Source organism: Poecilia mexicana, unplaced genomic scaffold (genome assembly GCF_051168715.1).
Source record: "Poecilia mexicana isolate PSO_F unplaced genomic scaffold, ASM5116871v1 scaffold_20, whole genome shotgun sequence".
NCBI classification, from domain to species: domain Eukaryota; kingdom Metazoa; phylum Chordata; class Actinopteri; order Cyprinodontiformes; family Poeciliidae; genus Poecilia; species Poecilia mexicana.
In genome coordinates, this window is record NW_028263389.1 from 1,683,528 (window position 1) to 1,744,475 (window position 60,948).

Below are 60,948 nucleotides of genomic sequence, written 5' to 3' on the forward strand. Positions count from 1 at the left end.
CTGACTTTCTTTTTTTTTAATGGTCTCTTAAGAGTTCTGAACTCTGACTCTAAGTCTGGGTTCATTAGTACTGAACAGGGATAAGTGCCAAAAAAAAACCTCCAAGTGGTCTCTTGCCAGAGAAGCCCAGCTCTATGTTCAGTGAAGTGGAAAGTGAGACAGATTTATTGGGCCAGTTGAACAGTTCTTGCCAGTGAATCTTAAATGAAATACATGTTTGAGTGTGGCTGGTATGTGTTCTCCTCTTGCTGGGCCCGGACCACACAGTGGGACCTGCCAAAGCCACTTTCAGACCCAACAGCTGTAAGCACTTCAAGTGTATTATGGTAACTGGTGGCCTCTCCAAACGACAACATGCTTCTGTAAGCAGAGAGGAAGATGAAGTGATGGAACTGCCGGCAAGCAGTTGATGGACGAGCTCAAAATAAACTTTAATTTCTCCACTGAATAAAAGGTCTGGTAAAATCTGGGCTTTACCAGCAGGCTGTTAAAGACTGGAGAAGATGATTTTCATTAGAGAAGTACTATTATTCTATAAAAGCTGTTGTCTGAACCAATTCGGTCATGGTGCTTGCGCACATCACCATGACGTCGGCGTTTTATTTAGTCATTGGAACAACAAGCTCCGCCTACTTGGGAGCGGCTACGTATGTGGAGTTTTGGGGAAAATGTCGAGGGCAATTTTACAGAAAGTTTCTGGATTCAACATGTCAGAATGACACACAACTTTTTCTGAACTGTGTGACACTGAAAGCTCTGCTGGAGCCAGCTGCACAATAAATGAAAACAACAACAAAACAGTGAATGTTGATGGGATTTTTAAAGCAGGGCTGTGGTTGGTCAGTATGTGTTCATACACAACCAAAAGGACTGTGGTGACAATTTTCTGTAAAAAAAATAATGTGTCCCTTTAGACCCAAGCTAAATATAAGTGACCTTAAGTTAGGTAGTACGTAGCCGGCACCCAGTGTGCATTTTATTCCAGCTTTCTTCACACCCTCACACTAACCACAGTCAGCAGTTCAGATTTTTACCTTTGACCTTCATGAGTTTCTGCTCTCTCTCTGAGAAGTTTGATCATGTGCCAAGATGCCATTTTCCAAGCTGCCAAACATACTTCCAGGGGCCCATCATCACCAGCCGCCTTTGGGTCAGAGTGACGGACAGATACAAGACCTTGACGTGTATGCGTGTGTGTGTGTGTGTGTGCGTGCGTGTGTGTGTTACTGGGGTGAATTTGTGAGTTTCGGCTGAGTTGTAGTCCATTAGGAGAGTTCAGAGTTAGGGACGCTTCAAGGCCACAGAAACATCAAATCAGCAGTCTTTAAAGGAAATGGAAATGTACCAAATATACCCACATTCACAGATACAAAGTAACCTTTACAGAACGCCAGCTTCCCTTTTACTCATCAAAACTTGTCAAGGTGTCTCGGTTAGTGTACGGAGAGTTGAGGTGAGGTGAAGGAGAGGCAGAGGAGGGAAAATTAATAACATGACACAATGATGAAGGAGATGAAGCCAGGTATCAGACAAAGATGCACAGCTCATGATCTCCCTTGAAAAATGTAAGACAAAATCTCAGAGATTTTAAGCATAAAGGAATTTTACAAAAATGCTGAATGTTCAAAAATGTTACAACAAATGTAACATGTATACACATACATATATATATATATATATATATATATATATATATATATATATATATATATATATATATATATATATATATATATATATATATATATATATATATATGATAAGTGTTCTGCATTCAGGTAATTTTAGTCTTGTCTTCTATGTAACTTTCATAAATATATGAAATTCACCATAAATGTACATAGTAGTGAATTTCTAAACATCTTACATTACAAAAGTTTACAAGTTTATTATTGAAGAAGTAATTACAGACTCGTCAGCTGACAGAATTACTGGTAAGATTTAATTACCAGTACACATATTGACATAATTTACAGGAAGGAATGGTTTGAATCGGATGTAATTTGATGCACATACAGAGCAGTGGTGGGAGTGTAAATAATTGGAGTTTTTGGTAGTTGGTGATTCTAAAACAGGGACCAAATGTAACATGCAGTGGCACCACAAGGGTAGTGACAGTGATAAAGGTAATTGCTGGAGTATCCAATAATCTGTTAAGGTCGTTGGACACAGAAGAAAACTGATAGATGTTTTACACAGCACTACCTGCTCTTGGCTGGTAACTGAGGTTCTGTGGGTGTACATCAGGGCTCGTATAGTTGTGAAGGTTTTGGTTTATGACAACTAAAAGAACTATAGACCATGACATAAGTGATGACAACGTAGCTGAGAGACGTCAACAGTTTGTACATAACTTTCATACACAGAGCAGACACGCCTTCCACTTCAGTTCACACCACGGTTTTCTGAGACAAAAACACAACGGCAGAAACTGTGGTAGAGATGAACATATATAAATTCACTGGCTCAAATGCCGTTTATCAGCCTTTGTAGGTATTTTGTGAAGAATCGTACAAATGTACACAATTCCTCACCACGTCCGACTGGCGTTCCTCAAAAGGGTTCATCTCAGGTGCGGCTACAAAAACTGGATAGCGGAAGCGAACTAGTTGCTGCATTTCTAGAGAGCATTTATGCATAAAACACACAACAAACTTCTGGCCAATCACACAACACTTGGAGTTGAGAATGATGCCTCCATGTAAACGAGGTGACGCAATTCTTGTGAAGCGACTACGTCAACAAGAGCCGATTCGGACACTTTGGATTAAGTTTGTAATGACCTTTAGTCACCATGACTTTCCCCCGTTCTTCTGGGAAAGGAATCCTTGGAGTATTTCAATGACCTCGACTTTTCTGAGCAGTCCATGCCTTGATAGAGTGAAGGAATTTGTCAACTTGTTGAAAGTCTAAGAGGAGCAATTAAAATTCACAAATGATCTAAACTGGGAAGAATTGGGAAACCCTGGGGTTGAAACGTCCGTTACATTAATCGCGTTTCCTGCTAAAAGTTATAAAATACCTCTTCAAACCGTCTCTATGGCATTACCATCAACTACTACCCCAACCCACCAAACACGCACACGCACGCACACAGCTTAAACTTAATCAAGTCAGTGAGGTCAAATGCCGTCTAATTAAACTTTATTGTACAACACAGACTCTCCTTCCAATTCTTTTGTCTCCTTTCCCTCCCTCTCCCTCATCCAACTCTTTCTCTGCCCGTCAGCTGGCGTCTACTTAGTATAGAGCGGCTAATAACAGGCAGTGGAAACAATGGCTCTTTGAAACCGTAGACCGCTCTGCAATACGAATCGTGCCCTCTCACACGCACCCTAAGGGCAGGAGCTATGTGTCGCTGCGTGTTTGACCTTCAGCTGCTTCCATGTAAAAGCATAATGAGAGCCACCAGCACCGCACCGGTCTGGGAAGAAGGAGGAAAAAAAGACAGGATGACGAGAGGATCGTAAACTTTCCTCTTTAAGTGACAGCGCTACGATTTGCTGAATAAGTGGTCGGGTTGAACAAAGCTGACTTGACGTCTGAAAAGAGGTAAAGTCCCCAGTGAGAGAATTAAGCACCAAGGACAGAGGCAGAGTCAGAAACGGGACGTGATAAACTGGCAACAGTCAGCAGCCGGAGCTGACAGCGGACAGTTTACACACCATCACCAAACAGCCAATTATAACCGTCAGGACAGGATTCTGAGCTCCACCGACAGATCGCTGTGACAAGGCTTTAACTGGACAGGAGCTCTTCCACCTGTCCTGAAAATCTCAGCATCTACAGTTCTCACTGGCTATGTGTCCATTAACCAGAAAATTACAGAAATAAATTTGCTTGAAAAAAACATGCTAATGTTTTTCAGGGAAAAGTTTTTGAGCTAGAATGAGATGGCTTTTCAGTCAACACACTTCTTTCACATCATGAGTCATGTGATCAACAGCCGGATGTCACTGCTGGTGGAAATGCTGAAGAAAACAGGAAGTGGTTGGAGGATGACGGTTTGTTTTAGTTTTTCCAGACAGTGTGCAGCTGGCTCCAGCAGAGCTCTCACAGCATCACAGTTCATAAAAAGTTGTGAGTCATTACAACGTGTTGAATCCATAACTGTTCTGAAATACAGACTACAATCTCCCCATAACACTGCATATGTAGCCGCTCCCAAGTAGGCGGGGCTTGTTGATCCAACACCTCGATAAGATGTCGACCGCTCCTCTGATTGGCTGATAGATGATGAGCAATAGAGCCATGACTGAATTATGAATAAATCTCATGTAACCGTTTACCTCTGTCACTGCCGTGATTTTTAATGACTTATCGCATGAAAAAGCTTATATACGTGGGACTTTAATTTCATTTCTTATTCGACAGAAACACTGCAATCCAAAAAAAAAAAATTTTTCAACATTAGCAGAATAGACAAACATTGTACGCATTTGTATTAAAAACACAGTTATGTGTGCTAGTGTTAAATGTGACCAGATCTCTACTCAAATGACTGTCTACAGTAAAACCCTCCAATAAAACAAGTAAGCCAGAAATATTCCTCCTGGTTTGACTCTGCTGTAGAAAGAATCTGCTTTCATTTCCATTGATTTCCTTCAGACTTGGAATCTTGTTAGACACAAAAGTTCAGGCCTTCAGCAACATTCAGTACACTGTGCAGCTATACAGAGCAGCATTTGGTAATTCAGGTACTATAACGCAACAGTAAAAGCAAAACTTTTAATTCAATCCCCATTTGAATTTATATCTAATTTAAAGCCGACAAAATTAAAGTCATTGACATATTACTGTGGGTTTCCTATTCTGCTAATAAAATAACAAGATGAAGAGCAGGTGTGTTAATATGACATTAATTGCTTTTAAGAATAGCACTAATACTAGTGTGTACACGGTAGCTCAGGTTCTGGGTTCAATTCCCAGCTTTGTGTGTCCAAACAGCAGATTTTTCTGCTCAGACTGTTAGTAGAGACTTCTCTGTTACTAATCCCTCTGTTTCCTTCTGGTCTCCTAAACAAAGGCTCAAACGGTTCCTGGATCAGGGCCATAGCAGCATATTGGTTCTGAAACTAATACAGACCCGCGGTTCACTCAATTAGAAATCCGTCTCTGACTCTACTTGCTGGAGCCACTGCCGGCCATGATTTATTTACACAGACTATTTGTAATGAACCAAATTCAATTATGTGCACCCTGGACAAACGGTGCTCGGGTAATGGATGGCCATGCAGCCTCCGACAAAAACTCAGTTCAGCTTAACAGAGAGGTGAGGGCCAATAAGACAACTTTATACAAAATTATCACAGTCATATGTTCCGATGCAAGTCACACACTGCCAGTGTGTTTTGCTCTTTCAGAAACCTGCAGGACATTCCAACAAATACAGACTATGCTCAGTATGTTTTCTCTACTTGTTTAGACTAAAAAGAGAATCTCCAGACTGAGGACTTTAAGAAAAAAGAAAAAACGTTGAGTCAGGGTTTGATGAAATGAAAGTAGGGGTGCACCAATTACACTTTTCTGGCCCATTACTAATATCTGAAAACCCTGACCTGACAACAATTCTGCCCAATACATTCTTTTTTTTTTTTTTGTCTGAAATATCGTAAAAAGTCACTAAGTTGGCAGAACTCATTATCAATTTACACAAGTCCAGATGTGGCCTGGTGGGTGGAGTCTGTCTGTCAGGCATGTTGCCATGACTTCCTGAAGACGGCGTGGCAGAAAGAACAACAGTTTTTAAAGCGACAGAGACCCAATTTCAAGGCATTGAATTACAAAGTCAAATTTCTTTTAAGTCTTTCGTCACATATATAGCACTGTTATAACATCTGAAGGAAACATAGTTACATCACTGTGCTACAAAAAAGGCATTGTGTGCCTGGAACATACATAGTACTGCTCCTTTAAATGCTTCTTGTTGAGTGTTGTGTGTGCCTGTCAGTAAATGTTTGTACGTCTTTACTATGATAGTTCTTGCTGTATTTTTTTGTGGGAAGTGCTTTTTCTGCTGGATGCAACACAAACTGATTGGTGGATAAGATCGGTTCCTCACAGTCGATCGGCGATCACCCAAAGTTATAGAAACTGTTGGTCAACTCATTTACACGCCTAAAACAAACTTTAACATTTTAGGCCATAATTTCAAAAGATTAGTGCTTTTTGGTTATTTTAACCTACTGTAAGTAAAGCCATTCAGTTGATGACATGGTGAACAGTTCCAAATAGCAGTCAGCCTCCACCACAAGCACACACATCCAACAAAGGAATGAGTTTGTGAGGAGAACTGAAGTTTGGATTGGCTTCGTTTCAGTCCAGGGCTAAAGTGACTGAAAAACAGCTGTGGACTAGAGATGTTGGAGAAAATAGTTGGCCTGAATGTAACTAAATGATGTGGTGAACTGAAAGGCTGAACTGAAAGGTGGCTCAACAAGCTAGTTTTCAGGACATGCTAACTTAGCCGACCCGTTTACTGCACCTTTTTATCTCCTCCATTTCTCCAGACAGATTTCCCTGGGACTCATTTTTCATATCACACTAACCTGATTTTGAAATCCACTGCAGACAATCATCACTTCTCTAATAAAAAGCAGCCCACTGGCCATGTCCCGGTGTGGTTTTAGAGATCCAGAGTGGAAACTGGGGGCAGTGCGAAGCTCCTCATTATGTGGATATCACACAGGGCCAGCCAACAAGGCAGTCATGTCATCTCATAAAGCAATTTAAGCGTCTGCAGCACAGCGATTGCGCTTCAAAGCTCATGGCCAGAGATGAGCAAATTGGGCCACTGGCCCTTTAAATCTCTATGAAATATAAAAGATTTGGGTATGGGCAGATAAGTTAAATCAAAACAAAACACAAACGTTATTCATGAAACTTTAAAATGTTATTTGAATCTTTACTTAAAGGGGCAGTGTTATTTAAAATCGACATAAATCATATTATGATGTTATTCTCCATACGTGGAGTGTTGCTTTGATTCTTTCATGAATGTGTGAGGAATCCATTAATCTCTATGGCAACCATTCAGGTGGTCAAAACGCCTGGGTGGCTCTAGCTCTTCAGAGCTGCAGCATCCAGTTGAGCTTCTGCCTCACAGAGCCGCCCTTCCCTCACTCAGCTCCTTCAGACTAGCCAGCAGTAATTAGCAAACACCTTGTGGAACAGTCCATCTGCTGAGCTCATTATAGGAGCTACTTCTCATTGCAACACTGGTAAAAATTTTAAAGGGTTAATAGAGGAGCCATGTTGTGATGACTTCCTCAAGGCGGAGTTTCATAAAGAGCAGGAGAGACAGAAACACAGTTTCAAGGTGTTAAATTATGAAGTTACATTTCTGCTAAGTCATATTTGATATATATGACATATAGCAACGGAAGGTAACATGTTTATTTGATTGTGCTATAAACTAGTGCTATGTGCCTGGAAAATACATGATGCTTCCCCTTTAAGATCACGTTTGATCTGATTCTAGTGGAAGGCTGCTTTATTGATAAGCAATGATCCGCTAACAGAACAGGCTTTGAATATGAAGCTATATCTGCCACAATCAGGATGATAAAACCCTCTGAGACTTTCATCAGCCATGACAGAGGAACAGACTTGTAACCTCAGCTGAGCTGATGAGTCCTGGGCTAATTAGGAGCAGATACAGAGAAACCGAAAGAAAGAGACGAGGAGATGGGGGAAAGACTCACCCACAGGAAAAAAAGGAAAAAAAAAAAAACACAATGAGGAAACAGCAAGAAAGAAGCAGCTGATATTTCAGCTGAAAATAATAGAGATAAAAAATGGAGGCAAAGAATGGATGCACTGACAATCCCCAATCAACCAACAGTGATCTGTAAACTAAGATACAGAAGACAGCTAATGGTGTGTCTGCAGTTTGAGATGTTAAAGTGGTCACTCCAAACCCACTGAGGCTGAGATCAGTGCTTCAAATGCCACACATCACACACTCAACGTGTGTGTGAGGAACCAATAATCCTGTGGTGCAGAATTCCCCCACTGTGGGACAACAAAGGAGATTTCTGTTCTATTCTACACTCCAATTAACAGCGGCACTTTCTGATATGGGCCAGGAAAGCAGCTGTTCTGGTCTTCATTAGAAAGTAGTAGAGAAACAAACAACAAAAAACATGCATCAGTTGCACCTTAAAAAGTTTTTTGCTGCTTGTATGCATATGAAAGTGCTTTGCTTCCCAGACGTCGGAGTGAAAGGACGTTGGGTTAGGAAGTTTAGGACGCAATGAGGAGGGAGAAAATGTTGTGATAATTTGGTGTCAAAGTCAAAAAGAAGTATTCCTGTTGCCAGGTTGTTGATGGATGAGCCCTTCAGCTGAACCTCTGCTCTGTTGGCCTCCATAATGAGTCATTACTCAGACATGTATTGGAAAGCTGGCAATGAGAATGAATGAAACGTCTCTGTATGCTATTAATTAGGCAATGTCTGTTAGGCTGTGGTGGCAGCTTTATTAAATGCAAGTCTGATATAATCAGTCAGAACTCAGTCTCACATGACTGCACAGGCCTCCACTGTGTCTGTTCAACAGCTCAGGTTAGAATGCTAATGTCTGTATCTAAAGTTACTTAAGAGTTCAAAGGTCAAATTACAACCACAAACTGCTATTGCTTTTGAGATTCTAATGTGATCTTTTGTGATGATCATCTGACCCTTTCCACTGACGCTCTGGTTACAGTGCAGTCAGCAGGATGAACATCCGGCCGGGCCCAACACTTTCCCAGCCTCTGGCACAGCTTTGTGAAGCCTCTCCCCACATTCAAGCTGAGTAAAACTCCTCTAGAGGTGCTATGTTAACGCTGCTCTGTAACTGTGCAGTTCCTGCCGTTTGATACTCAACAATCGGGATGTTTTTTTTTTGTTGTTTTTTTAATGGCTCATTTTCCAGACACCAAAAAAAAACATAAAAACAAGTCACATATAAGGCAATAACAGATAAGGTGTGAATTTTGCACAATTGGTCTTTAAAACCAAACAGCTAAATATCATATTACATGATTAAACACAGAATATTAAATATATCTCACAAATATTTGCGACAGCAGCTTCTTCTCCCTTTAGTGTATTTCTCATTACATGCAGGACAGTTTGGTGTATTTTAGTGATAAACATTCACACCCAACATAACCAGAATACCTCTTATCTGTATCTTGCATATCACAGTCATGTTAAACAGCACTGCAGCGTAATCAAATCATTCATAATGGTTTAGAATCACTACAGAAAGATGCTGCAGGGCCTCACCAAGCCGTCCTTCAGAGGCCCATGAATCACACAGTGCAGATTAAACCTTCACCATGCAGCCTCGTTTCCCTGTTTCCACAATATAGCAGACAGCATCGTCATCACGCTTTCAACCATCCAAATAAAGCTGCCACAGCGAAAGACGACCATTTATTTACTGAACTCACACATCATTTAGAGGCTGACTCCTGCTGGTGAGCCTATTAGTGCCTCTGATTGAGGAGAGCCAGGGTTGCAAGATTTAGTGAATCTCAGTGTTAGAGTAGTGAGACGTAAATTAAACGTAGAAATCTTCTGCGCATGAGTAGATTATTGTGTTTATTGTTTGTTTAGTCCTAATTACCAGCTGCTCCACAATGACAGCAGAGGGAAAGAACAAATTGTAGCTGAGGAATTTCTCAGTCAGATAACAGGCATCCAAAAACAGTCAAACAATTAGCTTATGTACTTATTTTTAAAGTTTAATAATGTGAACATAAAGGGCAACAAAAGGGGAAATAAACATTGGTTGATATCAATGTTGACATCAACATGTCGACCTTTCCCAATTTATACAAAGAGTAGAAATGGAGCAACCTTGGAAGTGAGGAAGACAGTAAGAAATAATAATAGTTAGCTGAATTTGTTGATCTGTCACAGAAGGACTGAGATGGTGGGAAATACAGGTGGGCATTTATCATACTGTTTATTGTCTCTCATTTATCATTTACTGTGATAAATTCCTTATGAGTTATTGTTGAATCATAAAATTCCAATTAATTTTGTCTAAAAACCCTAAAAATTGTCTGTGGAGCTATGATTGCTGAGTCATCATAGATATACCTAATAAAGAAGCAAGAAACAATTATCATTATCACAATAATACCACAAAGCATTGTGATAAAACGTTAAGTCCGTATTGCCCACCAGTAGTGGACAGTAACGAGGTTGATGATGGACAGAAGTCTGTGACAGCAGACAGAAATAATGAAAAGAGAGAAACAATAACTGAAAGAAAAGCTGCAGAAAATACATTTCCACTTCATCAAAGGCTCTTTTCAAATATGCATCAGCCCTGTTTCCTCTCCTATTCATCCCTCCCAGGTTGTATAAGTGTGTCTGGATTTTCCAGCGTCAACTGCCTTTGTGTTTATACCTCAGCTGTTTGCTGACGTGTGGAAAAGCAAACCACAGAGCTAACATTCAGCAGGCAAGCACAAGAGAAGGACGATTAGGCAGCGCGCGGCAGGGAGGAGGAGACGGAGAAAATCTCAAATCAATTGAGTAATGAAGGCGTAGTAATGGCCTTCCTGATTATAACCAGGCCACCATTAGGAGATGCTGGCTGATAGGCTGCCACAGCTGGATGAATGGCTGGCTCCTCCAGCATGCAGCCACATAATAACACAACAAACACTCTGGAATATTCGGCTTATGGGCTCAACACGGCGCAGTCGATTCGAAAAGGAACGCCATTATCAAAAAATGGAAGTCATTCTGTATAAAGTGCATATTCTGATGTGCGTGTGTGTTGCTGTGTTTGCTTGCATTATCCCATTTTAGCTCAGTCCATGCATCAGGTGTCCTAAAACTGCCGACAATAGCAGCATGCCGGTGTGGCGGTTAGCAAAGGTCAAGAGCGGGTCAGCAGGAACATCCACACCGTGTCATCACCTCTCTCTGTTCACACCTTTTGTTTTCTGACTTGTTTAACATTCAGAAACAAGGATGGATTACAAACCGCCACCGGCTGACACCGCATACCGAGGCAATGGTCATGTTGGCCTCTGTTCCTCACCGAGCGAGCTTATGGTGTCCTACCCTTTGACCCCGACTGCTGTCACCTTCATGGTCAAATGACGTTGAAAGTTGGTCAGTGTCCTGCACACCGCCACAAGACGATGTTGGAAAGATGATTCCTTAGCTGATTCACAGATGTCGGTGTCTGGATGTTTATGTTTGTCCCTGTTAGCATCAGCAGCATGCTGCATCAGCTGTTCTTCATGGAGGTGAGTTAGCATAAAAAAGACACATTACATTCACAAAAACAATCATATCACAGATGAAGTATGAAAATAACATATTGCATTTTCCTTCACCTTTAAAGGGGTAGTATTAGGTATTTTCCAAGCACATAGTGGCACTGTAAAACACAATAAAGTAACTATGTGTGGCAGGAAGAAGGTGGAGGCTCCACCTGCTGGCGGGGTGATTGCAAGTGAGCCAATAGCTGCCAGAGGGCGCTCAGTATAAAAGCTGAGGTAAACTGCGGACTGACACTTGTTGTTTGCTGTTGACACGTCGCGCGCCGCGCTTCCGTGTTGGGCTGCTCTGTGTGCCGAGTACAGAAACGTACGGGCGTATTTACCTCCATGTTTGATCGTGGGTGGAGCGGTTCCTGTCAAGTGCCGAAGTTTGAACGTTCCTGTTTGGGTGGAAGTGAAAGGAGCTGGACTTGATCGGAATCGCCGCTGTTGGCCACACACTTAACGCTGCTGTTTTGCCAGGACTGAGTCACCGCTTATTTAGCGGTCAAGAGAGACCGGCGTGTGGGACACGCCCCCCGAGATCAGAACAAGGAGCGGCTGATCGCGCTCTGTTTTGGATTGGATTGGATTGGATCGCTCATTTTGCTGTGCCTGTCAAGCACAGGGACTTTTATGGTTTTACTTACACACATATTTTTATATATCTCTTTTACTGCCTGTATTTTAACAATTTGTCTTTTTTTATTTTTATTTTCTAGACCACCGGTGGTGTGCTCGGGCCTGGATGCAGCGTCCTTTTTTTGGTGTGATTGTGCAGTGATTAACACCAATAGGTGGAGGGAATTACAAGGAGTGAGTGACTTCACGGGTGTTTATTTTGGAGCCTACCATTCAGGACCTGGTCGTACCCACCGGTAAGCCTAGTTGGATTTATTTTGTGAATTTTCTTTTTGTTCATGTACAGGTATTTTTATTCTTATTTTGTGATAATAAATTATTGTCTTGAAACCTGTCTTTGGCTTATTGCAAAACCGGACCGGTGTCCTTTACCGTTAATTCCTGGGTGATAACCTCAGGTGGCGTTGTTGGCAACAAATAAAATTAATTGTATGGTAAAACCACTGAATGCCACATATGTTAACTCTAGTTATAAAATTGCTATATATATCAAATATGACATAAACGAAATTTCACTTCATGATTCAATGTTTTAAAATTGGGCCTCTGTCTCTTTAAGAAGCTCCTGCTCTTTCTGAAACTCCACCTTCAGGAAGTGTTCACAACATGGCTCCTCTATTAACAGTTTAACAATGTTTTTACCAGCGTTTCACTGAGCAGTAGCTCCTATAATGAGCTCAATAGGTGAGCAGTTTCAGCAGGTGTTTGCTAACTGCTGCTGGCTAGTCTGAAGGAGCCGAGTGGAGGAGGAGTAAGCTTGGAAACTCTGTGGAGCAGCTTCATCCTTGAAGAAGGAGCATTTTGAAAGACTGAATGGTTGCCATGGGAGATTAAAGGATTTCTCAAACATGGATGAATGAATCAAAGCAAAACTCCAGGTTTGTTTTGGATGAGGGAAAAACATTGTAACACTAATTAAAGCTCAACAAAGTCGATTTTACAAATACAGACAGACGTTTTTAGTTTAAGACAGGGAAATATTTTAGCTTTCCCATACATAATAATCCATTCCTTCATTTAAGGTCTAGTCTACTTTGTCTGATGTGTGCTATATGTAAAGCACATAAATGAAGGATAACATCTCTACAGTACATCTATTAAAAATATAGATTATTGATATTTTGAGTTGCTTCGTCGGACTGTAAGCAGTGTTTTGTTTAATGTTCAGTGGTAGCGAGTTCTAAACGTCTCTGTGTTGGTTTAAACTAGTTTTCCATTCTGGCAGTGAAACACAGCCTTGTTGAGTCACCATGATTTTTTTTTTGTTTGTTTGTTTAAAGGTAGTTTTTGGTAAAACATTGGTTGTGTGTTTATTGTAATAATGCGATTCTGTTTAGCAACATTTGTCCTGATGCTACATTTTAGAGCAACACACTGCTTTATTTTGCACCAGTTGTAGTTTTTTAATATTGCTTAATTGTACCAAACAACAGAGTAATAATCCAAATGAAACCATACCTGAGTTTAAATAATGCATCAGTTTTAGTGCATCCTTTGCGTTGGCTGTCTGCAATCATTTAAAAAAAATAGATTGCAGCAGATACATTTAATCCTATAGCTTGCCAACATTCATTCTCTAAATAAGTGATTGCTTGGACTTAATCTTAGCCATAAAGTACATTTAATGTTGTAATAAAAAAAGATGAACATTTAAAGTTTTAGTTGGACATTAAAGGTTTTAGATGGACATAAATGTTGTTATAGAAAAGTAAAACAGCCCAAACTGTATTACTAAGTGAAGCAAATGCCCTATAAAGATGACATTTAATCACACTAATGGTTTATTTGCTCTAAGTGGTAAGAGGAAGTCCATTTTTCATGGACGGGTTTTAGAGAAAAAGAAATATCAACAAGGAGGGAGTGGAAGCTCGTGTTTGGCAGGGTGATGTGCTGACGAAAAGACATTTCTGTAAAAATATGATCATCTTTTCAGCTCTCACTTTGAAGATCTATTACAGGAGAATGAACAGTTTCCAAAAGCAAAATGAATATTTAATACTCACTTTTAGGCTGTCGCTATGCCATTAAAACAGGATTGTTATCAGAATAATTTTATTGTCATTGTCAGAAAGACAACGAAATTGCAGTTTCAGTTACAAACATCCATTACGCAGCAACACGAGGGGGGAGGGGGGGAATGGTATGAGGGGATAGTTGACTGAGGCCTCACAGCCCGACAGGCGCCGCCCTTGCAGGATGAAATAGGAAAAAGGACTCAATTAAAAAAATACCTTATTTATCCTAAATGTCACTACTCCTACCTCTTTTTTAATCATATTCACTGTACTTATTGTTGGTGAATGATTGTTCTGCTGGCTTTTGGGATTGTAGTTCAGGTTTTTTGACTTTTTGAAATACTAATTGGATGCTTCCAGTTGTAAAAAAAACACCTTGTTACTATGGCTACGACTCATAACAACTGTTCACCCATAACCAGAGGAAACAATTGTCCAACCAAGGAATCCCTCAACCAGGGGAATTTTGAACAAATATCTACAAAAACAACCAATCAGGAGCTATTCCAACACGCTGCCACCAGAGGCGCTACTCTAGATTTGAAATCGGATGAGAAAAAATAAAACATTGGGACAATAATAAAAACTGGGACGTTAAACATCACTCCATCTAATACCAGAGTAATCATTTAGCTCCAGCTTATATTGTTAATGGACGTTCAGCATGCTGGTTCATCGATGAAAACTGCATTAATATAAGAACACAGCTGCAGTTTATGGCGATAATTACTACAAAGAGCAAAACCATCAAACTCCATCAACTCTCTCATTGCTTTCAGTCCTCAGCACTTATTGTCTGGGTAATTTGTCATAATTAAAATTTGAGTGTGCGTGTAGTTACGAGCCATTATCTTATTCCTCCAGTCACATTAGACTCCCAGTAAAAGGTTCCTTAAGAGGGTTCACTGCAGCACTGGGTGAAAGTACTGGACTTTGGATAGTTGACTTGGATATCTGTCATCAACATGCAAAATGTAAAACAAGCATCATCAATAAAAACCATGAATGAATTCTTGAATGGGGATCACTGGTCGGAGTGGTGGGAGGACTGCACAGCACCGCAGTTCATAAACAGTTGTGTGTCACTCCAACGTGTTGAATCCATCACTCTTATTGTAAAATCACTGACTACAATTCCCCCAGAACGCCGCGTATGTAGCCACTCCCAAGTAGGCGGGGCTTGACGCTCTGAGGCCTGATTATGACGCCAAGGTTTCCTCTGATTGATGAAATATGAAGATATTTCTTGAAACTGTTTACATCTGTCGCTGCCATGATTTTCAATGATGCATCACATGAACAAGCTCAATCACGTGTAACTTTAATTTATTTTCTTACTTAGTAGAAACAACACAACTGTGAAATTGTGGGGATTTTTTTTACATTAGCAGAGAAAATATATCAACACTTTTATAATGGAAACACAGCTGGCGGTTTAGTTGAACATCACAGGTTATTTTTAATAGGACACAAACTAAGAGGTAAAAACTCTTTCAAAATGCTTTGATGTCTCTGTTTCCATGGAGACAACTGAAGCCGAAGTCTGTGCCTCATTTATTTCAACCGAGATTGGTGGAAAGAGATGACACTCTACCAGTAAAAAAAAGATGTGATCCTCGCCCTACAGAATTCCACCTTTAGTTCAGATAGTGGTGATGTTTGCTTGGTTATGGCAGTGGAAATGAATTGGGGAGAAAAAATGGTTCTTAAAGCCATTTCTGCAGTTGAAACATATTTTTCATGTCCACTTTTGAAAAGTCATTCAGTACTTAGGTCAGGAGTGTGGAGGTAGGGGAACACCTAAAACATTCAGGACAGCAGGGCTGAAAACCACTCTGCTAACTGGAAGACAGATTAACCAACTACAGATACTGATGGTCCAACAAAGTGTTCTTCAGACAAAAAGAAACCAAGCGATGGTTAAATAAAAAGTACCACACTTCCAATTAACTTGTGTGCAGAGTAGAATGCTTGCAAAGCACGTGCCGTCCATTCCGACAAACCTTCTGGAAAGGTACGAGAAGAATCAAGCTGACAGGACAGATTAGACGACGGACTCAAGACGCCATGTTGCAGCAGAACAAGGCGGTTCAGACTGTCGACTATCACAGAAAGACACTAACTACTCATTCACAATAAAACTGTCCTTGTGGCCAATGAAGGACATATTGGACAATAATTTGTTTCTATCAGAAAATAATTAAAGTGCTGGTATCACAAGCTCCATATGACTTGGGATTGACTGTTAATATTCGTCAGCTTTCAAAACCTGCTGGGGTTTTGCAAACACCAGTAACAGTATAGTTTGAGATATTTGATATGTATACTGTTAATGTTGGCTTTCATAAATAACAAAAAAACTGATTCTAAAGCTAGGCTTTAACATGTTGCTTTCATTTTAACTACATAATCAAATGTTATTTTTTACATTTAAAAAAAAGGTTCCAGCTGGAACTTTTGTATTCGCGCCTTTCTGGTACGCCCATAAATCTGGTGCACAAGTGACATCTGCTAACAGCAGCAAAAGACGACGAAGCAGCTTCTGTTGGCACACGGGGGTTTCTGTTGCTAAAGCTGATCTGATTGGATGCTGGAAAACACTGTTGTTGTCCTCAAGTTGTGCTAAAAGGAGTTAGACTGTTAATGAAGCTATTCAAGCCTAAAAAGCATCTCTGTGCTAAACATGTAGCAGCAGCTCAATATTCAATGTACATTTCCAAAGAAGTTCCTGAAAGGAAGAACTTTGGACCAATGTGATGGTTGAAGATCCTAAACAACAGAATAAAAGCATATGTTTGTGCTGTTGTGCTCCCATGTCTAATTATTCAGTAATTTAGCAGCAAATCGGGTTTTTGAATTAAAAATATTTCTCATTTTGTCTATATGTACTTGATGATTAAAACTCTTGTAATTACAGACGCTGTAATTGACTCGTTTTAAAAATTTGGACAGAGTCCCACGTCTAATTAAAACTGTTCAGTTACACACATTAATATGACTGACATTCATCTATCACAGTTGTTGCATACCTTTACAGTCCATGTGCAGACACACACACACACACACACACACACACACACACACACACACTCTGCTCCTCTGTCCGTCAGCTGAACACATCAACACTGACTTGCTTAAATCACAGAGTTGCTGCTGTCAGCGACATCAAACCGCCGTATTGTTGAACCTCCTGATCCTCACCACGGCTCACAGCCTGTCACTAATTACTTGTATCTTTTAGAAAAGTTTAGAACCCAGAGTGGAGGAGCAACACCCTGATCTTTGTTGTCGTCTCCCTGTACCATCATTTTTTACCATCATAGCATATTTAGTCACTTAAAGCAACAAACATCTAAAAATGCAAACTGGGTTGTGTTTCTAGAGTCAGATTTTTTCTTTCAGATGTTAGATGCTTGGCATATAACAATAATATTCCTCTGTGGCAACAGGGATCACATTACATGCTGCTGTAATACCATAAAAGGACTGAGTGTGTTTTGTGTTTTGCATCGTGAGATCTGGTATTTACTGGAAAAACAGAGAATAGCTCCAAAGATAAAACTAGAGATGCTTTGATATGACACTCATATCTGTATTGGTCCTAATATTGAAAAGAAATTCTACATTGGGTGTCGGTGATTCAAAAGAATGTTTGTTGTGGTTTATCTGTTACATGTTTGACCAAAGTAGTCAACCTGTTGTTTTGGTCAGTTTATTATTTATTTTAAATTGCCTGTTATACTTCTAATTGCTGTGACTGAATAACTTAAAGTTGTGTTGCTTTTACACGTTTAACGCAGCTTGTGAAGCTGCTGGTGTTTTAAAGTGTGCTGTGCTGGTGCAGAGTTACCAAATACATTTGTATTTTGGTACATTTATGATTGTTTTGAAAAAAGACAGATATTTTAAATAAATTCAGCTATGTTTCTGTATCAGATTGGCGTTGGCCAATACTAAACCTCAGATATCGGTACCAGAAGTGAAAAAAAGTGGATCGGTGCATCTCCAGATGTAACGCAGCTGTCACCTGGATCAGGAGGGAATCACCATCATCCATCTTTACATTTTATACATTATACAACATGTTGAATTTCCTCAAATGTAATATTTCGGAGTTAAAGACAGCACTCAGTGACGAGTATTTGATGTATCATAAGTGCTGAGTGTAAAACTTCAGCTCTGACTCAATAGAATTTCACAAACCACTGGCTGACATCACATTGTTTTCTTTTAGACATATTCTGTGGTTTACAGTAATAAAGTCATGTGCGAGGACTTTGTGAGAACTATACACTGGAAAAAAAAGTTTCATACATTTGTGAAACTTTTAAAGTCTTCATTTCACAAACATTCACTAGCTTTCACTGCCTGCCAAGCCAGCAGATCTCGAATGAGAGTTTATGAGTCAGTTTATGATTCTGATCTCAGAAGGAGAAAAGGCGATTCGCACAATTAATCTATTCAAAAGGTGAGTCAATTTAGTTATGCTTCAGCATTTCAGGGGCCAATCGACAGTATTTCAGCCAGACATGCTTAAGGAGACATTAATTACATTTATTACTTGTATAATCCATACATATAAGAATTAAACCCGTTAATAATGAGCCCATCGATACAGTGTCTATTTCATTTTAATTGTTTAACAGTGGATTAACAATTATTACTTTAAATTTCACCAGAAAACAAAGGCAGCATCAATAATAAACAAGTGACTAAAATATTATACTTTATATCTAGCAATAATTATTAGTTTATATAATAATTTCAATAGTCTTATGTTTCTGTTTTGTCTAAGATCAACAGTCAAATGATTCCACAGCTCGACTCCTCTTACTGGTTCATTAAAGTTTTTTCTAGTTTTTTCTGAATTGGCTTATTTGTTGATTTAATACAAATAGATGTAAATGATTTATGATACAGATATGATGAAAACTGTATAACAGGATTGTTTAAGAGTTTGGCTCTTTGCTGCCATTCTAATTCATTTCACAGCCGTCAGAGAGGCTGAGTAATGTCTGCTGCTGCTGCTGGCGCTGATTTAAAGGGTCCAACTCCGAGGCGTCCATTATCGCCGTCCCCCAGGCTGGTGAGGTTGTCACGGTGACAGAACAGCTGGGCACCCACACCGCCATGCTACCTGCGCTCACTCTGTCTTAACGCGTCACTCCGCTGACACTCGGAGACACTGAAGACAGATAATGCTCTCAGCACTATTCAAATCATACGGCTTGTACCCTCTTCAGAAAGGGATTCACTCACACACACACACGCACACACACACACACATTAGGTGTTCAAAATGAGATCAAAATGTCTGACAGAGTTTCTTTAAAAGGCCAGTGTGGCAGACACCTACACAGTTAAGCAGCATATTTTAATAAATCTGTCACCCGACTCCAGTGCCTTTAGGTTACAGCAAAAAAAAGTTGACTTGCATTTATTTATTAACTTATTCCAGAAACAAGTATATCAGGATTATAATAGTTCAGGGTTTTTCACAATGTTTTAGTTTTATTTTGTTGTGACTTGTTTGTCTAACTCAGTTTTAATTCATTTTTAGAGTGTGTTTGATGGTTTTTATTACTTAAATATTGTTAGTTTTTCTTAGTTTTCAGTTGTTTCATACTTGGGTTATTTTTTAGGTGTTCACATCATTTTGAAAGGCTAATAAATAGATTCATAAACACGAAAACAAATGATTTTTCTTATTTACAATTTCAGTTTTCATTTCTTCACTACTTTTAGTTAACTATGACAACCTTTAACCAGAGCAATAACAGCGCTACTCTGAGTTATTTCTTCAGCAACAAAAGGTCCAGTATAAATACTAAAGACGGTCAGAAGAGAGGATAAAAACAAACAGCATGTAACAAGAAGAAGAAGAAAAAACAGAGGGCATGGAAGGTGAAACCAGAGCGATGGCAGAGAGGAAAAAACAAGGGATTAAAAAAGAACGAGTGAAGTTAGCCATGTGAAGCTGTGATGCAGAGCTGTTAGGAAGAGAGGTCAGGGGTTAGGGGTTGGAGGTCGGGGCAGTTAGAGAGACCACCCTCAGGCAACTTGGTCTGAGGATAGAAACTGCAGAGATGAGAGCAGAAACTGGGAGAAATATTAATCTGATCTATTCCACCTTACGTTCATTGTTATAAAAACTTTCCCTCTTTTCATTTTGTTCTGGTTTGTCTGCACTATGATCTCTAAAGCAATCTTGCATTTTGTCCACATCAAATATTATCACCATACTCTCCACTCTTCATTTCTCTTTCCCGTTGCCTTCACATGGAAAATATTCTCACATATTTTTGGCATTTCTGATCTATAATCCTCATCTGCTGTGGTAGAAACTTGAACTCTAACAGGAACTATGAAATGCTGAGAGATCTACCAGAGAAACTGTTTGGTCTCCACAGCAACCAACAACATGTTTTTACAGCATAAAATAATATCATTATAATTAGGTTTGATTATGCCTTTTCTCATTTTTCTAGGTTATGTTTATTTATATAACAACTATAGAAGTTTCAGTTCTGTACTAATCAGCAACGTCTGTCATTACAGTCGATGTTGTGAATCAAATTTTACAAACCACAGAGGAAGGAAGATGATGTTAAAGAGATTTAAATAACTTTAAAATTATGCTAAGATCATATATGTTAGTTATTTTTATCAGTTGACATTGAAACCTGTGAATGGTGGGGCCACAAACCACAAAAAAAGTCAGACAAAAAATTATTTTGAACTGCCAAATGATATTGTTGTAAATCATGAATGATGAGATTACTCTTTGGAAGCAAAAGCTCATTCATCTTCCTTTAATATGTTCTGAAATCTCATCCACTCTGCTTTGGACATAAATAAAACCACATTCAAGAAACTACGTAACTTTCAGTTGTTATAAAAATGCTGCATATATCAAGTATGACTTTAAAGAAACTTGACTTCATGACTTAATACCTTGAAATTGGGCCTCTGTCTCTTTAAAAACTCATGCTCCTTCTGAAACTCCGCCTTCAGGAAGTCATCACAACATGGCTCCTCTATTAACCCCTTCACAATGTTTCTACCAGTGTTTTCACTGAGAAGTAGCTCCTATAATGACGTGCAGTTCCACCAGGTGTTTGCTAATTGCTGCTGGCTAGTCTGAAGGAGCTGATTTGGAGAGTTGCAATGGAGGGCTTCTCTTTGAGGCAGCGTTCAGTCCACTCAGGCACTTTGGACAGCTGATCAAAGAACTTCTCAAGCATGCATAAAATGATCAAAGCAGTATTGCTTTGATCAACCTGGAGTATTCCAGGTTTGTTTTTGATGAGGGAATAACATAACATGATGTAAAGCTCAGAAAAGTCATTTTTTTAAATAATACTGCCCTTTTAATAATTCTTCTTTATAGTCATTTGCAGATTCACCATTAGAAAAGTTATAACATAAAAACGTCTGAATCAGATGGAACATTAAAGGATCTCATTTCACACACAATTAGAGACTGAAGGCTTTCACTTTCTGACCCTGCAAACAGGCACCAGGACTGACAACACAACCATATAATCATAATAAACTGACAGAAAGGAGACTGATTTGAGTGTGCATGCACATGGATAAGAACATATTACAAATGTTAAATTGATTGCCTAGAGGAGATCCAAGCCTCCGTTTGGTTCAATAAATGCAAAAAGCAGCCCAGAAACTAAACAAGGATTAAAAAAAGAGAGAAAATAACCGACTGAAAAATCTGAGAGAGAGTGACACATCAACGAGACAAATTACAACAGAAATTTAATTAAACTAGAAATAATAATAGTTCTCAAATAATGACTAAATTTTGTCAAAAACTGGAACTGCTAAGAAAAAGTGCAATCAAAATAAAACTTTTTTTTTTTTTTAATTCCTCTCAGGCTCTCTGTTGGTAAAATCTCCAAACATGTCTCGGAGAGGATTTGGTTTCATTTTGCTTTGAGAGATGCTCGTCTCATTTTTTGTCCAAAGCAATTTTCTTGGAAAGTTAGCATTAATAAATCTAACTGTGCTTTGGACATAAATCATTCAAACTTATAATCTACAATTTATTAATTAAAATCAATGTAACCAATTCAAAACAACAATTATCCATGTCTGAAGGTGCAATAAAACACTTAAAAACATATACGAAAACTAGAAATGTTTGAGGTTGTGGTTCAGTTAAAAAAAAAAACAGTTATGTTGTTTTTCAACACAGCTTACTAGTTGGAGGCTTTTTCCTGACCGCTTCCTTTCCATTAAGTCCTAATAATACTGAAGGAGGGGTCGTGTGCTTTCTGCTCGGTTCCTGCCTCTGAATTGCTCAGATAAATGTAACCGCAATGACATCAGATGTGATTGCTTGTAGTCAAAGCCTAAGTGAGGGGAGACGCTCGTTCAGCATGTCCTCACTCAGTAGTTGGTTTTATGGAGTCAGATGGTTTCCTGGCCGGATTGGTTTACACCATTTCGCAGGAAGCGTTCGAGCTTCTGTAAAACGATATCAACGTAAATGCGTCTGTTTCTGAAATGAGCTCATAAGCAGAGAAAACCATCCAGGCAAAACAAACATATGAACAAAGACATGGGCAGGAATGCAGCAAGTAACTAATTATAATTAAAAAAATAAAATAAAATAGCACATTGTTTGTCCTGTATGTCTGTTGATGCGTACTGTACATCAATCCATACATACACACGTATTAATGTGTGAATTTTCCAGGCACGTAATGCAATGTTGGAACACAATTAAGTAACTATGTTAACTTCAGTTGTTATAAAAATGCTTTATGTATTAAATATGAATTGAAAGAAATATGACTTTGTAATTTAACATCTTGAAATTGGGTCTCTGTCTCTTTAAGAAACTCCAGCATTTTATGAAACTCCACCTTCAGGAAGTCATCACCTCATGGCTCCTCTGTTTTTACAATATTTTTACCAGCTTTGCTCTGAGCAGTAGCTTCTATAGTGAACTCAGCTGATGTACAGTTCCTCCAGGTGTTTGCTGATTGCAGCTGGCTAGTCTGAAGGAGCTGATAGGGAGTTGTAAGGATGGGCTGCTGTGTGAGGCAGAAGTTTAAATCTTATAACATAGGAAAAATGTCTTTCTACAAGACATTCATTAATGGTAAGTAATTTAATTAAGAAGATATAGTATTTGTAAGGAACTGTTTTGAAAAAAAAAATATATATATAGCATGACTTGTAGATATTCACTTTTTGCTGATTAACTGGAAAACATAAAAGGGCAATTACAGAATATTGGCAATAAAAAGAGGGTAATTAACCCATTTAACCCCACCGGCAACAATTTTTTGCTAGACGTTTTTTTCTAATTTCTCGAAGCTCTAAAGCAGGGGTCCCCAAACTACGGCCCGCGGGCCGGATCCGGCCCGCCACGTCATTTGGTCCGGCCCCCTGAACAATGCCGGATCTGGCCCGCCTCCTCATACCAGAGAGCATTCAGTGTTTTTTTTCATATATTGTATTTTCTGGTTTATATGTGGATTTTTCTTCAACCACCAGGGGGGCTCTTGAGCAGATGTGAAACTAACTTTCCCTCAATGGAATATATACTCGTCAGTCCCAGTCACCTTTTCACTCACGGTTTTTTCCATTTGCATTCTGGGTAAAAATCTATTTAAAAGCGCGAATCTGTCGTCGCCCCAATCCCCCCCCCCCCGCTCGACAGTTTCGAAGAAAGAGCAGCAGCAGCACCACCCCCCCGACAAGAATTTTCTAAGGTTTCTTTCTTCAAAAACTAAGACCGGCCCCCGACCAGAGAAAGGAACAGCTATGTGGCCCTCGCAGGAAAAAGTTTGGGGACCCCTGCTCTAAAGGTATTGTTTTGACTTTTGGCAGCTATTTGAAGTTTTAAAATAAAGGTTTTTGGTGCATCTGAATAGTTGCCATGGAGATGAAAGGTTTTCTCATACATGCATGAAAGAATCACAGATAAATTTGAGGTATGTTTTGTGATGAGAGTGTTTTACATAAAACTTCCCCTATAAATTGAATCCTAATGATAACTTTTTCTGTTTTGGTAATGAACCTGCTGTTCTAACGATGGGATTGGCACTTTTTCAAGCAGCAGGCTTCCAAAGTATACCTTCAAGGTACAAAACAGTGAATCCATAATTGTAACATTTCAAACCATTGTTGGAAGAAAGGTTTAAAACATATTTACCAAAAATTATTGAAGTAAGAATTGAGGTTGTTCCTGACTCACGAGCCACTTCCTACTATTCCCCTTTAAAACACATAAAGGTCTACAGATCCCCCAAAAAAGACAAGTTATTTCAACTACAGCAGCCTAATTATTTCAATGTGTCACACACAAGAAACAACTCAGTATGGCTAAAAAGGCTGAGCAGACCTCTATAGGTAAAGAGTGCCAATAATGCCCTCTCTCAACATCCTGAAAATAAAGGCTTTCATAAAACGCAATCACTTTGAACAGCTGCATTAAATGTGAATTCTGCCAGAGCAAAGCAGTAGGACTGACCCCAGGGAGCACCCAGACCGATAAATGACTCAACGTGGACGACAGTTACAAACTTATTGGAAAAACTAATCTCTCACTGTGCTGAGGTAGAGCCATTCAACGTCTGGACCGACTCAAAGACTCTAAAGTCGGCTGTTTAGAGGCTACAAAGAAAGGCAAACCCAAAGGCTCACCTTTCAATTCTAAACAGTGCAATAAAATAATTGGACGAATTTGAGCAACAAGAAGAGGAAGACAAAACCGTTTTATTTTTTTTGAGAGACCCAAACTGATTTAAAACACAGAACTGATTGGAATATCTATACAGAGTGAGTGAAGGAGAGCCAGAGGGAAAGCCGATGTGACTCCATTTTCATTATAGTCTTGGACAAAGGAGAGACAGGAGCAGGGACAGGACCAGAGATAATGATTCTACCCATTTCCTTTGGCTGGGCCACGGGAAGCAGAGGGCCCAACTCACACACACACACACACACACACACACACACACACACACACACACGCACACACACACACACACACACACACACGCACACACACACACACACACACACACACACACACACACACACAAAAAAAACAATCCCACAACACAAACAAACAGATGAAGATAGAGACAACAGCCAGCTTAGGCCTCACTACTCCGGCTACACTTTTAAATGAAGCCTGGAAGAAACAGATGTAAAACGATGTGATGTCTTTTAGAGTTATGTCTGTTCCCTACATTTACGGCTAGATGTTTAGTTTTCATCAAAAAGCCAACAGTTAGTTGGATTAGTTCACTGCTCTGACGGTTCATCTCAGTTCCATGTTTTCTCCGTCTCTGACTGCAGTTCATTGGAAATAGATTTTAAAGCCTAATCGGAGTCAGTTATAGATTCTCACTGTTGACAGAAGGGTAAATGTGTTTAGTATGTGAAGGCTCTACTGTACATACGGTTATGGATTTGCTCCAAGCTTTCCGTTTGGAGGAAAAGCTCAACAGTCACACACTAATATGTATCCTATTCTAGTGACTGTATTAATATTTCAGGTCTAACCATAATCACCAATGGCAGCTCAGCTTCATTCATCTGTTGAGCTGAAATTCATTTATCTTCAACACAAACATGAACTGAAACTGAACAGAGCCTGAAAACCTCAATTAGAAAACTAATAAAGTGAAAAACAGGCCGAGGCTCTGAAGCGCCACGTAGCCGAGTCTATTCCTCCCTCCGACTGTCTCGTGTTCCAACGTTCACACATGGAGAAAAAAAAGGGAGTAAAAAAATTAACATATTTTCCAAATGCAGATTCAAGTGGTGAGAAATGGGTGTAGAAAAAAAAAGGGGGATAAAAGGCGAGGCTTTGAACCTCTGTGGTTTGTCAGAGAAGCTGCAGCCTGAAGCCCAGAAACTTCTTCAGAAAACACTTAAAGACCGCACAGGAAGGAAGACTGAAAACTCTCATAAAGCATAAACAATATGATAAAAACCAAGATGAGAGAGGAGCAGTACGGAATACTATTACTGCCAGTAATAAGTAGTCCTTATTACGGACTGTTGATGATGATAGATTGTGAACAACCTGTGATCACAATATTATTAATCACAACTGTTATTAAGATTATAAATAATGTAAAACTATCTGCTAAGTAACTGTAGTGTTAAATTTCATGATTAAGCCTGTTGGTACAGTTATGTTTGACCTTGGAGCTAAACCTGTAGGAACAATGTGATTATTTAATCTTTATTAAAGATGTCAAAATTCTAAAATAAAATGTAAAACAAAAAATAAAAAGATGCCCCATCTGGGACGATATTATGACCACATGCCAGTTATGATGCAGCTGAAGACCTGATGCATATCCTGGAAAACAGCATATTCAGCTGTCATGCATAGTTCACCCCTGTATATCTGACCTCCCTGATTGGCAGCTTAAGCTGATTCTGTGTCAACTGTAGGAGGGCAGATGAATCAAACCTGACTCTGGAGGTGGTCAGGATGCTACACATATTTAACGATGGGTGGAATTCCTTTTAAATGCATTGAAAGCCTGTTTGACACGCTGTTGGCAGCATGGAAGAAAAGTGGAGAATAAAATAGCTTTTAGTCGTTCCTCTGTAAATCTTAGCATAACCTTGTCACCTTCAGGTATTATAATATAAGCTGAGCGCCAGCAAAGAACGGCAACACATCCTTTTAAAGGGGAAGTGGAGTTTTGTGAGCTTCAGATCATATTATATAGTTATTTCCTCATCATAAACAAACTTAGAATGTTGCCTTCATTCTTTCATGAATGTTTGCGAAATCCTTTAATCACCCATGGCAACCATTCAGCTGTGCAAAAACGCCTGGGTAGACTTAGCCCCACCTTCAAGAAAGAAGCTCCTCCTCACATCTGCAGTTTCCAAGCTTCTCCCGTGACCCCCCACCCCCCGCCCCCCCTTCACTCAGCTCCTTCAGACTAGCCAGCAGCAATTAGCAAACATCTGGTGGGACTGCACATCACTATATGAGCTACTTCTCAGTGAAAGAATGTTGTTATAAGGTTAGAGGAGTCATGTTGTGATGACTTCCAGAAGGCGGAATTTCAGAAAGAACAGCAGTTTCTTAAAGAGACAGAGGCCCAATTTCAAGGCGTTAAAGTCAACTTTTTTTTGTAATCATGTTTGATATATTTAGTTGTTTCATAATGAATCAACCAGTACTCTAATTAATTACATATATATATATATATATATATAAAAGATGACATCTGCTTCCAATCATCACTAAACTAAAAAACTATTTCAAAGGATTTTTGGAAATGTGGCCAGAATTTGATCATGTGATCACTTCTGCTCTAAAATCTAACATATTTAGAACAATGAATTGTGTATTTCTACTGGCTAAAAAAATCCAAAGAAGTTTGAGGAAACGAAAAACCTCTAATGAATTTGTGGAAATGCAAAATAGCATTTTCACTATTTTGTGAAAACACCTTACAAAGTAGTTATATGTGTAGTGTTTTCCTAAAGCAGGTGCTTCACCTAGATTGGGTGAAGCACCTAATGCAGGTGTAGGCGCTCCATGTACATTATGATGAGCCTGGAACTGGACAAGAACAACGCAACACGAACTAGTCGGATGTGGACAGGATTATACTCAGAGATTGTGATTTTTTTTAGTTTTCCTCCAATTATAGCTTCATGTCATGAGCAATAATTGTGAGCAGCACTGTCCTACCTGGCCGGAGGGGAATTTCACAACACTATTCACTTTTATTATTCCACTAAAACAAATTAACAGCTTTCCATCAGCAGCATGAAAACGGGGGAAGGATTTGCTTTTAGCTCCAAAGCCCGGTGTTACTTGTTGCTGTTGTTGTTGTTGTGTGGGCGACAACTGTCTGCTTGTGTTCCGTGTGCTTGTGTGAACATTATGTGCTCTTAGGTGGAGGTGGGCTCATTCACGGCGCAGAGCGCTAACCTCTCCTGAGAGCCTCCTGCTCTCTTAAGTGCTTTGCTTAGCTACGGCTGCTAAGCAATCCACCCCCCTTCGCCGCACCCCTCATGTCACACAGGACTCTCCACTCCTCTGGGTGCTGAATTATCGAAGGACGGGGCTTTTAGGACACCCACACAGTCTGACTGACAGACATCTCCTAAGATTGTTGCTTCATGACGGCACCCAGGAGAGCAATCAGGTGAGCAGACTGAAAACCTGGTGTGTTAAGTTTGCAGTGGTGGTTGTGATCTCCCGGATAAGCCCCCGTTTCGCAGCGCTGTGCTTGTGGAGCAGGTCACCAGCTGGGTGCAACTGAATTAATGGTCATAAATTGATCAAATTGTTTCAGTTCAAGCCGACATTAGTACTGTTTTTCATATGCTTGTGGGTAAGCCAATACACAACGGCATCCAGTATGTTCATCCCCTGATCACCTCCCAAAGGAACTGTGTAGATCACAGGTGCCCAAAGTGGGTCCTGGAGGGCCGGCATCCTGCACATTTTAGTTCTCTCCCTGGTGGTAATAACCTTTTCAGTATGTCATTGTTCTCCTTAGGCCTTCTAATGAGCCATCATTGGATCTAGCTGCGTTAAACCAGGGAGAGAACTAAAACATGCAGGATGCCGGCCCTCCAGGACCGACTTTGGACACCCCTGGTGTAGATAGTGTCAATCGACAATGGAGAAAAAGGGCAAGGAACATGTTGACACAGCACCACTAACACCCTGAAACATTCATTTTTATGAACTCGCCACATGCTAAGCTGATTCTGTTGGATTTTCCTTCTGGTGGATTTTCCTTCTTCCTTGTGTTTAAAGGGGCAGTGTTATGTGTTTTCCAGGCACATAGTATCGTTATATAGCACAATCAAGCAACTATGTTACCTTCAGTTGTTATAACAATGCTTTACATATTTCAAACATGACTCAATAGAAATTTGACTTTGTAATTTAACACACTGACATTGGGTCTTTGCCTCTTTAAGAAGCTCCGGTTCTTTCTGAAACTCAGGATTCAGGAAGTCAGATCAGGAGAAAAAAAAACTGGGATAATGTGAACACAAATTAACATTCTGTCCCCTTCCTGTCAGGAGCCAGAACCATTACATCTAGAACTATTAAATACTAATAATAACGACAGCTACGTTTCAACCCGGAGATCAACAGAACCCCACAAACTGTAACCAGTACCAAGCTATTGTTGACAGGAGCGTTGTTCTAATTCTTGGTGTGTGTGTGCGTGTGTGTATGTGTGTGTGTGCGTACGTGTGTGTGTGTGTGAGCATCCTCCCTGCTGCATTTAGCTTGGATAGTTTGACTGATGAACCCGGTGAGCAACAGAACCTGGACAGCTGAGTGCAGCAGCAGGAAAGAAGATCCATCAGCACCAAGGCCCAGGGCCAGATGTGGCACCAGATGAATGAGTTCAGATCAACATCCCTGTGTGTGTAGACTTCTAATGTTTTTGTCCACTGTTTTTATGTATCTGCTGCACCTGTTGATCATGGCGACGTACTATCTATCGTTACTCGAAACACACTTCTATGATATTCAGGCGGCCTGGCGTGGGTAAAGAGATATCCTCGGTTCTCTTTCTCTTTATTTCTCCTCCCATGTTTGGCTGCAGCAAACAGAGGCTGGAGACGTGAAGGCAGAGAAGACAGGAGGAGGCAGCATAGTGTTTCTGCTCAGTGTGCATTATGGATGAGGCGTGTCCACAGCGTTCTATCAGCTGCTCTCTGAGGGCCTGAAGGTGGCCTGCCGGGGTTACTTGTGTGTGGTGTGTGTGTGTGCGTGCGTGCGTGGGAGCGTGCGTGCATGCATGTGTGTGTGTTATAGATGACTGGGACAGAGAATTCACTGGGGTCACAGTGAGTAAGCACTGAGAGGTTATGTTATGAATAGAACTGGCAACATTTGATGGAGTAAAAGGTTTTATATGCGGCCCTACATAACAGAGCTGGTTTAACAGATCGAAGGTTTCTAATGTTTCTGACCATATTATGAACTTCTAACAAACTCAGTGTGTTTCAATTACAAATATGCACAGAACTTTGTCAATATTTCATAATAAAAAAAACAAACACTATTTCGCAGTTGTGATTAAAATCACACATGAATAAGTTTGTTCACGTAATAAAATCATTTAGAAAAATGTTCCGCCATCATCCTCCAACTACTTCCTGTATTCTTCTTCGTGGTTTGCGGCAGTGGAAGCATCCAGCTGCTGATAATGTGACGTGTGATGCAGAAAAGTGATTCCATTGCAATTTTGCGAAATGAACCAACTTTGATACAAACAAAAAACATCCTCATTCTAACACCAAAACCTTGTCACAAAAAATTTGAGTATTTCCGAGCTTGGCGTGTTTCCATTAGGCAAATTTGTAGTCAAAATTCCAATTTGTGCAAGTTTATGGTCAGTGGAAATGTAGCAAATGGGTAGTTCTTCACAAAAAGACCAAGTTACTCTTACACAGAAAATAAAATGTTAAACAATACTTGTGTGAACATCAACTTTTACATTTAGGTCGTCATGCCGACCCCTTCATCTGTGAAGCACAACCTGAAAAAAATTGACTTGCTACCAGCAGAGTTATCAACCTCGTTAACTCCACGGCTGAAGACGAGAACAGGGATGAAAACAGAATTGGATTTATGATTCATATTCCATCACCGTCCAACATGTATGAAAGGAATGCAGTTTACTTCTCACTGTGTAAACTTTATCCACCTGTCAGAAATGTCGTTGACTCCCAAAAATGACCCCAATCTGTTTTCTAAAAGGTTTCTGATGTACGACTCCCATCTCAACTCTTCAGTAAAACACTGGAAAACCAGATTCTCCCAGATCAGACCTGAACAGGCAGAAAGTCTCTCCATGCAGAGATACTATAAGACAACTGGCTGCATGTCCTCTGCCCTCTTTGTTTCTAATCTCCACTTTGTGGTTTACCTTTAATTTCCTTCCTCTCTGCTGCTTTGGTGTCTGTGTGCAGGTGGAAAACACCGAGCAGACTCTCTGGTCTTTACACAGAGACTTGGAGGCTCAAGCAGCATGGAGGCTCCTTGTCACCATGACAGCCACTTATCGTTCTGTCATCTGGTTCTGATCCAGCTGCTATGTTCCCAGAAATACATGAGAGACTTCTTTGAAGCTTTCTTTCTTTTTTTTTACATTATTATTTAAATAAACACGTGACAGCATATTAGGGACAGAAAACATTTGAGTAAATTTCCACCAAAAAATTCAAAAATTTCTGAACATGAAAAGTTGAAAATTTGCTTGAAAAAAACAACTCAAAATTTTATAAGAATTTCAGAAATTTTCGGTTTTGAAACAGCAAAATTGAGTTTAAATTTTTTGACTTTTGAAACTCAGAAATTTTGAAACTCAGTTTTTTTGAGCATTTTCTTTTTACTTTTAGAGCTCACAGTTCCTTTTTCTGTCTATACCGTTGTTTATGAGGTAAAGAAGAGGTGGGATTTTGTTGAAATACTTCTAATGGAACAAAAAAGTAGTTTACACACCAAGAAAAATGATGTCAAACAAAACTATTATTACTTAAAAGTAACCATCCTCACCAAAAACTTTGAACTAAAACCAAATCTGTTAAAAATTAAAATGTGAACACTCAGACTTCATCCCCAGATTCAACTTCTCCAGGTCACAAGACCCAAAGAACTCCCAACAAAAACAAACTGCAGTCCCGATTGACACAAAGCCCAGAGCTTCTCCTTCTCCTACCGTCTTTCCTGTACAGGTTGATCTCCACTTTCCTCTCCTCGGAGCCCAGCAGGGCCTGCGCCATCTGGGCGATGGCCAACCTCTTGGTGTCCGGCCCGTACAGAAAGTTACACGTGCAAGGCTTCTGCATGATCTCGGCTCGGCTGTAGCCACACAGGTGGCAGAATCCGTCATTGCAGAAGATGATGGCGCAGTTCTCCACTCTGGCGTTGGCGATGACGAACTTCCGACCTGAAGCGGAGGAGAGAGAAATCTTTACTACAAACTCCTAATGAGGAGTTGATATTTAAACAAAACAGTCGCTATGTTTTGTTCAGCTCAAGAAAAGAGTAAAGACATGAATCAGAAAAAGTTACCAGTCCATACATGTCCTGCAAACTTTAGAAGAAGTTGAGTGGAACTTTTGAAATCCATTTATTACCAACTATTTATGTTAAACAGGAAGAAAGAACTACAGCTTTAATAGATGAGAACAATGTATTTATATCCTGAGAAAAAAACCCGTTGCACGGTGCAAATAGTGGTAGCATGAGTTGAGCTGCTCAACCTTGAGGTTATCACGCTTGAAAAGTTTCACAATATTAATTCTTTGAAAATGTCATAAATTATTAATCATAAATGTTTTAACAGAACAATCTAAAAATTTTCTCTCTCAATTTATTTAATTATTCTCAAATTCAGAGTGACAATCACTGTGAGTGAAGCGCTAACAATCTGGTTTTTCTTGCTTTTACTTGACAGTTTTTTTGAATAAATCAATTCTTTTTACATTTTGAGGCCTTAGGGCTGGGTGACATGGACTTACAGTTTTATCACTATATGTACAATTGTGATAACAATAAAACTATTTATTACTTCTCTTTTAGGGGCACAACAATTACAAAGTCCACAAAAACACAAATAGTGCGGTTGAGAAACATTGCCATGTTTTTCAACAGCAAGCCATCGGTCACAAACGAAGTGTGTCACTAAACTGCATACAGTTTATGCATTTAAGCATATTTTCAAATGTACTGATATTTATCGATGCTCCCATTGAACAAATAGTAAAGAATAGTAAAAAACAACAACCTGACAGTACAGACAATTTTGGGGTGTCTTTAATCATTAATTTTAATTCATTGTGAAAACGATAAATCAAAATTCTTACCATGGTAAGAATTTTATCATGATAAATAATAAACGATATGATAAATGCCCACCCATAGCTCATCTCACAAAAGAATGGCGTTGAAGGTGTTGAGCCAAAAATCAAAAAATCAAAAAAAAAAAAAAAAAAGCCCACCAAGTTCTGAATGTCTTTGATCATTAAAAAGAAAAAACGAGATCCCTGATGCAAGTGACTGAAACCTGCAGCAGTCGGCTTCAGGCTCAGACTGAAGGTAAAGAGCATCATTTCACTTCTAATGACATTTTTTACCAGTTAGAAGAAAAAATCTGCCAATGGAAGTAGTAACGAAAACTTACTTGTATGTTAGTTTTGAATTTTTTCAAGTGAGACAAGATATTTGCTTTAGGATACTTGGTAAGGTTTTTTTTTTTTTTCGCAGTGTTAAATTGTCCATTTAACCATCGCATCACCGATGTGATGGTGTTTCACACTTTCTCCTTTTGGCAGGAACGTACCGTGCCAGATGTCATCACAAGGAACGATTCTGAAGATGGCCTGAACACTGAGGTTGTTTCCTGGGTACGTATTTTCAACTAAGCTGCATCACAGAGCCCTCAGGAGAACAGCTAAACTTTAACAGCCAGCTGGGAGGCAAGACTCTGTTCTCAGTAAAGATGTCAGAGAATCAGTTCAATATTCATGGATTAACTCTTTAACAGCAGTTTATTCACATCTGTTCAGATTTACATCCCGCCGTTTATCAAGAATTCATCCATCTGATGTGAGCTTTTTCTCTTTTTTACGGAGTTTTTCTGCGTTTGTTTCGGGTGTCATGTCATACATTTGTAAACTCCTACATGTAAAAGCCCTTTGTGTCTGCGTCAGCTGTTAATCAGCCTGTTGGATGTGCGTGATCATACTGTCCTCACCGAGTGTGTGTGGGTGTGTTTACTGTCTCGTCAGCATGCAACACAAAGCAAAAATATAGAAACATCACTCCATGATGGATAAAAACTGATTTTTCTTTTAATCTGGAATTTCAGATAGTTTTACCAAAAAAAATTAAATAAAATCAGCACAAAACAATAAGATGTTTGAAATACATAGACAGGTAACATGGTGCTTCAGGACAAACAAAAAAAAAGGCTTATTTTTAATTTTTATTTTTTAATAAAATTTTTACCCTCCTAGTCTGGCCATCCTTATGAACATTTTCTGGGGCTACTACTGATTTTGAGCAGTTTCCTTAAATGTATTCTCTTTTATTGTCATGCTTAAATGTTACAGATCATCTGATTTTAAACAGAATCTATCTGGTAACACAAAGCAGACAAAAATAGCCCAAACACAACATGTAACACACCCATCGAAAGAAATTTTAAAAAGTTATTTGCATCTATTAGTCAGGAAAGGATTGGATACGACCTCCAGGGAACCACAGGTGGCAATTATCCACAAATAAAGTAAAAACAGGACAGCGGTGGACCAACCTGCCAGAATGACTATTAACACAAAACACAGAATGTCTAAAGCGACGTCCCACCTGCACTGGTTAAGGTCAATGTTCATGATGCAACATTAAGAAAGAGACGGGATAAACATGGAACTGGTGATGTGAAACTTACTGCTGACGAAACACACACACATCTACAATTATACTGAGAAGACACAAGTGGAACTTTTTGAAAGGTTGCAACTTAAAGAACCTGGAACCAAAGAGTCCAACACAGTGGTGGTAGTTTACAGAAAAATATGAATGGATATGGTTCTTCAACGGGTCAGCAACGCCTCAATGTGTAAAGCACATTGAGGCATGTTGTCGTGAAAACATCCCAGCATATCAAAGTTACCTGAACGGTTCTGGTTCTTTCATCCTGATGATGAAAACCTAAGCAGATTTAACCAAAGTGTTTCTTTGTTTCATCAGGCTCTTCAGAAGATTTTCTCTAAGCGGTAAATCAAAGGCTTGAGATAAGAAGGTAGCAAACACACCAGCTCTTTACTGAGAGGACAGTTCATAAAAACACTTTTGCATTTGCTTTCTCCTGAACATTTGTAATTTGCTGATTTCAAAGATGAGAAACTCCAATCAAATTCACAGCCCATTCAGGTCCAGTGAGTATATTTTTCATCTTTGAGCATTTTAAATGTTTCATCTGAGAGAGTGTGTGTGTGCGTGCGTGTGTGTGTGTGTGTGTGCGTGTGTGTGTGGGTGTGTGTGCGTGCGTGCGTGCGTGCGTGTGTGTGTGTGCACCATGGCTCTGCCTCCACCATGACTTTCTGATGATTTATTCCTGCTCCAACATAACTACACTGCAGTAAATGTCAAACATTACTTAAAAGAAATTTGACTTTGATTTCACGCCATAAAATTGGACCTCTGTCTCTTTGAAAAGCTCCTGCTCTTTCTGAAACTCCGCCTTCAGGAGGTTTTCACAACATGGCTCCTCTATTAGCCCTTTAACAACATTTGCTTTTGATGAAGGAATAACATGACGGCATGATGTCGATTTTACATGACACTGCAGCCCACAGAGCATCAATCATTCATTCAGTCACGCTGCATCAGTCAAACTCGTCTCTGCTCGTCTTCCCAGCACAAAGTGGAGGTCAGGCGGAGCAGGACTGCTGGAGGAAACTGTCCATGTCCGTCTCTCCCACAACATTATCACAGCCTCCGCCTCGTTCCTTCAGAAGGGAAAGCCATCATCTATCAACGCTGCCTGCTCCAGGTTCGACAGGTTGCTCTCACAGGAGACATAAACCAGCGGAGGGAGATGTTCACATATTCATGGAAACACCGGAGAGCGCTGGGTGGATGTGCCTGATAGGCTGGCTCTGTGAATTAGTGGCAGCAGCAGGCCTCAGAGGCTCATAAAGGCTGATGGGTTTGTCTGGCCACACTGAAGAAAAGATCATATTAAACTGGAAACATGTTTTTGTGCAAGTGTACTTCTTATGTCTCATTTTCCAATAAGTGAATTAATGGTTTTTAGTGAGTATTTATGGCCAAAATAACAAAAGATTTTTTTTTTTCCCAAATGAAGCACTTAAGAAGACAGATATGTAACGGTAGCTATCACTCAGACTGTATCTATGAAAGGAGATAAAACACAATCTGGATGCATTCATGCCTCACACTGAATGTAAACACTCAGTCAGAAGAAATGCACCAGGTCAGAGAGGGAAGCAGGGCTTTACAAAGGCCACAAAAGCTGAAAGATAATGGAGAACACAAAGCTTACAGTCTGGAATTATTGTTCACACAGGCACACAACACTGGAGGCCAAAGAGGCGATTCTTTTACTTGCTGTATTAGAACAATTTTGTCAACAAAATGAAACCTGGAGATAAAGGTGTTATTTAGTGCAATGCGCCACGACAAAGAGAATAATTCAGAAAAATTGTTGAAGGATAACTTAAAGCCACTACTATTTTCCCCGCCCTCTGTCTTGGCTATGCTATTTACAGACCCATTGCCATAGCAGCTGACTGACAACATTCTCCACTAGTGTATCAGGACTCGGCACCAAAAACACATGGAAATGTTTCCCCACACAAAGAACAGAACATTCAGTCCATTACACCATTTCCTGGCTTTTTTTTTTTTTTTTTTTTTGATTATTAAGTGATCATCTGAACACTGCAGTGGTTAATTAGCTAATGTAAACACCTGCTCTACAGATGAGCTGTCAGACTTTTGGTTTTTTACTGAACTTAAACATGCAGAATTTTATGACTGAGTATTCAGGCCATTTTAGGAAGAAATAAAAAAAGAGGAAAAAATGTACACCAAAACCCAGTCATTTTGAGGATAATCTCAGAAATTTTCTAAGAAAAAACTCCCTAAATTTATTATTTTTTTCTAATTTTATTTTTCTCACTTTTGAAATTCATAAATGTCCAAGTTTTTTCTACTAACGTCCTTGAATTAATTTCAAAATTTCTGATATTTTGGGGAGAAATTTACTCCTTTTTTTCTATCTACAATCCACCTAATACACCGTCTTAGAATTCCGCAGCACATCTGCATGTTAAGGTTTTCAAAGTCAAGCTAGCATAACTGATCTACTACCCTCTTCTTTCCTTTTTTCCAATGAAAACCTTTCACTAACCTGTGAAATGTGACACCCTTGGATCTTGTTATCTAACACTACACATAATATTGCTGACAATTAGAAGCAAAGCACTGCATCCCATTTCATTTTACATACAGCACGTAAATTTAAGATTTAGTATATTATGTTGACAACATGACAGCTAAAGCCCAAAGTAGCCATTGTCAGTAAGAAGTTTCTTTTATTTTTTGAGGTGCAGGGCAGGGTTTTGCGTGTGTGATGTCACGTTGCAATATGTCTGCATAAGTGGAGAAGATGAAGGTTTTTAGAGCACAGAAAAGACGGCAGATATAATGTGAAAACCTGCTGCATGAAAGTTCACACTCCTCAGGGTTCAGGACGCAGCTGGACCTACAGGAACATTATCATTATTTCACCAGGAAGACGCGTCACACGGTACCGTTTCTCCTCAGGTATTCACAGACATGAAATTCAATATTTGAAAACAGCAGGTAGGGAGCTGAAATCAAGCCAGGAGAACCAAGCACAGGAAATAGATTTCCTATTTTAACACGCCTCCTGCAGGGATGTTTGCTGCTTTTGACAAGTGCCGACCTTCATGAGTCAGCTGCTTATTTTTTTACTATAATCATGAATGTTACAAATATGTAAAAGAAAAAGAAAAAGAAAACATTTCATAACAGACCCGGTTGGTGTAAATCTAGTATTAACTTAATGTAGCCAAATTAATATTAACAGATATAAAGTATCCATTCTTCAACAAACTTTTCATTATTCAGGAAAATGTATAATTTCTTCAAAAGCAAATTATTTACAGCTAATCAGTCCATGTCAAGTTTAAGGAAGAATGGTCAGAAAAATACAGCACATGCATTACTTCCTGATTTCTCTTTGCCATAGTGAGGACACATCCCTCTGTTTGGGACCAATAACATTTGAGTTTATTTTAACTATGCGGTTTAGACATGGCTAACAGAAAGACTGATTAGGAAGAAAAAAAACATGAAAGCCTTTGACTAGAACAACAGGAGACCACTAGGATTCTGTCACTGACACCAAAAGTCGTTTCATTACAATTCTGATAGTTGTGAGACATCATTCTACTCTCTTCCACAGAGGTGATGCTTCAAACTCAGATGTATGGCTGTAAATAAAATAAATCATATTTACAGAAATAAAATGGTTTATTTCTGTAAATACTTAATAATAAGTATTTGATCTAGAAACACACTCCCTAAATGAGCTCTCTCCATTATTCTTGCCTTTTGGAAAAGTGTTTCAGTAACTACATTACAGCCTTTGGATCCATTTGCTTTGTGAATCTGATGCCAAGACTCAAACAAAAACAAGTGGAGCTGGTAACTCACATTGGTTCATTCATGTCAGACAAGCAGGGCCTCATGAACAATGACGGAATTGTTTTTAGATACTTTTATACATAAAGAAAATAAAAGAACAATGCTTCCGTTTGTTTTATTAAAATGTCAAAAAGGAAATGGCACGACATCCCTAAAAACACGTCTTTGAATGTTTGTTGTTTAAGAAATGCATGCATGTGTTGTCAGTGAATAAGATTTACTGACAGAATATTAGGCCACCATGTTGAATTTATGCGACATTCGCAATTTTATACGATTTCTCAATGTGTGCACCAATTTAGATTTCTTGCTTTCAACCAACAGTAAAATAAAAGTACACTGGTTCATTATGTAGTTTGGTTGTACAGTCACGACTCAGTCAACTTGGATAAAGTGAACATTTTTTTATTTTTTTTGTTTGACTTGAACATGTGTTAGTACTTAACAGAGTCTAGCAAAGAACTGACTGCAACTTTTGTTTGATTATTTTTAATTAATTGCATTTTGTAAGGACAAGATGGCTGAAAATGAATTCATAGTGATCTTAACCAAGGTTATCTTCCAGTGACGGTAGCATGTAGTGGGCTGTGTTACATGTATCCACGCTTCCATTACAATGTGCACAAATCTGTCAACATTCCACCAACACTGAAGACACACAACTTCACAATTGCCGTTTCCATTAAATAAGAAAAGCAAATAAAATCGCACATGGACGAGTTGGTTCAAGTGATAAGTCATTAAAAAAATGCCACGCCATAATCCTTCTACCACTTCCTGTTTTCTTCTTCTTCTGGATGTTGATGCCAGTGCCAACATCCAGGTGTTTGATGATGTCACTGGTGTGATGTGAAAAAAGTGTTTCCATTGCAGTTTTGTGAAATAAAGCAAACAAAAAAAATACCTCATCCTAGCGCCAAAACTTTTTATCGGAAAACTTTTTTTTCCCAAATTTGTTGTTTCCATTAAACAAATCTATTCTTGAAATGTCAAGAAATTGTGTGAGCGTCTTTAATGTTCAATAACTAAGTAAGATCTTCTTTAACCCTTGTGAATAAGAGGACTGAGGCAAATAATACAAGTGATACAGGTGTGGGGTCAGTTGGACACCATTTGTAAACACAAGGGTCAAAAGGATTTTTCTGAATTGTGACTTTGCATAGAGAAACATTGATTATATTACAGAGAAGCAGCTCTGCATTGAGGAGTCCTGAAGCAGCTGTAGTTGTAAAACTCCCAGCCCTCACTCACATCATTCCTCTTTATTGAGCACCAGAAGCCAAAGGAAGAGGAACTGTTGGGAACGCTGATTAACGTCGAGCTGCTGCTGCTGCTCCACATCAAAACACGATTTTACATTTTCAGTGATAACATGTGAATCAACAGTTTCTGAAGCATTCCTATGAGCCCTAAGGGACCTTTGATGCATGTGCAGACCCACCAACGCACGCTGAATAATTCACAAAGACCAGACCTTGGGCTCTCTGTCGTCTGTTAGACTGTGTGTGTGTGTGTGTGTGTGTGTGCGTGTGTGTGTGCGTGTGTGTGTGTGTGTGTGTGTGTGTGTGTGTGTGTGTGTATGGCTGGAATCTCCCAGAGAAAGCTGTGTGGGCGGACGAGGAGGGAAGCCTGTGTGTTAGTGCCGCTTCAGCTACAGGGACAAGAAGAGAGGCTATGAGGGACAGAAGGGCAGAGAGACATGATGGAGGAATAAACAGGTTGGGAGGACAGAGGTGAAAAACGCGGCAGGTTGTTCATGGTGGTCTGTGTAACTGGGTTTGGTAGTTTTTGCTTCAGGCTGAAGATTTTCTGTTTTCATTCACCCAGTTTCTGTGCAATTGCCATGGAAACCGAAGAGTTGACACATGAAAACCTCTGTAACATACCAAACGCTGGAGCACTTATATCTTGCTATGTTAAAGCTGTAGTATGGAACTTTTATTAAAAATATGGTTTTTATATATTTGTTAAAATTATCATGTTGTGACAATTTAATAAAAAAAATAAAACGCTCTAACTCCTCTGCCTCTTCCCAGTGCTCCCAGTACCACCAGCAGAAATACACCAGTCACAAACAGCCAATCAGCCAGGGGGAGGGTCCTAGCGCTGTCAATCACTCTAGTGCTCAAATCCTGGAACTTGCTTACTGCTGCATTGCACCTGGTTCTCCACATCATAGCTGACTGTGTTAACTGAGGCTAATGATATTATGCTATATAATGCTAATAAGGCTAGTGTTAGCTATCCGCCATCACTGGTGGCCATGATAACTAAGGCTTGTTAGCAAGGCCACCGATGAAGGTGAATCAACAGTTTTCCTTGTCATCTCTGTCAGTAGCACATTTAGCAGCACTGATTGACAACACTAAGACCCGCCTCCCAGCTCTGATTGGTTGTTTCTGACCAGGAGTCTTTCATTTCAGCAGACAGCAATAGTAGTTTAGGGAGGAACTGAAGGAGCTCAACATTTCAGCCGATGATCCGTCATGACAAGGTGAGGGTTATAACAAATACAGGAGGATCATTCTTATAAAAGTCACATTCTGCAGCTTTCAGGAGATTTATTTTGCATTTTACAGGATTTATTCAGGTGTTGGAGTAACTGGACAGCCGCCATGCCTTTGTGATGAGGAGAACCCAGGAAAGAGCAGGAAAGGCTCTCGATGCCAAAAAATGATGAAAATGAATAACTTTAATCAAGTGGAGCCAGAGCACCAGACCACTGTGTCCATGGCAACACAAAACCTGCCGTGGCCAGAACAAAATGTGGAAAAGACACAAACACAGGTCTGTTCAAACGTATTAATGTTTTATTTTAAATAGGAAATAAAATGACCTGGAAGGGTTGATGCGGTTGCCAAAGTGACCAGAAAAGTTTCCAGAATAGCAAAGGTAACACAATTTGGCAAAGCGAAACAAGGGAAATTACGACTAGCGGGGAGATTCTCAAAGAGCCATTGGACAACAAGATGAATAAAACCTTCACATAGAGCTCATTAACTATAAACCGGTTTCTATTATTTAGAAGAACCCACTGTTTACCGTCTTGTCTAAAAATAAATCAACATATGGAGAAGGTGTGAATTAAACTGCCCTTCTGTTGTATTATCTGTCACACAGTACCTGGAGGCATGTGGTGTCTGTGTAAGTAAGCACAGGTCTGTGAATTCTCAGTGTGCCGCACGGAAACCTCAAACTGTCAGATTGCTTGTTATATGCATGCTTTAGCTCATCCAGCAGATTTCATATCAGAGAAAAGTAACTTTAGTTATATGTTTTCTGAAAAACTGATTCTAATTCCACTATTCACACACGACAAAGAATCAAATAAATCTGTTTAAAATAGCCTCTTCAACAAAGTAAGACATAGGAAATATGTATGTGTGTTATATGTATGTAACTTTCATAAAAAATATGTTTCTGACATGCTTTTTAAAACTGGCACTATGTCCTGATAACATAACATGAGTAAGATTGAAGTCTCAGCAGTATAATGATCCACAGCCAGGAGCTCCACCTCTGCATGGCTCAAATAAAGTTCATGGAATGGCCTAGTCAAAGGATTTTCAAATTTACTCAGGTTATCTGTGTTCTGGTAATAATAATTAAGCACAAAATGAGGAAATCTATGGGAGGAATACTCCAAAGCACTATGATCTTTAATTTCCACCTTTATCTTTTGAAAAATAAAAATGGGTATATGATCTGAAAATGCACATCTTTTGCAACGCTTATCCAAAAAGTCCTAAAAGCTGAAAGCTAATAAAAATTTCTACAATGGCCCTAATATTACGTCGTATTCATTCATTCATCCCCCCACTGGTTTCCTCAGCGTTTGATAATGTGTTGCATTTCTGCACAATGAAAAAAATAAATAAATAAATCAGCTCAACGCAGTGTTATTCTGAGATGCAGTTATTTCCTCCTATCTGAGAAGCTGGCTGGACACTGTGAAGAAGTGCTGATGTCATCATTATCTCATTGCTGATGGGAGGGAAAAAAATAAACATAAAAAAAGAAATCCTGTCATATTCTGACAGTCCAATATTTGTTCCCGCACTCAGGCTGTTGCATTTTAGAAAAGTTTTTAGTTTTTTTTAAATCCTTCTATAAATGATGAATTTCAGCTGCTGTGACTTCACAGTGGAGTGGCGACAAAAATACCTGCTGGCAGGTAGCTTTCTGTGTCAGCTCCTTATCAGGGGAGACACGCCGCACTTCGTCTGGAGAGCTGAGGCTTCGGCAAAACAAAGACGCCGAGGCTGCAGAGCTTAGCTCACGCTGGCTGTATTTTTATCCTGAGAAATTACAGTCAGGGACTTCTGATGCAGAACATGTCAAAGAAGTATGTGTTATTGTTTTGTTTCTTTTTTTCAAATCAACATAAGGTAAGCTGTTTTTTTTTTTTTTGCTTTGTTTTTTTGCTGGATTGAAATAAAACTATATTTTTTTAGTATGAATGTAGATAGAACTCATGTGAACCAGCATCGTCCAAATTACACTTAAAATCCTGTCAATGTTCTTTTGGGGGACCATGGCATAGAAAAGTTCGGAACCCCTGCCCTACTCTACCTAAACACAGACAAAAAATCTTTTTTATTTTTTTATTTTCCCCCCCACCTTTTCTTGGACACTGAAAATATCTACAGGCAAAATGATGTCGCTCATCATCATACATTTCGATGTCTGTTCATTTTCGGTTTGTCGCCCAGGCTAACTATCTACTCTTCTTTGTTCTAGGTCCCATCAGCGGCGAGGCCCTAAATTAGTTCAGGAAAAGTTTGTTTCCCTAAGAATAACCCCTCACACTCAGTCGGCCCATCGTCACACTCAGTCCAGTCCGTTCCCTCGGCCCGTTCCTTCAACAAACCTTTAAACTCACATCTTTGTGACGTCGTCTTTGCTAGTTAAATGTGGTGCAAATATTCAATTAGACCCAAAACCTCCCAAACTGGTCCTAATGTGTACACATAAAGAACTTAATTTATTCTCCACTTATTAATTACATGCTTAAATACCCATCATCTCTGCCGTGTCTTAGTTGAAGGAGTCCTTGCAGAAAAAGATAATAACTGAGAACAAATCCACAAAACCAATCTGAAGGTCAGCTGGCTCCAATCACAAGTCTTCCTCCTCAAGGCTCGGGACTCAATGAGGCAACGGGGTGCCATTCTGAGAACACAAACCAGTTCAGTCCACAACAGTCGTTAAGAGTGATAATCCCATAATCACTGCAATCCTTAATGGGCCGTTTCGCTCTGAAGTGTCCCAGGCTACAGTGTGCACAGTGTCTTCCTCTGCCTTAACGAGGTTATGCAGATTTATGTAAATGAGGTCTAATCCTCAGGATGCTCGGGGACTCCTGGGGCCTCCAGTCCGTTAGCCACACCTTTCCCGGGCCCTCACTGTGGAGCTGGGTGACGGGGGCCACAGAATACAGGAGAGAGAGAAAACAAAGTGAGAGTAAATGAGGGAGGTGATGAAGTTTGATGGAAGTTTGATGGATGATGGGATGAGAGGAAAACGGCAGCTGTCTGGAGATAAAACAGTGACAAATGGAGGCACAGGCAGAGGCTGATTGCAGACTGACAGGAGAACACAGAGAGACGCCAGAAACTTCTGAGATTCCACCGACTTCACTGTTCAGGAAGCTTGAAAACTTTAGACCTCAGTGATGGCAGTCATTTTACCTGCACAGGAAATTCATTCTTCATAACTCAAGCATCTTACATCTTAATCACACTTCAACTCACTGTCCTTTAGATCTGTTCCTTCATTGTCTCTCAACGGCTGATAAACACTGTGGGAGGTTTTACATCAAATAATCAGATAATGTTTTTTCAGTCCTGATCAGTTCAGGTGAAACATGAAAAAGTCCATCTCAAATTATCTCCATCAATCTAAGTGAACAACAGATGACTGTAAAAGTGGGACAGATATCCTCAACATTATTACTTTCCAGTGTTACCATGAAGTCTGCCATAACAAAAAGGCTGGATATTCAAGAGTCTCCAACAAAAAAAAAGACAATTTCCTCTTTCAGAGAGAGCTACTTCATTTTGTTGCCACCAGGCCAGAGCTTGCAGCAGCAGGGTATGAATGGATCTGTGCAGAAATTGAGACTTTTGGACAATAACTATGTAGCAAAAAGATCAGAACAGATGCGAAAAACATCAAGGACACATGGCAAATTTTGGAAGATCTAAATAATAATAAAAAATCATTTTTTACAAATAAAAAATAATTTTTATTTCACAAAAAAATAAAAATGAAATAAAAATCATACCACAATCAAAATTTGTTTTCATTTAGGGAGGAGTGAATGCACAATTGAATCTTGATGCGGACTTCAAACCTCGGTTCAGTTGAAGTGAACTCTGGTGCGGTTAGAATGCATATGTGAACGCCAAGCGAACCAGAGACCGCTCCAAAAACAGGAAGCAGCCTGGCTGCAGGGGTTCTAGTAAAATACAAAAAGAAACGCGCAAATCGAGCGCTAGCACTTTTACCAGGGACAAGAAATCCTTCAGCTGCTCAACTCTGTCGCCACTCCATATTTGTTCACATTTTGTGACAAAGGCTGCTGCACTCAGTGCCTTCTTCAGAGGTTTTCATGTCATTTTCTTCAGTGGTTCTTGGTGAATTGCCCCCACAGGCAAGGAAGTGAACAGGCTTTTCAAAGGGTTTAGTTTGTTTGACACAGTGCAGTGTGAAGGCAAACCACAGCAGCTACATTGGAACAAATGTAGCAGTTTTGGTCACCAGTCAAACAGAGTCTACCGGACTATCAGGTGTGAAAACACCATAAGGGAGTAGTGTGATGCTGGGGGCTGCATTCCTGCCCCCAGCATCACACTAATAGAGGGAAACATAAATTCTGCCCTCTAGAAGAAAATGGTAAAGGAAAGTATTTGGCCATCAGCTGGTGAATGTTCAGCACAAACACACCTGGGTTATGCAGAAGGATGAAGAGCCAAGGAACAATAGCAAGTCAACCTCTGAATGGCTCAGATATAGAGAAGGTTTTGGAGTGGACAAGTCAAAGTTTGGAGATGAAAACTTTGACTATGATAACCTATTTATGTAGGTTATCTTTGATATTGTAAAATAGTTTGATGATCTGACACATGGAGTTAGACGTGAAGCACATGGTAATGGTCCGGGGCTGGAATTTTGGGCTGGAGTTTTTCCCAGGAAGCTGCTTGGTTTTCTCTAGTTTTACCATTATCCAGCTTCCCTCCACACTCTGAAACATAATTAGTTTTTTAGTTACTGGTTGTGTGTCTCTGTGATGCTGTACCCTGCCTCTCATCAGATGATCACTGGAGATCGGTTCCCAAGCAACCCTTTAAGTAGAAGGGGATACAGACAACGAATGAATTGATGGATCTGAAACATTTAAGTTTATCAAAGTAGAATAGTTCTTTAAAGGGGTGAGCCTCATTTTAAATACTATCCACCCTAGAGACTAGAAGAGACATAATGCAGAAACCCAGACTCAGAAGCAAACAGCCCATTAGCTGGGTATTCTCAAAGATCTTCTGTGATTTTGCTGTGAATTAAAATCTTTGCATCTTCTCGTCTTCTGATCCAAGAAAGAATCTGAACTTCTTCTCTTTTCTATAAATCACAGGGAATAAACAACCCAGGAGCCTTCCAGTCCCTCAGTGTTACCTGACATGATGCTGCTGATGCCTTCAGTCTTCCCTCTTCAGTTAATCTTAGCATGGAATCAACAGAGCACAGAGGCCGTGTTTGACGCTTTCATCATCACAGTATGTGTTTTTATTCTTCCAAAGGAACAGCCAATTAAAAACGAATGATGTGACGAGAGATAAAACTCTCTCTGAGTGGGCACCAACACGTGACCTTAGCAGCAAACAAACTGGGAGCTCCTTCTTTCCCCCCTCCCCCCTCACCCCCAGTTACTGTGCAGCCACAAATATTCAGCTCTAAAGTTTAAGAAGACAAATTTAACAAAGGCCCATTTGTAGAAAGTGCCGTTGGGTCATCGGCAGCTTTTTTTAGACATATTTCTCATAACATGGGACTAGCATGCTCTCGGCTTTACTCAGTAGACCGAGCGCGCAGGCTGATGAGCTTAATCAGAAATCAAAGTGCACCACATCAGTTGAAAGACAGATATAACAGCAACACTAGCATATTTGTTCTGCGTCTTTCTTTGAACTGTCAATAGAGAAATGATTGTGCTTGATTGCTGTCATAAAAAATGTCCACACGCAGTATGAGATTCACATTCACACATACATAATCCGGAAGGGCAAAGGTCACACTAGCAAAGGTTCACCGAGCAACCTGTCTAACTTGTCGCCAGGGGCAACTTTCATTTACTGAAGTCAGTCACGTAATTAGGACACCATCAGTGACATCCAGCTTCTCTGCATGGTATGCCTGGAATGTTGAGTCTTTTTCATTAAAAGCTTCTGCCCTGAACACGTCTCTGTACTTTGGTCCTCCATAAAAACTCCATATGACAGGAAGAAAATGACACATGTGTGGATTTGGACCTCTGAAGGCAAATGGCTGCCCTGGTGTTTACTTACAGAGATCAGAGTTTTCATCATTAGCAAATTTCTTTCCACTTTAAGACCAGTCTCCACTCCGTGTCAACACATCACATAAGATTCCAGTAAAAAGTTGTACGTAAAGAGACCGTCGTTGTAGTGTCACTAAATGTAAAGACACTTCAAAGCATATGGATATTTTTGCAAGGCACTGTAGGTTTAGGCTTGATGTATTAAAATAATGACATCAATGATCCATCACAGAAAGATTTGAGCAGCTGCAGCTTCAGGGTTTGGAAGTGTGATGGTGTGATGACGCTTACCAGAAGATTTTTATTAAGGCTTTGCTGCTTTTATATGTGCTGTACAGGGGATGTGGGATGTCTGAATGTCTGTCATTCAAATGAAAAGAAGTTTGAAAATAAAGCAGCTAAAGTGGAGGCAGAGAATGGGAAGAGCAGTACAAAAAGGACATGAGCTAGGTCCAGCAAAGACGAGAAGAATATGAATGTGAAGAATGGTTAACTCTCTCATCTAAACGTTTTAGATGCAGCTTCATTAAAAATATCAGAAATAACTTGCAAAATTAATATAAGCAGAAACAAATTTCTAAAAATCCTATCGGAAATTCCTGTAGTTGTCAACTAATGAATGATTGTTTATTAAAAAATATATATAAAATATATATAACATTTACTTGTCTACACGTTTCAGTTTTATCTTATAGTGAATGAAGGGTTACCACAGTAATCATGATTCTCCCTGAATCAGAAGCTCTTTTAATGTCTTATAAGAATCTGATGAGGCTTCTGTCTGTTAACGGCTTCATGTTCAGTCAAATCGCTGACCGTCTTCCACCCACTGATCTTCTGAAGCAAATATTCACCCATTTATTAGATGATGACACCTTCTCAGCCCAGTGTGAGCTACATTAAAGCCCTCTGGTTTGGCTCTTGTTAAAGTTAGAGCTGTATAAAGCTTTGGTGTCCTGAAGAACAAGGTATCCTCAATAGGTGTCTTGAGCCTTTTTATTTTTACACATTGTACTTCTTAGAGTATTCAGTATTAACATGGAAACATGCAGGAGAAACTGCGGGATGAGCAGAGTAGTACCATAAAACCAGGGAGCTTATAAGGTGAGAGTAGATGTGACCCAACTACAACGTAGAGATATGAACTGATGAGGAAAACCCCGAAAGGACTAAAAAAACCAATCAGAAAACAAACACCAACACTGATGGATCACTAGTACACTGTGGTTTGAAGAAGCTCTGATGGTGTAGAATATTGTTACTGCGCAGGTTAGACAAGTATTTATGTTGGAGTTCTGCTGCCATTTATGACTAATGCCAAATCAGTATAGAATAATCCAAAAGGAAAGTCAAATGCAGATTAGAATCATAAAATAAACTGTGAAATAGCCCTTTAGATGAACTCTGACAGAGAGCATGGAAGCAGACGCCTTCATTAGCAACTAACCACCAGCCAGTGGCAAAGTTCTCAGTGTTCCCAAATCAGTCATATCTTGTCTGTCACTCTTTCCTCCCAAACTGCTGCAACATGCAGTAAATGATGTAAATGTTCTGGAAGCTTCTTCAGCATCTGAGAAGTGTTGTTGTCTATCACCAAGGAGACGTCTGCACTGATCGCTTCTGTCAAAACAAGACGGCAACTCAAGAACCGCTTTATTACTTCATCATGCTTGTACTCACTCACCTTCATAACAGAGGTTCATAAAAACAGCTTATACTTTATTAACCTGATGAAGCATGGCTGACAGCAGATGGAAGCTCCTCGAAGAGACTTCATTTATGATTCATTTTAGATCACAGTCCCTCAGTAATCGCCAAACAAACCTGGAAGTTGATTAGTGGAGCCCATGTGTGATGTCAGGTCGTGCAGCTGGTTTGCAATCCCATATTAACTCTTACAATTCTAATGGTGGACGGACCAAAGCTCTCTATTCCGTGTCGGGACCTTACAGATGATCTGGAAGTGGTGAGAGACGAGAAACGCTGTGTTGTACTAACATAACAAGATCTTGTGATGCTTAGTAATCAAAATTACTAAACAGTTTAATTTGTACCTAGAATTTTATGTTTTCAGTTACCCCAATTTTACCCTTGGGCTTTGTCTGATGTTTAGTGATCTTTTAACCAAAAAGATAACAAAATAAAAAAAGCTAAGTAGCCTGCCTTCTAACCTTGCTAATTAAGGGTTCCAAGCCTATGCAGTGAGCCGAAGAGGCAGTGTAAGATCTGTTTGTCTGCTCCAGCAGATCAGGAAACACTATTGCAATTGTTCAGACATTAAATTTTTATCATTATTATTCTCCGCTAAAGGGAGTTGGCAAAAGAATCAGAAAATGCTGGAAAAAATCTGACATTGCAGTTCAGTAGAGAAACTTGACCGCTACTGTGACAACAATAAATAAAAAATAAAAATCCAAACCCCTCAACACCTAAGTGGTGCTATTGCAAAGGAAAATGTGTTTTGGCTAATAATTCCTAAACCATAAGTCAGATTCTCTTGGTCAGACTTGGAACCCATTGATAGCTGTTTTCTATTCTGGTTTAATAAATGAATGACTTGTAAATTACATAACTATACTAATAAGAAATTAATTCATAAATATAATTGCTTTTTAAGTGTTAAGCATAAATTTATCAGCGAAGCTCCTGGTTCTAAAGCAGTCGCTCAGTGGGGTTTACGGTTGCCAATTATGGGGACCAGGTTGGAAAAGTCACTTGGTCTTTTTTCAACAATCTGCCAGATCTCTGATAACAAGAAATGGCTCTAACAAGCTTACTGAGGGTCTAAACCTCAACCCGAAATGAGTCTCTCGGGTTCCCCAACATGGTGCTTATTTTCTTTTCTTTTTTTTTTTCTCCTTCAAATTACAGCAGAAAGTTCTTTAAAAAACTTCTTTGGAGATCAAAGTTTTTTTCTGCCACCGTATGGTCTACAGATTGTTTCTTTGGAGAATAGAAGTTATAAAGATAGAAAAAGCTTGGAGCCGACAATGGCTGCCAGGCAGAAGGCTCAAGAAAGCTGTCCAATGTTAGGCTGGCAAAGAAAAATGAGTTCAATTTAAAGCTTGTTTCAGTGCAATGAATCCTGACGTGTCTATGTACATTTGAACTCCAATTTAATGGGCTGAAGACAGAAAGAGAAAAATATGCTGGTTGACCTTTTTTTGTTGTTGTCGTTTTAGAGTAAGGAAATATTCTTGTCTTTCTTGGTTACAGAAGCGCTAACTCACGCGTTACCCTGCCTTGGTTCAGGCCAGCGGAGGCTCAGAAGGCAGCCTGGCATGGTGGCTCGGTGGGCATCTGCTGGGCACGGAGAAGTGGGAGATGAGACGCGGACAGAAAGCAGGTTGTCAGATGAGACAAAGAGCAGAGAGAGAGTGTTTACAGGCTCCACGAGTTTACAAGTACACCAGTGTGCTCGGGTACGGTGTGCATGTTCTCCAGCGTGGCCCTTCCATAGCACGCGTGGGCATGAGTGTATGAACAGGAGAGGAGGGAAGAAGACAAGTCGGTGAGAGGAACCGATTTCACACCAGCAAAGTGCAATCTTGAGGCACTGACTCACTCCTGACTCCAGCAGCAGAGTGGCTATATTACTGTGTTTACACCCTCCGGATGAAACAGATGGAGCAGAGAAATAAAGCTAACCACCGGACAGGACCCTCTTACCGGCATTTACTCCACAGTAGTGCGATGCTTCGACGATGTCTTTCTGCCAACACTTTTGCTCGATGATTTGACTTGTGGGATGGTCGTGTTGTGGTAATTTGGTCTGCGTCAGAGTTGGTTCCCTCTAATGTCTCATCAGAACCTCAGCCATGCATGCAAACCGTATGTTGCTGTGGATGTGTGGAGCATTTCCAGACACTGGGCAGCAGTTCCAGAAGCAAAGAGGATTTTTATCTCACCATGGAGAACATCAGGGCTCTTTTCCTATTAATTTATGAACCAGCCTCCAACAAGCAGAGGATTGGCTGTCTGACACTCATGAGCAGCAGAGAAAATGACGAAAATATGCTAAATTGGTTGAGTCCGTATAGGTTTATCACGGTGTTCTCTGTTACTGTGTTAGTTTTTTTCCCCCTGAAACATTAGAATTCAGATCTTGTTCAGCTGCAAGATGGGAAACCAACGGGATCCGCTTGTTGTGCTCAGTAACCAGCCAATGGTCTCCAGGATGTCAATCACAATTCAAACGTCTCTGGAAAGATGAAAACTGACATTCTTTGTACTTAGTACCTTGGATTATAGACCAACATATTGTATTTGTATTGACTGTACTTTGAGGAACAAGCTTTTATGGATAAGTCTGTCATATTATTTGATGTTTATTGTCCCTTTTGAAATAGACAATAAGAACAACAGGAAAACTCATGCCACTGCCATCATCAGTGAATTGGTATAATGGACTGTCTGGGCAAGACCAAAAATAAATTTTATATATATATATATATATATATATATATATATATATATATATATGTATATATATATATATATATATATATATATATATATATATATATATATATATATATATATATATATATATATATATATATATACAAATCAATAAAATAATAATTTTGAAAACAGTCATAATATTACAATAAATAGTAATAACATGAGAATGAAGTCATATGACATTAAGCCACAATATTAGGAGAATTTAGTAGTAATTTCAAAAGAACTCCTACACAAAATAAAAAAGAAGGAATGTTGAGCTTCTTTTAAAGTTATACATCAGTTTTGCAAATACTTTGAAACGATTGTGTATTTCGACAAAATAAGCGCACAGACTTCCTGAGATGGTCGTGTCAGATCAGGTGAAGGACAACGATCAAACCGGCAGCCCACCGGGTTCAGGGAAACTCCTGCCACCATCACCCCCGTCCATTTTCATGTATCCATAATTCCACAGCATAGCTACCATCAAGCTGGAGAATTATGAATGCTTCCTTTCAAGAAGGAACTAAAATCTGAGTTTAGATGAGCTGGATTAACTTTTCAAGAACTAAACAACAACATCAACAAGATGTACGTCATTCTAGCCACCATCATTACTTTTTCAAATCAGTCTCCATGTACGTGGTTCTTTCTTTTTAACTTTGTCTGTCGGTGCAGCAGCTGAACCAGACTTTAAAAGATTGCACAGTCTTGCTCACTGTTGTGGCTAATGGGCGTTTCTAATGGAGCTGAACCATTGTTAACTAAATTTGCTTCACCTTTGCCTCCCCAGCAGTGACAGGCCAATATTTGCGCTGTGAAAAAGGTCGCTCAGCTGCAGCCCAGGGACACGGGTTTGCAGGGAGAATATTCAATACCGAGATGAATCTCTAAAGAAAGTCAAATCACCTGCAGCTGCCGAAGAAACATTACACCTCTACCTTTTCCTGCTGTTTCCTGTGCATGTATGCGTGTGTGTGTGTGTGTGTGTGTGTGCGTGTGTGTGCGCAGGAGGGTGGGCGGGTGCGTCGGTGGAGAAGCAGCGGGGCAGTTGCTATGGCGATAAAGTATTTGCACTTCAGCTGCAGAATGGTAGCATCATCCCTCGAGGATGGCGACTTCAAGGCTTGTAATTGGGCAAAAGCTTTCTCTGAGGAGCAGCGAACAAGGCAACAAGACACGACCCCGAAAGATCCTTGCATCTCCCCCCCTGAGGTCGGGCGAGTTGCTAAATCCGGCGCAGAGACTGTCTAATCAGTATAGAGTGGCATAGGTTTCAGACTTCGGGATCACAGTACAGCGAGCAGAGAGGGATACCTGCACAGAGGATCGGTGGACAGTAAACAGAGACACTCTCAGGTCAGTCTATAGAACATATACAATGCTGAGCTGGAAACATGGAAGGCTATTCCTGTCCTTCTCCAGCCAGTTTTAGCTTTCAAACAGTGATATCTAATTACACCCATTGTTGTTTTCATCGCGGAGAATCCGGAGCAAACCGAAAACTACCAGAAGTAAACAACCCACATGCATTATGCATTCCATGTCAGGCCTGCTTACAAATGAGCACACATTCAAACAAATGGTGCCCCCACAGCGAGCGAAGCCCCAGAACGCAGCAGCTCCGTGGAGCAACACAGAGCCTGGCCTCTGGTCACAGCGGAGCAGGAAATCTGATCAGGAGTGTTTGGGCCGTGTTGGGCCTGAGGACCGGCACTGTGGTCATCACACAACGACAAGCAGGAGAAGTATGAGAGAGATTCACACACTAACCTGTCATCACTTAAACCAGGGGTGGGTAACTCCTGTCTCCGGTCTCCTGCAACTTTTAGGTACATCTCTACTTCAACACACCTGAGTCAAATAAAGAGGTCATTAGCAGGACTCTGGAGAACTTGACTGCACTGAGGAGGTGATTCAGCTGTTGGATTCAAGTGTGTTGGACCAGGGAGACATTTAAGAGTTGCAGGACACCGGCCCTCCAGGACCAGGATTGCCCACCCCTGACTTAAACACATACTCTAAAAAAAAAAAAAAAAAAAAAAACACAACCAAACATATAAACAACTCTATTCCAGCAGGAGTACTTCATCCACCCCAAAGGAAACACCACTATGCCTCATCTAGTCTAGTTAGTTGGTTAGTTTCCTGCCATCCACCATACTTTAGAGCCTAGTCCATACATTTTAAAAAGGGCTGAGCATTGATCAGATCACAAGTATATATTTAACCTGCTGGACTGTATTAATTGCTGAGTCACTTTGTTACGCAATTTGACATTTCTAAGATAAATTTGCTGAATGGAAACAGGCCAGTTTTTAAAAAGCTCATATTTCCTTAGAAAGTTTTCATATAAGGATGAGGTGTGTTTTTTGGGTGAATCAAAATAGCAATAAGAACAGTTTTTTTGCATCACAAAAGTCACGAGCAACAACTGGATGTTGCCACTGGCGCAAACCACAAAGAAGAAGATAACAGGAAGTAGTGGGAGTATAATGGCACTGCATGGTTTTAATAACTTGTCACATGAACAAACTTAATCATGTGTGATTTTAATTGTGTTTCTTATTTAATAGGTCAGTGCAACACCTCAACTCCACTCTGACATTGTGTTTTTCAACATTATTGGAATATTAACAATGTTTTGCGCATATTTGTAATGGAAACATAACTGTTGACTGCAACTTATGTAAAGAAGTCTGTTTGGATGTGTGGTCAGAACCAATAGACACATACCTCTTTTATAATTTCTTTATCATTCCATTCATCCGGATTTACCGCGTCAGAATTATGACATGTCTCACAACAATGCTGTAAAAGTTGAATAAATGTTACATGACCTTTTGGACTGCAGACGGTTTCTGGACCATTGGATACATTAACTGTTTAGTTGGTGATGTGCTCTGAGTTTTTCTTATTGTCATGACCATTTTTCCTCTAAGGAGGCACTTCATCAGCTCCCCTTTCACACTGAGGGTCTCATTAGGGGTGGAATCCATTTGATAAAGGAAATATGGTGGCACGTTGACCAACTCATCACAGAGCCAACAAAAAGACACACTAGCAATATCCCAAAGATCAATGTAACTGGTTGCCAATCAATTTTACCAATCACCCTTAAGCGTACTGTCTACACAGACGTCTGTAGGGGTTTGGTGTTAAAGCAGTGAGCGTATCTCTGTGCACCAACTGACTTCACCACAACATCAACACATGGTCCAACACGTAGAGGCTGCTTTGTAATGCATTGAAAATACATTGTTGGAAAGTCTTGTTACCTGAACCATGACTAGATTCACAACATTGATATGGGAATCAATAAATAAACTTCAGTCTGGAAGCTCTACTTCCTGACTTTTTTTTTCTTTTAATTAGAAATAGATACGATTCAGACCAGGGGATAGCTGTGCTTCTTATTTATTTCTGTGCAGCTCATTGCGCCACGATGAGCCATCTGCCTGGGAATTGAGTGATCACTGAGAAAAAGGACCTTTAAAGTCTCTTCCTGAGAGGAACTGAAACGACACACGTTCAGCAGCACAGCGTCCTGTTAAAACACATGGCCGACTTCACAGTCTAAGCATGCTCTAATTAAAAACTTGACATTTAAGTTACTTTTTTTTTGTCTCATTTGGAAACGATGAAGAACTCCACTGGACCTTTAAGTAACATTAAGCTATGGTTTGAGTGATGAAAATATTTTCCTTGAGAAGGTTGCACAAAATGACACAATAATTTTGGCAGCAGATTTTAATCTAGTTTTAATCTCATTTAAGTTGTTTCTAGTCAGGTGAGTTTAGTCTTTATGGCTCAGTTCATTACAGAGCAAACACCTGCAACACAGCAGATGAAGCCTGTTGGTGTTTCACTCCGTTCTCATGAACAACTAGATACTTGACCTTTTCAGTCATTGCCTGTTGAAAGAACAGTCCATCTTTTTGTGGTTGAGAACAATGACCTCAGAATTGCTTGACTTCCACCTTGACACTGTGAAGAGATTCGAATACCCAGATATGTGTATTCAAATCCCCAGGGGTTGACCCATGGCTTATGAAGAAGCTACAGGGAAGCCCCTCCACAGTGGCACACCCCATGAAATGGCCTCAACACATGGGCAGCAACAAATGATAGCGACAGGCGAAGGTCTCCACCACTCAGGGTGAACCCGACACAAGGGACGGTGTAGAGATGTCAGTGACAAAAGCTTTCTCGCATCATATCGCAAGCCGGCATGTGCACTTCTATAAGCTCAAAAATTCACACGCACAAATTTCTCCAGTTGGGTGGAGGAAGGCAAGCAATGGTCAACTCATCACACAAGTTCCTTAGAAACCGAATGGGGAGCGAGCGATGTTGCCTGCTGAGGGTCAAGCCCTGAACGACGGACACTGAGGTGACATTGGGCAACAGTGACGACCTGGGCTAGCCTGGTAAAATCCAAAATATTCAGAACGAACACGGCCATTGCTAAAACTACAGGCAGACAACAACTCTAAAACAGCGCAGAAAATCTATGTCATCATTCACAACTTCTTCTTCTGGTCGCTGATTGGCCTGGTAGAAAATCTACAGGAGGAATTCAAGCCAATGGGAAAAATCCCAAACAGAGCAATGAAGGGAGGCTAAAATCGTGTTGAATGGAGCAAGAAGGTAATGACCAGGCCAGACCTGCGATATTGACTGGTGTGTCATAACTTGCCTCAAGTCACATCGACTACTTTTGTCTATTTTTCCCCAAAATATTCTTTCTGGAAACAGGATGTATTAAATGCGGCGCTCTCAATAAGCAATAACCTGTTACACAGAAACCTTCTTGCTGAAAATCTGATCACAGTTCAGCGGCTCCACAGTGTTCCGGTGAGCAGCAGAAAATGCTCACCTTTACAGCGTTATCCACGCTCAGTATGAAGGAAATATTAACACAGCAGGATTAATGTGAATTATTCAACTTGACTGCACTTGTGCAGCAGCTCTGAAGAAACAGAAGGAACGTTTGTCACTCGTGACGCCTTATTGAAAGCTCTCCGGCTTTGATTAGCGCAGGGAAACGTCACCTTATTGCTCCAGAATCTAAACAGCTCAACCACTGAGCTGCTAGAGTACAACCACATTCACAAAGGAGGCTCCTTCTGGAGATGTCCCAGTCAAATCACGCACATTTCACCCGAGGACCCTGACACCGTCGACCCTGGCCATGAAAACTTGTGTTAGATGTGCTTTTATTGATGTGCCCGCTTCACTTTCTCCTCCCTCACGCCGCCGCCCTCATTGACCTCATCTTCTTCATGAGCCGAGCTAATGGAGGAAACGTGCCTCCGGGGCCCACTGCGGCACGTTCACACTCCGCTCACACGTCCAGAGACGAAAACAACATGAATAATTTGCATCCACGCCGCAGGAACGTGAAGAGGGGTGACACCTGTGCACGCCGAAACGGACTCCACACCTTCGGGGACTTTCTGCAAAGTAAGCAGCTCCCCCTTTGTCTCCAACTGGAGCTTATAGATCAGGGGTGGGCAACTCCAGGCCTGGAGGGCCGGCCTCCTGCAACTTTTAGATGTGTCTCTACTTCAACACACCTGAGTCAAATAATGAGGTTGTTAGCAGGAGTCTGGAGACTTTGGATTCAAGTGTGTTGGACCAGGGACTAAGAGTTGCAGTACACCGGTCCTCCAGGACCAGGATTGCCCACCCCTGTTATAGATCTTTTTGTCAAGGCGAAGAAAAGAAAATGTAAAAAAAAAAATAAAAGAAAGTCTGTTACATAAACGTGTTTCATGCAATTAATGAGGCAGAAATAATTGAATATGTGCCCGGTAGCATTTTAATGTTCAGCAGATTGCTTCTATCAGTGAAGACGGTAACATGACACTCAGCAGCGGCTTTGGGTCAAAACTGATACTAAATACTGAACGTCATCATCTGAATACCGTCTGAAAAATTGTTTCTTATATATTTGGACTCATTCAACATTTTTACCTTTGCATTAACATTAAATTAAGACTAAACAAAATATCAAAGTGTTATATTTATGTGTAATTTCTCAGCTCAAAAACAGTAAAAATAAAATAAAATTACCATATTATTTGTCCATGTTTCTGCTGTCAAACATGGTAGTGGTAGCATCATAATGTGGGGATGTTTTGCCTCCATTAAAAATAAGACATTGATTCTATTAGTTGGAATAATAAGAGAGAGATTTTCAACTTCATATCATGAGAGCCAGATGGATGTTCCGACAGAAGCATAACCTCAGGCACATCAAATCTGGATTCAGGAACGCAATAACTTAGGGACATTTATCCAAATATATGAAGGTGGAATGTATGTATATATTCGGCAAGTGTAATTTTGACCCTGGGTAGATTCAAGAAAATTAACATTAAATGCAACCTTGCTGAGCCAATTCAAAATGTTCTTCGTATTTTCATTTCGCCCTGAACTGTTCAGATGAATGTTGGACAGCAGCTCCATCCAGTCAAACTTATCTGTGATCTGCAGTGTAAGATCAGTGATCAGTAACCAGGCAGCATTAAAGCATTCCAGGTGCAAACTCTATTCATTTTGATAACTCTAGCCTTAAATTGAATTTTGTTGTCATAGTGTCTCAGAAGCATTTTTAAAAGTGCCTTACTTGTTTTTAATTAAGCATGTTAGTTATTGCAAGGGAGTCAAAGCAACACAAATTTTTGAAGTAAATATAAATAATTGATCAAAGTCAGTAAAATTTGGATGAAATTGAAGTACGTTCTTTAAGTGTCTTCTGTCTGTTAAAAATGACATTAATTTAAAATTCTAACAGTTTATTTCTATCAGTCCAAGAACCAAAACAAGAAGTCTAATCTAAGTAGACAGTTTTTTTTTAAGAACGAGTACAGGGAAATATATGCAACATGTCATTGTGAAACATTTCCATGTACAAATCCAAATTTGCGGACGAGTCTGCAGTTAAAAGTTGACTGGTTGAAACAAACTAAGGCTCTACACAAGGTCACGTATATGTTGCCAAAATGGAAAAGATTATTAAGCACAACAAAGACATTTATTCAACTGATGCTTTACATGAGCTGCAGCTAAAACTGTGGCGCAAAGTGGGAACGTTGAGGAAGGGAAACCCGCAGGCAGTCCAGATGACTTTAACGCGTCAGGGCGGAAAACTGAAAGCAATAAACTTTACCAAGTGAGCTGGAATAAATCAGTGACCGGAAATGAGCTTTTCATCCAGAGAAGCCGAACATAAACTACTGGGATCAGGTAAACACAAGACAACAAGAGTCCAGCGGGCTGAAGAGAAGCAGCCACGCACCCAGAGGATTTCTGCTTAAGCTCAGACACACACACACACACACACACACCCACACACACACACACACACACACACCCACACACACACACACACACACACACACACACACACACACGCACACCTGTTTTAATCCATTGTAAAGTTGGCTGTGAGAAAGAGCTCAACATGAGGCTCCATCAGTCACTGAACAGCAAAAGGAACCCGATCAACACATCAACTGATTAGATCTGTGAGGAATTCAAGGTGCAATTATTGTGAAAACCGTTTTACAAAATCAAGATGTTTCCCTTCTTATCCATGAATTAACTTATTTTATTTATTATTAATTAAATGTATTTGCGCTGCAATAATTTTAAATGGTTTTAAAATGTTAGCTCTAAAGGAAAAGTGATTTTTATTTTGTTTATTTATGACTTTTTTTAACACGTTAATGTCAATCTTAATCGATTTATAAGTGATTTCTCTCCAGTGGAGCCTCACCAGAGCCGCCATCAGCCAACAGCATGTTGAAACAACCAAATTAATTATTAGCTCTGTGTTTTCGTGAGGAAAAGAAGAAGAAGGAGAAGAAAACTCTGCTCTTACTTTGACTGTCAAATTTCCTGATGATAGTATCCAGGAAGGTGTTCTGCGGGGCCACATGGCCCCTCCGGACCGGCATCTTCGCTGCGGTGGCCGCCGGGACTTTTAAAGACTTTCCGGGTTCTTTGGATAAGATCACACCGAGTTTGGTTCTTCAAGCCCCGCTGAGCGCGCGATGCTCACTGCGCTCCCCTCCACACTGAAAGCCGATCAGGATGGGAGGAGAAGGGGGGCAAAGTTTCCCGGGTGTTCAGGTGGGCTCTGACTCCTGAAGGGTTTGGGAGTGAAAAAAATATATAGTAAAAAAGAGACAAAAAAAAAAACAAGAGAGTTCTGGAAAGGAGGCGCGCTGTAACGCGCGGAGGATCGAGCGGCTTCCAGCCTCCAGGCTGGGACCCGGGCGGCTGTCCGTCTCTGGTCCGCCGATGCTTCTCTCACACCCGGAGGAGCGCAGCGCGGCGCTCATCCTGCGCGTCAGCCCGCTGCTTGGAGGCGGACTGGGCGAGTTCTCTGATGATCACCGTTGGAGCCATAGTTGGAGGCGCTGGGCTGCGCGTTTCTATTTATTTCTCTCTCACTCACTCACTCCACCTCCTCTTTCTTCTCTTTGTTTTGCCTCTGAAGCTCCTGGTGTTTGGCTGCAGAGGGGGAAAAAAGAGCGGAGTGATCATTAAAGGAAAACAGCTGCGCGCAGGTCGACAGCTTGAATCGTCCTGCATGTGTGTGTGTGTGTGTGTGTGTGTGTGTGTGTGTGTGTGTTTGTGTGTATGTGTTTGTGTGTGTATGTGTGTGTTTTAGAAGGTGTTCTGTGGATCTCTCCTCCTCCTCCTCGCTGTGCGCGCTGCCGGATGACTTCAGCTCCCCTGGCGTCTAGCTGCGCCTCTTTTTTTTTAACCCTTTGCGCATCAGAGCGGAGCCCATCACACACCTTTGGTGATGGACAGGAAGGAAACCACGCGCGCGCTCACCTGTCCTGACATCTCAGGCCCCAAAACAAAACAACAGGAATTCATTTGAACGGTTTAAAAATAACCGCCTTCGCATATCATTATGCAGCTTTTGGAATGATTCTCGTGATAGAAAATCCTATGAAAGAGGCCGATCTGGAGCCGCCTCAGGTGGGACTGGAGGCCCGGGGCGGCGCAGCTGCCAGGCAGATCAGATAGGACGGATTCCTCCTCCACCACCTGCAGCAGCAGGTTGAAGACGGACGCCTGACGTTACCAGGTGTTCCGCAGCGTCACCTGCCTTCTTTCTTAAAGCAGCAAAATAAAAAGCAGTTTACGCACAGCCACCTCCCCGGTTTCTCCCCTCTATTGTACTGCCCTGCTCCGCTCTGTGCCATGCATGCTCTCAAATGTAGAGGGGGGTGAGGGGGAAGGTTTTTATCGTTTACGAAAATGAAGGAAAAAAATAAAGCACCTGCGCAAAAACGAAGCGTCTCCTCCGTTGCGCCAGATGTTTTTGTGGTTTTATTGCGGGTTTTGTGGAAATGCGGCTGCGGCGCGTCTGTAACCTGCTTTCTTCGGGGGCTGGACGGGGACTCACCACTCAGCCTGCTCAGCTACGTCACACCGCCGGGGTTCCCCCCTTCCGTCAAGCTGGAGATGATGCGTTCAAGTACAGCGGGAAATTATTGCTGTGCGTTTGGATGAGGCGCATGTGTTTTTGTGTGTGTGTGTGTGTGTGTGTGTGTGTGTGTGTGTGTGTGTGTGTGTGTGTGTGTGTGTGTGTGTGTGTGTGTGGGGTGTGTGTGTGTGTGTGTGTGTGTGTGTGTGTGTGTGTGTTTTAGAAGGTGTTCTGTGGATCTCTCCTCCACAGAATGAAACGGTTCTGCGTTCCCTTCAGTTCACACTGTGTC

At 40.3% G+C, this 60,948-nt stretch overlaps 1 protein-coding gene across 1 annotated transcript; it reads right to left on the minus strand.

The window, feature by feature from the left end:
- Nucleotides 1-30,877: 30,877 nt before the first annotated feature.
- Nucleotides 30,878-60,050, minus strand: LOC148153206 (voltage-gated inwardly rectifying potassium channel KCNH2-like). The gene is made up of 2 exons (XM_088001474.1): nt 59,091-60,050; nt 30,878-31,879 (listed from the first exon to the last, which is right to left on the minus strand). Exons 1-2 carry the CDS (start codon nt 59,164-59,166, stop codon nt 31,569-31,571), a joined length of 387 nt encoding a protein of 128 aa, XP_087857600.1. The 5' UTR covers nt 59,167-60,050; the 3' UTR covers nt 30,878-31,568.
- Between the last annotated feature and the right edge of the window lie 898 nt (nt 60,051-60,948).

Bases quoted from the DNA above. Each gene is read 5' to 3' on its own strand.
- LOC148153206 (XM_088001474.1), bottom strand. From the start codon at position 59,166: ATGCCGGTCCGGAGGGGCCATGTGGCCCCGCAGAACACCTTCCTGGAT. The intron at 31,880-59,090 runs GTAAGAGCAGAG...CCTCCGCTTCAG, and splicing joins CAGGAAATTTGACAGTCAAA to GTCGGAAGTTCGTCATCGCC.